Source organism: Oncorhynchus mykiss, chromosome 28 (assembly GCF_013265735.2).
Source record: "Oncorhynchus mykiss isolate Arlee chromosome 28, USDA_OmykA_1.1, whole genome shotgun sequence".
Classification (NCBI taxonomy): Eukaryota; Metazoa; Chordata; class Actinopteri; order Salmoniformes; family Salmonidae; genus Oncorhynchus; species Oncorhynchus mykiss.
Genome location: NC_048592.1, coordinates 42,732,219 through 42,804,307, shown reverse-complemented (window position 1 = coordinate 42,804,307; position 72,089 = coordinate 42,732,219). Strand labels below are relative to the sequence as shown.

The window sequence follows — 72,089 nt, the reverse complement described above, 5'->3', positions numbered from 1 at the left end:
TCTGTCATAATATAATAGAGACAGTAGATCTAGCTGGTCTGTCATAATATAATAGAGACAGTAAATCTAGCTGGTCTGTCATAATATCATAGTGACAGTAGATCTAGCTGGTCTGTCATATTATAATAGAGACAGTAGATCTAGCTGGTCTGTCATAATATAATAGAGACAGTAGATCTAGCTGGTCTGTCATAATATAATAGAGACAGTAGATCTAGCTGGTCTGTCATAATATAATAGAGACAGTAGATCTAGCTGGTCTGTCATAATATAATAGAGACAGTAGATCTAGCTGGTCTGTCATATATAATAGAGACAGTAGATCTAGCTGGTCTGTCATATTATAATAGAGACAGTAGATCTAGCTGGTCTGTCATAATATAATAGAGACAGTAGATCTTAGCTGGTCTGTCATATATAATAGAGACAGTAGATCTAGCTGGTCTGTCATAATATAATAGAGACAGTAGATCTAGCTGGTCTGTCATATATAATAGAGACAGTAGATCTAGCTGGTCTGTCATAATATAATAGAGACAGTAGATCTAGCTGGTCTGTCATAATATAATAGAGGACAGTAGATCTAGCTGGTCTGTCATAATATAATAGAGACAGTAGATCTAGCTGGTCTGTCATATATAATAGAGACAGTAGATCTAGCTGGTCTGTCATATTATAATAGAGACAGTAGATCTAGCTGGTCTGTCATAATATAATAGAGACAGTAGATCTAGCTGGTCTGTCATATATAATAGAGACAGTAGATCTAGCTGGTCTGTCATAATATAATAGAGACAGTAGATCTAGCTGGTCTGTCATAATATAATAGAGACAGTAGATCTAGCTGGTCTGTCATAATATAATAGAGACAGTAGATCTAGCTGGTCTGTCATAATATAATAGAGACAGTAGATCTAGCTGGTCTGTCATAATATAATAGAGACAGTAGATCTAGCTGGTCTGTCATATTATAATAGAGACAGTAGATCTAGCTGGTCTGTCATAATATAATAGAGACAGTAGATTTAGCTGGTCTGTCATATATAATAGAGACAGTAGATCTAGCTGGTCTGTCATAATATAATAGAGACAGTAGATCTAGCTGGTCTGTCATATATAATAGAGACAGTAGATCTAGCTGGTCTGTCATAATATAATAGAGACAGTAGATCTAGCTGGTCTGTCATAATATAATAGAGACAGTAGATCTAGCTGGTCTGTCATAATATAATAGAGACAGTAGATCTAGCTGGTCTGTCATAATATAATAGAGACAGTAGATCTAGCTGGTCTGTCATATTATAATAGAGACAGTAGATCTAGCTGGTCTGTCATAATATAATAGAGACAGTAGATCTAGCTGGTCTGTCATAATATAATAGAGACAGTAGATCTAGCTGGTCTGTCATAATATAATAGAGACAGTAGATCTAGCTGGTCTGTCATAATATAATAGAGACAGTAGATCTAGCTGGTCTGTCATAATATAATAGAGACAGTAGATCTAGCTGGTCTGTCATAATATAATAGAGACAGTAGATCTAGCTGGTCTGTCATAATATAATAGTAGACAGTAGATCTAGCTGGTCTGTCATAATATAATAGAGACAGTAGATCTAGCTGGTCTGTCATATTATAATAGAGACAGTAGATCTAGCTGGTCTGTCATAATATAATAGATGACAGTAGATCTAGCTGGTCTGTCATATTATAATAGAGACAGTAGATCTAGCTGGTCTGTCATAATATAATAGAGACAGTAGATCTAGCTGGTCTGTCATAATATAATAGAGACAGTAGATCTAGCTGGTCTGTCATAATATAATAGAGACAGTAGATCTAGCTGGTCTGTCATAATATAATAGAGACAGTAGATCTAGCTGGTCTGTCATATTATAATAGAGACAGTAGATCTAGCTGGTCTGTCATAATATAATAGTGACAGTAGATCTAGCTGGTCTGTCATAATATAATAGTGACAGTAGATTTAGCTGGTCTGTCATAATATAATAGAGACAGTAGATCTAGCTGGTCTGTCATAATATAATAGAGACAGTAGATCTAGCTGGTCTGTCATAATATAATAGAGACAGTAGATCTAGCTGGTCTGTCATAATATAATAGAGACAGTAGATCTAGCTGGTCTGTCATAATATAATAGAGACAGTAGATCTAGCTGGTCTGTCATATTATAATAGAGACAGTAGATCTAGCTGGTCTGTCATAATATAATAGAGACAGTAGATCTAGCTGGTCTGTCATAATATAATAGAGACAGTAGATCTAGCTGGTCTGTCATAATATAATAGAGACAGTAGATCTAGCTGGTCTGTCATAATATAATAGAGACAGTAGATCTAGCTGGTCTGTCATAATATAATAGTAGACAGTAGATCTAGCTGGTCTGTCATATTATAATAGAGACAGTAGATCTAGCTGGTCTGTCATAATATAATAGAGACAGTAGATCTAGCTGGTCTGTCATAATATAATAGTGACAGTAGATCTAGCTGGTCTGTCATATTATAATAGAGACAGTAGATCTAGCTGGTCTGTCATAATATAATAGAGACAGTAGATCTAGCTGGTCTGTCATAATATAATAGAGACAGTAGATCTAGCTGGTCTGTCATAATTATAATAGAGACAGTAGATCTAGCTGGTCTGTCATAATATAATAGAGACAGTAGATCTAGCTGGTCTGTCATAATATAATAGAGACAGTAGATCTAGCTGGTCTGTCATAATATAATAGAGACAGTAGATCTAGCTGGTCTGTCATATATAATAGAGACAGTAGATCTAGCTGGTCTGTCATAATATAATAGAGACAGTAGATCTAGCTGGTCTGTCATAATATAATAGAGACAGTAGATCTAGCTGATCTGTCATAATATAATAGAGACAGTAGATCTAGCTGGTCTGTCATAATATAATAGATGACAGTAGATCTAGCTGATCTGTCATAATATAATAGAGACAGTAGATCTAGCTGGTCTGTCATAATATAATAGAGACAGTAGATCTAGCTGGTCTGTCATAATATAATAGAGACAGTAGATCTAGCTGGTCTGTCATAATATAATAGAGACAGTAGATCTAGCTGGTCTGTCATAATATAATAGAGACAGTAGATCTAGCTGGTCTGTCATAATATAATAGAGACAGTAGATCTAGCTGGTCTGTCATAATATAATAGAGACAGTAGATTTAGCTGGTCTGTCATAATATAATAGTGACAGTAGATTCTAGCTGGTCTGTCATATTATAATAGAGACAGTAGATCTAGCTGGTCTGTCATAATATAATAGAGACAGTAGATCTAGCTGGTCTGTCATAATATAATAGTGACAGTAGATCTAGCTGGTCTGTCATATTATAATAGAGACAGTAGATCTAGCTGGTCTGTCATAATATAATAGAGACAGTAGATCTAGCTGGTCTGTCATAATAAAATAGAGACAGTAGATCTAGCTGGTCTGTCATATTATAATAGAGACAGTAGATCTAGCTGGTCTGTCATAATATAATAGAGACAGTAGATCTAGCTGGTCTGTCATAATATAATAGAGACAGTAGATCTAGCTGGTCTGTCATAATATAATAGAGACAGTAGATCTAGCTGGTCTGTCATATTACAGAGACAGTAGATCTAGCTGGTCTGTCATAATAAAATAGAGACAGTAGATCTAGCTGGTTTGTCATAATATAATAGAGACAGTAGATTTAGCTGGTCTGTCATATTATAATAGAGACAGTAGATCTAGCTGATCTGTCATAATATAATATAGACAGTAGATCTAGCTGGTCTGTCATAATATAATAGTGACAGTAGATTTAGCTGGTCTGTCATATTATTATAGAGACAGTAGATCTAGCTGGTCTGCCATAATATAATAGAGACAGTAGATCTAGCTGGTCTGACATAATATAATAGTGACAGTAGATCTAGCTGGTCTGTCATAATATAATAGTGACAGTAGATTTAGCTGGTCTGTCATAATATAATAGTGACAGTAGATTTAGCTGGTCTGTCATAATATAATAGTGACAGTAGATTTAGTCTGTCATATTATAATAGAGACTGTAGATCTAGCTGGTCTGTCATATTATAAGAGAGACAGTAGATTTAGCTGGTCTGTCATAATAAATAGAGACAGTAGATCTAGCTGGTCTGTCATAATATAATAGTGACAGTAGATCTAGCTGGTCTGTCATATTATAATAGAGACAGTAGATCTAGCTGGTCTGTCATAATATAATAGAGACAGTAGATCTAGCTGGTCTGTCATATTATAATAGAGACAGTAGATCTAGCTGGTCTGACATAATATAATAGTGACAGTAGATCTAGCTGGTCTGTCATATTATAATAGAGACAGTAGATCTAGCTGGTCTGTCATAGTATAATAGAGACAGTAGATCTAGCTGGTCTGTCATATTATAATCGAGACAGTAGATCTAGCTGGTCTGTACATAATATAATAGTGACAGTAGATCTAGCTGGTCTGTCATATTATAATAGAGACAGTAGATCTAGCTGGTCTGTCATAATATAATAGAGACAGTAGATCTAGCTGGTCTGTCATAATATAATAGAGACAGTAGATGTAGCTGGTCTGTCATAATATAATAGAGACAGTAGATCTAGCTGGTCTGTCATAATATAATAGAGACAGTAGATCTAGCTGGTCTGTCATATTATAATAGAGACAGTAGATCTAGCTGGTCTGTCATAATATAATAGTGACAGTAGATCTAGCTGGTCTGTCATAATATAATAGTGACAGTAGATTAGCTGGTCTGTCATAATATAATAGAGACAGTATATCTAGCTGGTCTGTCATAATATAATAGAGACAGTAGATCTAGCTGGTCTGTCATAATATAATAGAGACAGTAGATCTAGCTGGTCTGTCATAATATAATAGAGACAGTAGATGTAGCTGGTCTGTCATAATATAATAGAGACAGTAGATCTAGCTGGTCTGTCATATTATAATAGAGACAGTAGATCTAGGCTGGTCTGTCATAATATAATATGAGACAGTAGATCTAGCTGGTCTGTCATAATATAATAGAGACAGTATATCTAGCTGGTCTGTCATAATATAATAGAGACAGTATATCTAGCTAGTCTGTCATAATATAATAGAGACAGTACAACTAGCTGGTCTGTCATAATATAATTGTGACAGTAGTTCTAGCTGGTCTGTCATATTATAATAGAGACAGTAGATTTAGCTGGTCTGTCATCATATAATAGATACAGTAGATCTAACTGGTCTGTCATATTATAATAGAGACAGTAGATCTAGCTGGTCTGTCATAATATAATAGAGACAGTAGTTTAGCTGGTCTGTCATATTACAGAGACAGTAGATCTAGCTGGTCTGTCATAATATAATAGAGAAAGTAGTTCTAGCTGGTCTGTCATATTACAGAGACAGTAGATCTAGCTGGTCTGTTATAATATAATAGAGACAGTAGATCTAGCTGGTCCGTCATAATAAAATAGAGGCAGTAGATCTAGCTGGTCTGTCATAATATAATAGAGACAGTAGATCTAGCTGGTCTGTCATATTACAGAGATTGTAGATCTAGCTGGTCTGTCATATTATAATAGAGACAGTAGCTCTAGCTCGTCTGACATAATGTAGAGACAGTAGATCTAGCTCGTCTGACATAATATAGAGACAGTAGATCTAGCTGGTCTGTCATAATATAATAGAGACAGTAGATCTAGCTGGTCTGTCATAATATAATAGAGACAGTCGATCTAGCTGGTCTGTCATAATATAATAGCGACAGTAGATCTAGCTGGTCTGTCATAACATAGAGAAAGTAGATCTAGCTGGTCTGTCATCATATAATAGATACAGTAGATCTAACTGGTCTGTCATATTATAATAGAGACAGTAGATCTAGCTGGTCTGTCATAATATAATAGAGAAAGTAGTTTTAGCTGGTCTGTCATATTACAGAGACAGTAGATCTAGCTGGTCTGTCATAATATAATAGAGAAAGTAGTTCTAGCTGGTCTGTCATATTACAGAGACAGTAGATCTAGCTGGTCTGTTATAATATAATAGAGACAGTAGATCTAGCTGGTCTGTCATAATATAATAGAGGACAGTAGATCTAGCTGGTCTGTCATAATATAATAGAGACAGTAGATCTAGCTGGTCTGTCATATATAATAGAGACATGTAGATCTAGCTGGTCTGTCATATTATAATAGAGACAGTAGATCTAGCTCGTCTGTACATAATATATAGAGACAGTAGATCTAGCTGGTCTGATCATAATAATAGAGACAGTAGATCTAGCTGGTCTGTCATAATATAATAGAGACAGTAGATCTAGCTGGTCTGTCATAATATAATAGAGACAGTAGATCTAGCTGGTCTGTCATAATATAATAGAGACAGTAGATCTAGCTGGTCTGTCATAATATAATAGAGACAGTAGATCTAGCTGGTCTGTCATAATATAATAGTGACAGTAGATCTAGCTGGTATGTCATAGTATAATAGAGACAGTAGATCTAGCTGGTCTGTCATATTATAATAGAGACAGTAGATCTAGCTGGTCTGACATAATATAATAGTGACAGTAGATCTAGCTGGTCTGTCATATTATAATAGAGACAGTAGATCTAGCTGGTCTGTCATAATATAATAGAGACAGTAGATCTAGCTGGTCTGTCATAATATAATAGAGACAGTCGATGTAGCTGGTCTGTCATAATATAATAGAGACAGTCGATGTAGCTGGTCTGTCATAATATAAGAGAGACAGTAGATCTAGCTGGTCTGTCATATTATAATAGAGACAGTAGATCTAGCTGGTCTGTCATAATATAATAGTGACAGTAGATCTAGCTGGTCTGTCATAATATAATAGTGACAGTAGATTTAGCTGGTCTGTCATAATACAATAGAGACAGTATATCTAGCTGGTCTGTCATAATATAATAGAGACAGTAGATCTAGCTGGTCTGTCATAATATAATAGAGACAGTCGATGTAAATGGTCTGTCATAATATAAGAGAGACAGTAGATCTAGCTGGTCTGTCATATTATAATAGAGACAGTAGATCTAGCTGGTCTGTTATAATATAATTGAGACAGTAGATCTAGGCTGGTCTGTTATAATATAATAGAGACAGTATATCTAGCTGGTCTGTCATAATATAATAGAGACAGTATATCTAGCTGGTCTGTCATAATATAATAGAGACAGTAGAATCTAGCTGGTCTGTCATAATATAATAGTGACAGTAGTTCTAGCTGGTCTGTCATATTATAATAGAGACAGTAGATTTAGCTGGTCTGTCATAATATAATAGAGACAGTAGATCTAGCCTGGTCTGTCATAATATAATAGTGACAGTAGATCTAGCTGGTCTGTCATATTATAATAGAGACAGTAGATCTAGCTGGTCTGTCATAATATAATAGAGACAGTAGATCTATCTGGTCTGTCATAATAAATAGAGACAGTAGATCTAGCTGGTCTGTCATAATTATAATAGAGACATGTAGATCTAGCTGGTCTGTCATAATATAATAGAGACAGTAGATGTAGCTGGTCTGTCATAATATAATAGAGACAGTAGATCTAGCTGGTCTGTCATAATATAATAGAGACAGTAGATCTAGCTGGTCTGTCATATATAATAGAGACAGTAGATCTAGCTGGTCTGTCATAATGAAATAGAGACAGTAGATCTAGCTGGTCTGTCATAATATAATAGAGACAGTAGATCTAGCTGATCTGTCATAATATAATAGAGACTGTAGATCTAGCTGGTCTGTCATAATATAATAGTGACAGTAGATCTAGCTGATCTGTCATAATATAATAGAGACAGTAGATCTAGCTGGTCTGTCATAATATAATAGAGACAGTAGATCTAGCTGGTCTGTCATAATATAATAGAGACAGTAGATCTAGCTGGTCTGTCATAATATAATAGAGACAGTAGATCTAGCTGGTCTGTCATAATATAATAGAGACAGTAGATCTAGCTGGTCTGTCATAATATAATAGAGACAGTAGATCTAGCTGGTCTGTCATAATATAATAGAGACAGTAAATTTAGCTGGTCTGTCATAATATAATTGTGACAGTAGTTCTAGCTGGTCTGTCATATTATAATAGAGACAGTAGATTTAGCTGGTCTGTCATAATAAATAGAGACAGTAGATCTAGCTGGTCTGTCATAATATAATAGTGACAGTAGATCTAGCTGGTCTGTCATATTATAATAGAGACAGTAGATCTAGCTGGTCTGTCATAATATAATAGAGACAGTAGATCTAGCTGGTCTGTCATAATAAAATAGAGACAGTAGATCTAGCTGGTCTGTCATATTATAATAGAGACTGTAGATCTAGCTGGTCTGTCATAATATAATAGAGACAGTGGATGTAGCTGGTCTGTCATAATAAAATAGAGACAGTAGATCTAGCTGGTCTGTCATATTACAGAGATTGTAGATCTAGCTGGTCTGTCATATTATAATAGAGACAGTAGCTCTAGCTCGTCTGACATAATGTAGAGACAGTAGATCTAGCTCGTCTGACATAATATAGAGACAGTAGATCTAGCTGGTCTGTCATAATATAATAGAGACAGTAGATCTAGCTGGTCTGTCATAATATAATAGAGACAGTCGATCTAGCTGGTCTGTCATAATATAATAGCGACAGTAGATCTAGCTGGTCTGTCATAACATAGAGAAAGTAGATCTAGCTGGTCTGTCATCATATAATAGATACAGTAGATCTAACTGGTCTGTCATATTATAATAGAGACAGTAGATCTAGCTGGTCTGTCATAATATAATAGAGAAAGTAGTTTAGCTGGTCTGTCATATTACAGAGACAGTAGATCTAGCTGGTCTGTCATAATATAATAGAGAAAGTAGTTCTAGCTGGTCTGTCATATTACAGAGACAGTAGATCTAGCTGGTCTGTTATAATATAATAGAGACAGTAGATCTAGCTGGTCCGTCATAATAAATAGAGGCAGTAGATCTAGTTGGTCTGTCATAATATAATAGAGACAGTAGATCTAGCTGGTTTGTCATATTACAGAGATTGTAGATCTAGCTGGTCTGTCATATTATAATAGAGACAGTAGCTCTAGCTCGTCTGACATAATGTAGAGACAGTAGATCTAGCTCGTCTGACATAATATAGAGACAGTAGATCTAGCTGGTCTGTCATAATATAATAGAGACAGTAGATCTAGCTGGTCTGTCACAATATAATAGAGAGAGTAGATCTAGCTGGTCTGTCATAATAAAATAGAGACAGTAGATATAGCTGGTCTGTCATAATATAATAGAGACAGTATATCTAGCTGGTCTGTCATAATATAATAGTGACAGTAGATCTAGCTGGTATGTCATAGTATAATAGAGACAGTAGATCTAGCTGGTCTGTCATATTATAATAGAGACAGTAGATCTAGCTGGTCTGACATAATATAATAGTGACAGTAGATCTAGCTGGTCTGTCATATTATAATAGAGACAGTAGATCTAGCTGGTCTGTCATAATATAATAGAGACAGTAGATCTAGCTGGTCTGTCATAATATAATAGAGACAGTCGATGTAGCTGGTCTGTCATAATATAATAGAGACAGTCGATGTAGCTGGTCTGTCATAATATAATAGAGACAGTAGATCTAGCTGGTCTGTCATATTATAATAGAGACAGTAGATCTAGCTGGTCTGTCATAATATAATAGTGACAGTAGATCTAGCTGGTCTGTCATAATATAATAGTGACAGTAGATTTAGCTGGTCTGTCATAATACAATAGAGACAGTATATCTAGCTGGTCTGTCATAATATAATAGAGACAGTAGATCTAGCTGGTCTGTCATAATATAATAGAGACAGTCGATGTAAATGGTCTGTCATAATATAAGAGAGACAGTAGATCTAGCTGGTCTGTCATATTATAATAGAGACAGTAGATCTAGGCTGGTCTGTTATAATATAATTGAGACAGTAGATCTAGGCTGGTCTGTTATAATATAATAGAGACAGTATATCTAGCTGGTCTGTCATAATATAATAGAGACAGTATATCTAGCTGGTCTGTCATAATATAATAGAGACAGTAGAATCTAGCTGGTCTGTCATAATATAATTGTGACAGTAGTTCTAGCTGGTCTGTCATATTATAATAGAGACAGTAGATTTAGCTGGTCTGTCATAATAAATAGAGACAGTAGATCTAGCCTGTCTGTCATAATATAATAGTGACAGTAGATCTAGCTGGTCTGTCATATTATAATAGAGACAGTAGATCTAGCTGGTCTGTCATAATATAATAGAGACAGTAGATCTATCTGGTCTGTCATAATATAATAGAGACAGTAGATCTAGCTGGTCTGTCATAATTATAATAGAGACATGTAGATCTAGCTGGTCTGTCATAATATAATAGAGACAGTAGGATGTAGCTGGTCTGTCATAATATCATAGAGACAGTAGATCTAGCTGGTCTGTCATAATATAATAGAGACAGTAGATCTAGCTGGTCTGTCATATTACAGAGACAGTAGATCTAGCTGGTCTGTCATAATGAAATAGAGACAGTAGATCTAGCTGGTCTGTCATAATATAATAGAGACAGTAGATCTAGCTGATCTGTCATAATATAATAGAGACTGTAGATCTAGCTGGTCTGTCATAATATAATAGTGACAGTAGATCTAGCTGATCTGTCATAATATAATAGAGACAGTAGATCTAGCTGGTCTGTCATAATATAATAGAGACAGTAGATCTAGCTGGTCTGTCATAATATAATAGAGACAGTAGATCTAGCTGGTCTGTCATAATAAAATAGAGACAGTAGATCTAGCTGGTCTGTCATAATATAATAGAGACAGTATATCTAGCTGGTCTGTCATAATATAATAGAGACAGTAGATCTAGCTGGTCTGTCATAATATAATAGAGACAGTAGATTTAGCTGGTCTGTCATAATATAATTGTGACAGTAGTTCTAGCTGGTCTGTCATATTATAATAGAGACAGTAGATTTAGCTGGTCTGTCATAATAAATAGAGACAGTAGATCTAGCTGGTCTGTCATAATATAATAGTGACAGTAGATCTAGCTGGTCTGTCATATTATAATAGAGACAGTAGATCTAGCTGGTCTGTCATAATATAATAGAGACAGTAGATCTAGCTGGTCTGTCATAATAAATAGAGACAGTAGATCTAGCTGGTCTGTCATATTATAATAGAGACTGTAGATCTAGCTGGTCTGTCATAATATAATAGAGACAGTAGGATGTAGCTGGTCTGTCATAATATCATAGAGACAGTAGATCTAGCTGGTCTGTCATAATATAATAGAGACAGTAGATCTAGCTGGTCTGTCATATTACAGAGACAGTAGATCTAGCTGGTCTGTCATAATAAATAGAGACAGTAGATCTAGCTGGTTTGTCATAATATAATAGAGACAGTAGATTTAGCTGGTCTGTCATATTATAATAGAGACAGTAGATCTAGCTGATCTGTCATAATATAATATAGACAGTAGATCTAGCTGGTCTGTCATAATATAATAGTGACAGTAGATTTAGCTGGTCTGTCATATTATTATAGAGACAGTAGATCTAGCTGGTCTGCCAAAATATAATAGAGACAGTAGATCTAGCTGGTCTGACATAATATAATAGTGACAGTAGATCTAGCTGGTCTGTCATAATATAATAGTGACATTAGATTTAGCTGGTCTGTCATAATATAATAGTGACAGTAGATTTAGCTGGTCTGTCATAATATAATAGTGACAGTAGATTTAGTCTGTCATATTATAATAGAGACTGTAGATCTAGCTGGTCTGTCATATTATAAGAGAGACAGTAGATTTAGCTGGTTTGTCATAATAAATAGAGACAGTAGATCTAGCTGGTCTGTCATAATATAATAGTGACAGTAGATCTAGCTGGTCTGTCATATTATAATAGAGACAGTAGATCTAGCTGGTCTGTCATAATATAATAGAGACAGTAGATCTAGCTGGTCTGTCATATTATAATCGAGACAGTAGATCTAGCTGGTCTGTACATAATATAATAGTGACAGTAGATCTAGCTGGTCTGTCATATTATAATAGAGACAGTAGATCTAGCTGGTATGTCATAGTATAATAGAGACAGTAGATCTAGCTGGTCTGTCATATTATAATCGAGACAGTAGATCTAGCTGGTCTGTACATAATATAATAGTGACAGTAGATCTAGCTGGTCTGTCATATTATAATAGAGACAGTAGATCTAGCTGGTCTGTCATAATATAATAGAGACAGTAGATCTAGCTGGTCTGTCATAATATAATAGAGACAGTAGATGTAGCTGGTCTGTCATAATATAATAGAGACAGTCGATGTAGCTGGTCTGTCATAATATAATAGAGACAGTAGATCTAGCTGGTCTGTCATATTATAATAGAGACAGTAGATCTAGCTGGTCTGTCATAATATAATAGTGACAGTAGATCTAGCTGGTCTGTCATAATATAATAGTGACAGTAGATTTAGCTGGTCTGTCATAATACAATAGAGACAGTATATCTAGCTGGTCTGTCATAATATAATAGAGACAGTAGATCTAGCTGGTCTGTCATAATATAATAGAGACAGTCGATGTAGCTGGTCTGTCATAATATAATAGAGACAGTCGATGTAATGGTCTGTCATAATATAAGAGAGACAGTAGATCTAGCTGGTCTGTCATATTATAATAGAGACAGTAGATCTGGCTGGTCTGTTATAATATAATTGAGACAGTAGATCTGGCTGGTCTGTTATAATATAATAGAGACAGTATATCTAGCTGGTCTGTCATAATATAATAGAGACAGTATATCTAGCTAGTCTGTCATAATATAATAGAGACAGTACAACTAGCTGGTCTGTCATAATATAATTGTGACAGTAGTTCTAGCTGGTCTGTCATATTATAATAGAGACAGTAGATTTAGCTGGTCTGTCATAATAAATAGAGACAGTAGATCTAGCTGGTCTGTCATAATATAATAGTGACAGTAGATCTAGCTGGTCTGTCATATTATAATAGAGACAGTAGATCTAGCTGGTCTGTCATAATATAATAGAGACAGTAGATCTATCTGGTCTGTCATAATAAAATAGAGACAGTAGATCTAGCTGGTCTGTCAAATTATAATAGAGACAGTAGATCTAGCTGGTCTGTCATAATATAATAGAGACAGTGGATGTAGCTGGTCTGTCATAATATCATAGAGACAGTAGATCTAGCTGGTCTGTCATAATATAATAGAGACAGTAGATCTAGCTGGTCTGTCATATTACAGAGACAGTAGATCTAGCTGGTCTGTCATAATGAAATAGAGACAGTAGATCTAGCTGGTCTGTCATAATATAATAGAGACAGTAGATCTAGCTGATCTGTCATAATATAATAGAGACTGTAGATCTAGCTGGTCTGTCATAATATAATAGTGACAGTAGATCTAGCTGATCTGTCATAATATAATAGAGACAGTAGATCTAGCTGGTCTGTCATAATATAATAGAGACAGTAGATCTAGCTGGTCTGTCATAATATAATAGAGACAGTAGATCTAGCTGGTCTGTCATAATAAAATAGAGACAGTAGATCTAGCTGGTCTGTCATAATATAATAGAGACAGTATATCTAGCTGGTCTGTCATAATATAATAGAGACAGTAGATCTAGCTGGTCTGTCATAATATAATAGAGACAGTAAATTTAGCTGGTCTGTCATAATATAATTGTAACAGTAGTTCTAGCTGGTCTGTCATATTATAATAGAGACAGTAGATTTAGCTGGTCTGTCATAATAAATAGAGACAGTAGATCTAGCTGGTCTGTCATAATATAATAGTGACAGTAGATCTAGCTGGTCTGTCATATTATAATAGAGACAGTAGATCTAGCTGGTCTGTCAAAATATAATAGAGACAGTAGATTCTAGCTGGTCTGTCATAATAAAATAGAGACAGTAGATCTAGCTGGTCTGTCATATTATAATAGAGACTGTAGATCTAGCTGGTCTGTCATAATATAATAGAGACAGTGGATGTAGCTGGTCTGTCATAATATCATAGAGACAGTAGATCTAGCTGGTCTGTCATAATATAATAGAGACAGTAGATCTAGCTGGTCTGTCATATTACAGATACAGTAGATCTAGCTGGTCTGTCATAATAAAATAGAGACAGTAGATCTAGCTGGTTTGTCATAATATAATAGAGACAGTAGATTTAGCTGGTCTGTCATATTATAATAGAGACAGTAGATCTAGCTGATCTGTCATAATATAATATAGACTGTAGATCTAGCTGGTCTGTCATAATATAATAGTGACAGTAGATTTAGCTGGTCTGTCATATTATTATAGAGACAGTAGATCTAGCTGGTCTGCCATAATATAATAGAGACAGTAGATCTAGCTGGTCTGACATAACATAATAGTGACAGTAGATCTAGCTGGTCTGTCATAATATAATAGTGACATTAGATTTAGCTGGTCTGTCATAATATAATAGTGACAGAAGATTTAGCTGGTCTGTCATAATATAATAGTGACAGTAGATTTAGTCTGTCATATTATAATAGAGACTGTAGATCTAGCTGGTCTGTCATATTATAAGAGAGACAGTAGATTTAGCTGGTTTGTCATAATAAATAGAGACAGTAGATCTAGCTGGTCTGTCATAATATAATAGTGACAGTAGATCTAGCTGGTCTGTCATATTATAATAGAGACAGTAGATCTAGCTGGTCTGTCATAATATAATAGAGACAGTAGATCTAGCTGGTCTGTCATAATAAAATAGAGACAGTAGATCTAGCTGGTCTGTTATATTATAATAGAGACTGTAGATCTAGCTGGTCTGTCATAATATAATAGAGACAGTGGATGTAGCTGGTCTGTCATAATATCATAGAGACAGTAGATCTAGCTGGTCTGTCATAATATAATAGAGACAGTAGATCTAGCTGGTCTGTCATATTACAGAGACAGTAGATCTAGCTGGTCTGTCATAATAAAATAGAGACAGTAGATCTAGCTGGTTTGTCATAATATAATAAAGACAGTAGATTTAGCTGGTCTGTCATATTATAATAGAGACAGTAGATCTAGCTGATCTGTCATAATATAATATAGACAGTAGATCTAGCTGGTCTGACATAATATAATAGTGACAGTAGATCTAGCTGGTCTGTCATAATATAATAGTGACAGTAGATTTAGCTGGTCTGTCATAATATAATAGTGACAGTAGATTTAGCTGGTCTGTCATAATATAATAGTGACAGTAGATTTAGTCTGTCATATTATATTAGAGACTGTAGATCTAGCTGGTCTGTCATATTATAAGAGAGACAGTAGATTTAGCTGGTCTGTCATAATAAATAGAGACAATAGATCTAGCTGGTCTGTCATAATATAATAGTGACAGTAGATCTAGCTGGTCTGTCATATTATAATAGAGGCAGTAGATCTAGCTGGTCTGTCATGATATAATAGAGACAGTAGATCTAGCTGGTCTGTCATAATAAAATAGAGACAGTAGATCTAGCTGGTCTGTCATATTATAATAGAGACTGTAGATCTAGCTGGTCTGTCATAATATAATAGAGACAGTGGATGTAGCTGGTCTGTCATAATATCATAGACACAGTAGATCTAGCTGGTCTGTCATAATATAATAGAGACAGTAGATCTAGCTGGTCTGTCATATTACAGAGAGAGTAGATCTAGCTGGTCTGTCATAATAAAATAGAGACAGTAGATCTAGCTGGTTTGTCATAATATAATAGAGACAGTAGATTTAGCTGGTCTGTCATATTATAATAGAGACAGTAGATCTAGCTGATCTGTCATAATATAATATAGACAGTAGATCTAGCTGGTCTGTCATAATATAATAGTGACAGTAGATCTAGCTGGTCTGTCATAATATAATAGTGACAGTAGATCTAGCTGATCTGTCATAATATAATAGAGACAGTAGATTTAGCTGGTCTGTCATATTATTATAGAGACAGTAGATCTAGCTGGTCTGCCATAATATAATAGAGACAGTAGATCTAGCTGGTCTGACATAATATAATAGTGACAGTAGATCTAGCTGGTCTGTCATAATATAATAGTGACAGTAGATTTAGCTGGTCTGTCATAATATAATAGTGACAGTAGATTTAGCTGGTCTGTCATAATATAATAGTGACAGTAGATTTAGTCTGTCATATTATAATAGAGACTGTAGATCTAGCTGGTCTGTCATATTATAAGAGAGACAGTAGATTTAGCTGGTCTGTCATAATAAATAGAGACAGTAGATCTAGCTGGTCTGTCATAATACAATAGTGACAGTAGATCTAGCTGGTCTGTCATATTATAATAGAGACAGTAGATCTAGCTGGTCTGTCATATTATAATAGAGACAGTAGATCTAGCTGGTCTGACATAATATAATAGTGACAGTAGATCTAGCTTGTCTGTCATATTATAATAGAGACAGTAGGTCTAGCTGGTCTGTCATAATATAATAGTGACAGTAGATCTAGCTGGTCTGTCATAATATAATAGTGACAGTAGATTTAGCTGGTCTGTCATAATATAATAGTGACAGTAGATCTAGCTGGTCTGTCATTATATAATAGTGACAGTAGATTTAGATGGTCTGTCATAATATAATAGAGACAGTAGATCTAGCTGGTCTGTCATATTATAATAGAGACAGTAGATTTAGCTGGTCTGTCATAATATAATAGTGACAGTAGATCTAGCTGGTCTGTCATAATATAATAGTGACAGTAGATTTAGCTGGTCTGTCATAATGTAATAGTGACAGTAGATTTAGCTGGTCTGTCATAATATAATAGTGACAGTAGATTTAGTCTGTCATATTATAATAGAGACTGTAGATCTAGCTGGTCTGTCATATTATAAGAGAGACAGTAGATTTAGCTGGTCTGTCATATTATAATAGAGACAGTAGATTTAGCTGGTCTGTCATAATAAATAGAGACAGTAGATCTAGCTGGTCTGTCATAATATAATAGTGACAGTAGATCTAGCTGGTCTGTCATATTATAATAGAGACAGTAGATCTAGCTGGTCTGTCATAATATAATAGAGACAGTAGATCTAGCTGGTCTGTCATAATAAAATAGAGACAGTAGATCTAGCTGGTCTGTCATATTATAATAGAGACTGTAGATCTAGCTGGTCTGTCATAATATAATAGAGACAGTGGATGTAGCTGGTCTGTCATAATATCATAGAGACAGTAGATCTAGCTGGTCTGTCATAATATAATAGAGACAGTAGATCTAGCTGGTCTGTCATATTACAGAGACAGTAGATCTAGCTGGTCTGTCATAATAAAATAGAGACAGTAGATCTAGCTGGTTTGTCATAATATAATAGAGACAGTAGATTTAGCTGGTCTGTCATATTATAATAGAGACAGTAGATCTAGCTGATCTGTCATAATATAATATAGACAGTAGATCTAGCTGGTCTGTCATAATATAATAGTGACAGTAGATTTAGCTGGTCTGTCATATTATTATAGAGACAGTAGATCTAGCTGGTCTGCCATAATATAATAGAGACAGTAGATCTAGCTGGTCTGACATAATATAATAGTGACAGTAGATCTAGCTGGTCTGTCATAATATAATAGTGACATTAGATTTAGCTGGTCTGTCATAATATAATAGTGACAGTAGATTTAGCTGGTCTGTCATAATATAATAGTGACAGTAGATTTAGTCTGTCATATTATAATAGAGACTGTAGATCTAGCTGGTCTGTCATATTATAAGAGAGACAGTAGATTTAGCTGGTTTGTCATAATAAATAGAGACAGTAGATCTAGCTGGTCTGTCATAATATAATAGTGACAGTAGATCTAGCTGGTCTGTCATATTATAATAGAGACAGTAGATCTAGCTGGTCTGTCATAATATAATAGAGACAGTAGATCTAGCTGGTCTGTCATATTATAATCGAGACAGTAGATCTAGCTGGTCTGACATAATATAATAGTGACAGTAGATCTAGCTGGTCTGTCATATTATAATAGAGACAGTAGATCTAGCTGGTATGTCATAGTATAATAGAGACAGTAGATCTAGCTGGTCTGTCATATTATAATCGAGACAGTAGATCTAGCTGGTCTGACATAATATAATAGTGACAGTAGATCTAGCTGGTCTGTCATATTATAATAGAGACAGTAGATCTAGCTGGTCTGTCATAATATAATAGAGACAGTAGATCTAGCTGGTCTGTCATAATATAATAGAGACAGTCGATGTAGCTGGTCTGTCATAATATAATAGAGACAGTCGATGTAGCTGGTCTGTCATAATATAAGAGAGACAGTAGATCTAGCTGGTCTGTCATATTATAATAGAGACAGTAGATCTAGCTGGTCTGTCATAATATAATAGTGACAGTAGATCTAGCTGGTCTGTCATAATATAATAGTGACAGTAGATTTAGCTGGTCTGTCATAATACAATAGAGACAGTATATCTAGCTGGTCTGTCATAATATAATAGAGACAGTAGATCTAGCTGGTCTGTCATAATATAATAGAGACAGTCGATGTAGCTGGTCTGTCATAATATAATAGAGACAGTCGATGTAAATGGTCTGTCATAATATAAGAGAGACAGTAGATCTAGCTGGTCTGTCATATTATAATAGAGACAGTAGATCTGGCTGGTCTGTTATAATATAATTGAGACAGTAGATCTGGCTGGTCTGTTATAATATAATAGAGACAGTATATCTAGCTGGTCTGTCATAATATAATAGAGACAGTATATCTAGCTAGTCTGTCATAATATAATAGAGACAGTAGAACTAGCTGGTCTGTCATAATATAATTGTGACAGTAGTTCTAGCTGGTCTGTCATATTATAATAGAGACAGTAGATTTAGCTGGTCTGTCATAATAAATAGAGACAGTAGATCTAGCTGGTCTGTCATAATATAATAGTGACAGTAGATCTAGCTGGTCTGTCACATTATAATAGAGACAGTAGATCTAGCTGGTCTGTCATAATATAATAGAGACAGTAGATCTATCTGGTCTGTCATAATAAAATAGAGACAGTAGATCTAGCTGGTCTGTCAAATTATAATAGAGACTGTAGATCTAGCTGGTCTGTCATAATATAATAGAGACAGTGGATGTAGCTGGTCTGTCATAATATCATAGAGACAGTAGATCTAGCTGGTCTGTCATAATATAATAGAGACAGTAGATCTAGCTGGTCTGTCATATTACAGAGACAGTAGATCTAGCTGGTCTGTCATAATGAAATAGAGACAGTAGATCTAGCTGGTCTGTCATAATATAATAGAGACAGTAGATCTAGCTGATCTGTCATAATATAATAGAGACTGTAGATCTAGCTGGTCTGTCATAATATAATAGTGACAGTAGATCTAGCTGATCTGTCATAATATAATAGAGACAGTAGATCTAGCTGGACTGTCATAATATAATAGAGACAGTAGATCTAGCTGGTCTGTCATAATATAATAGAGACAGTAGATCTAGCTGGTCTGTCATAATAAAATAGAGACAGTAGATCTAGCTGGTCTGTCATAATATAATAGAGACAGTATATCTAGCTGGTCTGTCATAATATAATAGAGACAGTAGATCTAGCTGGTCTGTCATAATATAATAGAGACAGTAAATTTAGCTGGTCTGTCATAATATAATTGTGACAGTAGTTCTAGCTGGTCTGTCATAATATAATAGAGACAGTAGATCTAGCTGGTCTGTCATAATATAATAGTGACAGTAGATCTAGCTGGTCTGTCATATTATAATAGAGACAGTAGATCTAGCTGGTCTGTCATAATATAATAGAGACAGTAGTTCTAGCTGGTCTGTCATAATAAAATAGAGACAGTAGATCTAGCTGGTCTGTCATATTATAATAGAGACTGTAGATCTAGCTGGTCTGTCATAATATAATAGAGACAGTGGATGTAGCTGGTCTGTCATAATATCATAGAGACAGTAGATCTAGCTGGTCTGTCATAATATAATAGAGACAGTAGATCTAGCTGGTCTGTCATATTACAGAGACAGTAGATCTAGCTGGTCTGTCATAATAAAATAGAGACAGTAGATCTAGCTGGTTTGTCATAATATAATAGAGACAGTAGATTTAGCTGGTCTGTCATTTATAATAGAGACAGTAGATCTAGCTGATCTGTCATAATATAATATAGACAGTAGATCTAGCTGGTCTGTCATAATATAATAGTGACAGTAGATTTAGCTGGTCTGTCATATTATTATAGAGACAGTAGATCTAGCTGGTCTGCCATAATATAATAGAGACAGTAGAACTAGCTGGTCTGACATAACATAATAGTGACAGTAGATCTAGCTGGTCTGTCATAATATAATAGTGACATTAGATTTAGCTGGTCTGTCATAATATAATAGTGACAGTAGATTTAGCTGGTCTGTCATAATATAATAGTGACAGTAGATTTAGTCTGTCATATTATAATAGAGACTGTAGATCTAGCTGGTCTGTCATATTATAAGAGAGACAGTAGATTTAGCTGGTTTGTCATAATAAATAGAGACAGTAGATCTAGCTGGTCTGTCATAATATAATAGTGACAGTAGATCTAGCTGGTCTGTCATATTATAATAGAGACAGTAGATCTAGCTGGTCTGTCATAATATAATAGAGACAGTAGATCTAGCTGGTCTGTCATAATAAAATAGAGACAGTAGATCTAGCTGGTCTGTCATATTCTAATAGAGACTGTAGATCTAGCTGGTCTGTCAAAATATAATAGAGACAGTGGATGTAGCTGGTCTGTCATAATATCATAGAGACAGTAGATCTAGCTGGTCTGTCATAATATAATAGAGACAGTAGATCTAGCTGGTCTGTCATATTACAGAGACAGTAGATCTAGCTGGTCTGTCATAATAAAATAGAGACAGTAGATCTAGCTGGTTTGTCATAATATAATAAAGACAGTAGATTTAGCTGGTCTGTCATATTATAATAGAGACAGTAGATCTAGCTGATCTGTCATAATATAATATAGACAGTAGATCTAGCTGGTCTGTCATAATATAATAGTGACAGTAGATCTAGCTGATCTGTCATAATATAATAGAGACAGTAGATTTAGCTCGTCTGTCATATTATTATAGAGATAGTAGATCTAGCTGGTCTGCCATAATATAATAGAGACAGTAGATCTAGCTGGTCTGACATAATATAATAGTGACAGTAGATCTAGCTGGTCTGTCATAATATAATAGTGACAGTAGATTTAGCTGGTCTGTCATAATATAATAGTGACAGTAGATTTAGCTGGTCTGTCATAATATAATAGTGACAGTAGATTTAGTCTGTCATATTATATTAGAGACTGTAGATCTAGCTGTTCTGTCATATTATAAGAGAGACAGTAGATTTAGCTGGTCTGTCATAATAAATAGAGACAATAGATCTAGCTGGTCTGTCATAATATAATAGTGACAGTAGATCTAGCTGGTCTGTCATATTATAATAGAGACAGTAGATCTAGCTGGTCTGTCATGATATAATAGAGACAGTAGATCTAGCTGGTCTGTCATAATAAAATAGAGACTGTATATCTAGCTGGTCTGTCAAAATATAATAGAGACAGTGGATGTAGCTGGTCTGTCATAATATCATAGAGACAGTAGATCTAGCTGGTCTGTCATAATATAATAGAGACAGTAGATCTAGCTGGTCTGTCATATTACAGAGACAGTAGATCTAGCTGGTCTGTCATAATAAAATAGAGACAGTAGATCTAGCTGGTTTGTCATAATATAATAAAGACAGTAGATTTAGCTGGTCTGTCATATTATAATAGAGACAGTAGATCTAGCTGATCTGTCATAATATAATATAGACAGTAGATCTAGCTGGTCTGTCATAATATAATAGTGACAGTAGATCTAGCTGATCTGTCATAATATAATAGAGACAGTAGATTTAGCTCGTCTGTCATATTATTATAGAGATAGTAGATCTAGCTGGTCTGCCATAATATAATAGAGACAGTAGATCTAGCTGGTCTGACATAATATAATAGTGACAGTAGATCTAGCTGGTCTGTCATAATATAATAGTGACAGTAGATTTAGCTGGTCTGTCATAATATAATAGTGACAGTAGATTTAGCTGGTCTGTCATAATATAATAGTGACAGTAGATTTAGTCTGTCATATTATATTAGAGACTGTAGATCTAGCTGTTCTGTCATATTATAAGAGAGACAGTAGATTTAGCTGGTCTGTCATAATAAATAGAGACAATAGATCTAGCTGGTCTGTCATAATATAATAGTGACAGTAGATCTAGCTGGTCTGTCATATTATAATAGAGACAGTAGATCTAGCTGGTCTGTCATGATATAATAGAGACAGTAGATCTAGCTGGTCTGTCATAATAAAATAGAGACTGTATATCTAGCTGGTCTGTCAAAATATAATAGAGACAGTGGATGTAGCTGGTCTGTCATAATATCATAGAGACAGTAGATCTAGCTGGTCTGTCATAATATAATAGAGACAGTAGATCTAGCTGGTCTGTCATATTACAGAGACAGTAGATCTAGCTGGTCTGTCATAATAAAATAGAGACAGTAGATCTAGCTGGTTTGTCATAATATAATAAAGACAGTAGATTTAGCTGGTCTGTCATATTATAATAGAGACAGTAGATCTAGCTGATCTGTCATAATATAATATAGACAGTAGATCTAGCTGGTCTGTCATAATATAATAGTGACAGTAGATCTAGCTGATCTGTCATAATATAATAGAGACAGTAGATTTAGCTCGTCTGTCATATTATTATAGAGATAGTAGATCTAGCTGGTCTGCCATAATATAATAGAGACAGTAGATCTAGCTGGTCTGACATAATATAATAGTGACAGTAGATCTAGCTGGTCTGTCATAATATAATAGTGACAGTAGATTTAGCTGGTCTGTCATAATATAATAGTGACAGTAGATTTAGCTGGTCTGTCATAATATAATAGTGACAGTAGATTTAGTCTGTCATATTATATTAGAGACTGTAGATCTAGCTGTTCTGTCATATTATAAGAGAGACAGTAGATTTAGCTGGTCTGTCATAATAAATAGAGACAATAGATCTAGCTGGTCTGTCATAATATAATAGTGACAGTAGATCTAGCTGGTCTGTCATATTATAATAGAGACAGTAGATCTAGCTGGTCTGTCATGATATAATAGAGACAGTAGATCTAGCTGGTCTGTCATAATAAAATAGAGACAGTAGATCTAGCTGGTCTGTCATATTATAATAGAGACTGTAGATCTAGCTGGTCTGTCATAATGTAATAGAGACAGTGGATGTAGCTGGTCTGTCATAATATCATAGAGACAGTAGATCTAGCTGGTCTGTCATAATATAATAGAGACAGTAGATCTAGCTGGTCTGTCATATTACAGAGAGAGTAGATCTAGCTGGTCTGTCATAATAAAATAGAGACAGTAGATCTAGCTGGTTTGTCATAATATAATAGAGACAGTAGATTTAGCTGGTCTGTCATATTATAATCGAGACAGTAGATCTAGCTGGTCTGACATAATATAATAGTGACAGTAGATCTAGCTGGTCTGTCATATTATAATAGAGACAGTAGATCTAGCTGGTATGTCATAGTATAATAGAGACAGTAGATCTAGCTGGTCTGTCATATTATAATCGAGACAGTAGATCTAGCTGGTCTGACATAATATAATAGTGACAGTAGATCTAGCTGGTCTGTCATATTATAATAGAGACAGGAGATCTAGCTGGTCTGTCATAATATAATAGAGACAGTAGATCTAGCTGGTCTGTCATAATATAATAGAGACAGTCGATGTAGCTGGTCTGTCATAATATAATAGAGACAGTCGATGTAGCTGGTCTGTCATAATATAAGAGAGACAGTAGATCTAGCTGGTCTGTCATATTATAATAGATACAGTAGATCTAGCTGGTCTGTCATAATATAATAGTGACAGTAGATCTAGCTGGTCTGTCATAATATAATAGTGACAGTAGATTTAGCTGGTCTGTCATAATACAATAGAGACAGTATATCTAGCTGGTCTGTCATAATATAATAGAGACAGTAGATCTAGCTGGTCTGTCATAATATAATAGAGACAGTCGATGTAGCTGGTCTGTCATAATATAATAGAGACAGTCGATGTAAATGGTCTGTCATAATATAAGAGAGACAGTAGATCTAGCTGGTCTGTCATATTATAATAGAGACAGTAGATCTGGCTGGTCTGTTATAATATAATTGAGACAGTAGATCTGGCTGGTCTGTTATAATATAATAGAGACAGTATATCTAGCTGGTCTGTCATAATATAATAGAGACAGTATATCTAGCTAGTCTGTCATAATATAATAGAGACAGTAGAACTAGCTGGTCTGTCATAATATAATTGTGACAGTAGTTCTAGCTGGTCTGTCATATTATAATAGAGACAGTAGATTTAGCTGGTCTGTCATAATAAATAGAGACAGTAGATCTAGCTGGTCTGTCATAATATAATAGTGACAGTAGATCTAGCTGGTCTGTCATATTATAATAGAGACAGTAGATCTAGCTGGTCTGTCATAATATAATAGAGACAGTAGATCTATCTGGTCTGTCATAATAAAATAGAGACAGTAGATCTAGCTGGTCTGTCAAATTATAATAGAGACTGTAGATCTAGCTGGTCTGTCATAATATAATAGAGACAGTGGATGTAGCTGGTCTGTCATAATATCATAGAGACAGTAGATCTAGCTGGTCTGTCATAATATAATAGAGACAGTAGATCTAGCTGGTCTGTCATATTACAGAGACAGTAGATCTAGCTGGTCTGTCATAATGAAATAGAGACAGTAGATCTAGCTGGTCTGTCATAATATAATAGAGAAAGTAGATCTAGCTGATCTGTCATAATATAATAGAGACTGTAGATCTAGCTGGTCTGTCATAATATAATAGTGACAGTAGATCTAGCTGATCTGTCATAATATAATAGAGACAGTAGATCTAGCTGGTCTGTCATAATATAATAGAGACAGTAGATCTAGCTGGTCTGTCATAATATAATAGAGACAGTAGATCTAGCTGGTCTGTCATAATAAAATAGAGACAGTAGATCTAGCTGGTCTGTCATAATATAATAGAGACAGTATATCTAGCTGGTCTGTCATAATATAATAGAGACAGTAGATCTAGCTGGTCTGTCATAATATAATAGAGACAGTGAATTTAGCTGGTCTGTCATAATATAATTGTGACAGTAGTTCTAGCTGGTCTGTCATATTATAATAGAGACAGTAGATTTAGCTGGTCTGTCATAATAAATAGAGACAGTAGATCTAGCTGGTCTGTCATAATATAATAGTGACAGTAGATCTAGCTGGTCTGTCATATTATAATAGAGACAGTAGATCTAGCTGGTCTGTCATAATATAATAGAGACAGTAGTTCTAGCTGGTCTGTCATAATAAAATAGAGACAGTAGATCTAGCTGGTCTGTCATATTATAATAGAGACTGTAGATCTAGCTGGTCTGTCATAATATAATAGAGACAGTGGATGTAGCTGGTCTGTCATAATATCATAGAGACAGTAGATCTAGCTGGTCTGTCATAATATAATAGAGACAGTAGATCTAGCTGGTCTGTCATATTACAGAGACAGTAGATCTAGCTGGTCTGTCATAATAAAATAGAGACAGTAGATCTAGCTGGTTTGTCATAATATAATAGAGACAGTAGATTTAGCTGGTCTGTCATTTTATAATAGAGACAGTAGATCTAGCTGATCTGTCATAATATAATATAGACAGTAGATCTAGCTGGTCTGTCATAATATAATAGTGACAATAGATTTAGCTGGTCTGTCATATTATTATAGAGACAGTAGATCTAGCTGGTCTGCCATAATATAATAGAGACAGTAGATCTAGCTGGTCTGACATAACATAATAGTGACAGTAGATCTAGCTGGTCTGTCATAATATAATAGTGACATTAGATTTAGCTGGTCTGTCATAATATAATAGTGACAGTAGATTTAGCTGGTCTGTCATAATATAATAGTGACAGTAGATTTAGTCTGTCATATTATAATAGAGACTGTAGATCTAGCTGGTCTGTCATATTATAAGAGAGACAGTAGATTTAGCTGGTTTGTCATAATAAATAGAGACAGTAGATCTAGCTGGTCTGTCATAATATAATAGTGACAGTAGATCTAGCTGGTCTGTCATATTATAATAGAGACAGTAGATCTAGCTGGTCTGTCATAATATAATAGAGACAGTAGATCTAGCTGGTCTGTCATAATAAAATAGAGACAGTAGATCTAGCTGGTCTGTCATATTATAATAGAGACTGTAGATCTAGCTGGTCTGTCAAAATATAATAGAGACAGTGGATGTAGCTGGTCTGTCATAATATCATAGAGACAGTAGATCTAGCTGGTCTGTCATAATATAATAGAGACAGTAGATCTAGCTGGTCTGTCATATTACAGAGACAGTAGATCTAGCTGGTCTGTCATAATAAAATAGAGACAGTAGATCTAGCTGGTTTGTCATAATATAATAAAGACAGTAGATTTAGCTGGTCTGTCATATTATAATAGAGACAGTAGATCTAGCTGATCTGTCATAATATAATATAGACAGTAGATCTAGCTGGTCTGTCATAATATAATAGTGACAGTAGATCTAGCTGATCTGTCATAATATAATAGAGACAGTAGATTTAGCTCGTCTGTCATATTATTATAGAGATAGTAGATCTAGCTGGTCTGCCATAATATAATAGAGACAGTAGATCTAGCTGGTCTGACATAATATAATACAGTAGATCTAGCTGATCTGTCATAATATAATAGAGACAGTAGATTTAGCTCGTCTGTCATATTATTATAGAGATAGTAGATCTAGCTGGTCTGCCATAATATAATAGAGACAGTAGATCTAGCTGGTCTGACATAATATAATAGTGACAGTAGATCTAGCTGGTCTGTCATAATATAATAGTGACAGTAGATTTAGCTGGTCTGTCATAATATAATAGTGACAGTAGATTTAGCTGGTCTGTCATAATATAATAGTGACAGTAGATTTAGTCTGTCATATTATATTAGAGACTGTAGATCTAGCTGTTCTGTCATATTATAAGAGAGACAGTAGATTTAGCTGGTCTGTCATAATAAATAGAGACAATAGATCTAGCTGGTCTGTCATAATATAATAGTGACAGTAGATCTAGCTGGTCTGTCATATTATAATAGAGACAGTAGATCTAGCTGGTCTGTCATGATATAATAGAGACAGTAGATCTAGCTGGTCTGTCATAATAAAATAGAGACAGTAGATCTAGCTGGTCTGTCATATTATAATAGAGACTGTAGATCTAGCTGGTCTGTCATAATGTAATAGAGACAGTGGATGTAGCTGGTCTGTCATAATATCATAGAGACAGTAGATCTAGCTGGTCTGTCATAATATAATAGAGACAGTAGATCTAGCTGGTCTGTCATATTACAGAGAGAGTAGATCTAGCTGGTCTGTCATAATAAAATAGAGACAGTAGATCTAGCTGGTTTGTCATAATATAATAGAGACAGTAGATTTAGCTGGTCTGTCATATTATAATAGAGACAGTAGATCTAGCTGATCTGTCATAATATAATATAGACAGTAGATCTAGCTGGTCTGTCATAATATAATAGTGACAGTAGATCTAGCTGATCTGTCATAATATAATAGAGACAGTAGATTTAGCTGGTCTGTCATATTATTATAGAGACAGTAGATCTAGCTGGTCTGCCATAATATAATAGAGACAGTAGATCTAGCTGGTCTGACATAATATAATAGTGACAGTAGATCTAGCTGGTCTGTCATAATATAATAGTGACAGTAGATTTAGCTGGTCTGTCATAATATAATAGTGACAGTAGATTTAGCTGGTCTGTCATAATATAATAGTGACAGTAGATTTAGTCTGTCATATTATAATAGAGACTGTAGATCTAGCTGGTCTGTCATATTATAAGAGAGACAGTAGATTTAGCTGGTCTGTCATAATAAATAGAGACAGTAGATCTAGCTGGTCTGTCATAATACAATAGTGACAGTAGATCTAGCTGGTCTGTCATATTATAATAGAGACAGTAGATCTAGCTGGTCTGTCATATTATAATAGAGACAGTAGATCTAGCTGGTCTGACATAATATAATAGTGACAGTAGATCTAGCTTGTCTGTCATATTATAATAGAGACAGTAGGTCTAGCTGGTCTGTCATAATATAATAGTGACAGTAGATCTAGCTGGTCTGTCATAATATAATAGTGACAGTAGATTTAGCTGGTCTGTCATAATATAATAGTGACAGTAGATCTAGCTGGTCTGTCATTATATAATAGTGACAGTAGATTTAGATGGTCTGTCATAATATAATAGAGACAGTAGATCTAGCTGGTCTGTCATATTATAATAGAGACAGTAGATTTAGCTGGTCTGTCATAATATAATAGTGACAGTAGATCTAGCTGGTCTGTCATAATATAATAGTGACAGTAGATTTAGCTGGTCTGTCATAATATAATAGTGACAGTAGATTTAGCTGGTCTGTCATAATATAATAGTGACAGTAGATTTAGTCTGTCATATTATAATAGAGACTGTAGATCTAGCTGGTCTGTCATATTATAAGAGAGACAGTAGATTTAGCTGGTCTGTCATAATAAATAGATACAGTAGATCTAGCTGGTCTGTCATAATATAATAGTGACAGTAGATCTAGCTGGTCTGTCATATTATAATAGAGACAGTAGATCTAGCTGGTCTGTCATATTATAATAGAGACAGTAGATCTAGCTGGTCTGACATAATATAATAGTGACAGTAGATCTAGCTGGTCTGTCATATTATAATAGAGACAGTAGGTCTAGCTGGTCTGTCATAATATAATAGTGACAGTAGATCTAGCTGGTCTGTCATAATATAATAGTGACAGTAGATTTAGCTGGTCTGTCATAATATAATAGTGACAGTAGATCTAGCTGGTCTGTCATTATATAATAGTGACAGTAGATTTAGATGGTCTGTCATAATATAATAGAGACAGTAGATCTAGCTGGTCTGTCATATTATAATAGAGACAGTAGATTTAGCTGGTCTGTCATAATAAATAGAGACAGTAGATCTAGCTGGTCTGTCATAATATAATAGTGACAGTAGATCTAGCTGGTCTGTCATATTATAATAGAGACAGTAGATCTAGCTGGTCTGTCATATTATAATAGAGACAGTAGATCTAGCTGGTCTGACATAATATAATAGTGACAGTAGATCTAGCTGGTCTGACATAATATAATAGTGACAGTAGATCTAGCTGGTCTGACATAATATAATAGTGACAGTAGATCTAGCTGGTCTGTCATATTATAATAGAGACAGTAGATCTAGCTGGTCTGTCATAATATAATAGTGACAGTAGATCTAGCTGGTCTGTCATAATATAATAGTGACAGTAGATTTAGATGGTCTGTCATAATATAATAGAGACAGTAGATTTAGATGGTCTGTCATAATATAATAGAGACAGTAGATTTAGATGGTCTGTCACAATAGAGACATCTGTCTAGAGAACGGCACTCTTTTTTTCAGGCAGTATTTTCTGAGGTTCATTAGGAGAACATCATTGATTGGAGTTCACCTGTGGCAGATTTCCCCTCAGCCTCCAACTGTAACTAGGATACTTTGCTCTACAACCAAGATGCATGAACAGAGGAGCAAATATACATAAGCTAACAAAAATGTTCATTAACTCTTTCTCATATTCAGACCTATAATGCTTTATATTTCCTTTTTGATGCCTTAAGTGGTGCAAAGTAAATAAGTGCAAGTACTTTAAAGTACTACTTAAGTCTTTTTTTTTAGGTATCTGTACTTTACTATTTATATTTTGACAACTACATTTCAAAAATAAAATAATTAACTTTTTACTCCCAAGCATTTTCCATGTAGAGGATGCAACAGGTCCAGCACCTCATGAGTAAATGTCACTTGGCTTTTCTGATAGGAGTATTGGAGTTAGGAAGGTTGTAGGCTTAGATAGTTATTAACCTGTTTTATTCCAGGCTGAGTGGGACACTCTGAATAGCAGCATCTACTCTGGAAATAAAGAAACATTTATAAAACCGCTAAATCAATTTGCAAGTTTATTTTTGCATGTTGTTATTGTTTCTGCGTGTTGTAATGTCACCAGAGACAGCAGACAACCGAGTAACAGCTTTTTGATAATAACAATAAAACCAATCTTTTTTTATATGCAAAAAAGATTACATCATCTATTGTTTACAAGCTCTTTTGAATGTTTTATTTTAGTTTGTACCTCTCTTACAAATGTTTTTTTATCAATACATTTTAATCCTCTATTATTTGATATTTTTGGTGTGTCTAATTTTCAATTACATTCTATTGGTTTGAATTGTGTTGAGTTGTGAAACTTTCAGTGTGACACTGGGACATGTCACATGACTTCAGTCTGCTGGTTTATTTACCTAATATTCTGCAAACTAACTATGCTGGCTGGGACGATATTGCGCGCAGCTATTGGCTAATGAAGGTGTCAATCATTATGAATGCCCAGCCTTAACGGTAGCATGTTCACTCCTGCTGTAACTCGGGAACTGCCTGAGAATCTCTACAAGTACGTTTACTTCTGATTATATCTAATAAACTAGGTTGTCTGTATTAATGACAACCTATATCTGTATCAGCTGTTGGCTGCCAGAGCTTGTAGCCTCGGAACAGCAGGTACATGTTCCTGTCTGCGACTGCACTCTCAATATCTCTGTTTATTTAGGAACGTAGCCCGACGACACTGACTGAAATGTGGTCCAAAAATACCAAACAACGATAGAGCTTTAATACGCTTGTGATTTTGTTGTACCAAAATATTAGTCAAATGTACCAAGCCATTACGTCAGTGGGAAGCCCACTGCTGTGTGATGTCATTATTGGGAGACGAGGATCACTGAATACTTTTGTTGTCGCCGTTTTGTTTTCTCTGTCTGTTGATCGATATGATGATGATGATGAGTACAATCGAATTGGAAGTATTTGTTTAATTGCATGAATAGAGAAAACAACAACAGTAGTAGTGACAGGGTGGGGATGCTGGGATCTGGATAATGTTTAGGATTATTTACAGAGGTTGTTATTGTAGTCTACATTATAAACTGTGCCAATGCTCTTTGTGTGATTCTTTGCAGCCGGTTGCAGACTCCTTGACCCCCCCCCCCCCCCCCCCCCCCCCCCCCCCATCCTTACTACTGATCTCAGCACCACCATCATGTGTAACAAGACATCAGTAGGAGAGAACCAACTCCAGAGGATTATCAGAGATCTACACGGTATCTATTTTACAGTTCGCCACATGTGTCTGTGTGGATCCATTCATATCAGTGGAGGCTGCTGAGAACGGCTCATAGTAATGGCTGGCATGGAGTCAATGGAATGGAGTCAATGGAATGGTATATAAACACATGGTTGATTCCATTCCATTGAATTCATTCCAGCCATTATTATAAGCCGTCCTCCCCTCCACAACCTCCACTGATACATAAGTAGCTGCCAAAATAATGAAAACACTTGAGTAAATGAGGGACACAAAGTAAATTGAAAGCATGTTGTGGTTCCTGAGTTAATTAAGCAATTATGTATAAAAATGCTGGGCAGGCCATTGTTATGGATACCAGGACAATGCCCCCATCCACAGGGCACAGGTAGTCACTGGATGGTTTGAGTAACAAGAAAACGTTGTAAATCATATGCCATGGCCGTCTGTCACCAGAAAAATCCAATTTAATAATAATGGGAGATTCTGGAGTGGCGCCTGACAGTGTTTTTTACCATCAACAAAACACCAAAGAATGATGTCACATCCCTCCAATAGAGTTCCAGACACTTTTAGAATATATTCCAAGGTTCATTGAAGCTGTTCTGGATTTTGACACCTTTAATTAACTAGGCAAGTCAGTTAAGAACAAATTGTTATTTACAATGACATCCTACGACGCTGGGACAATTGTGTGCCGCCCTATGAGTCACACGCTTGATGTAGCTATTGCGTGCTAGGAATATGGGACCAAATACTAATCTTTTGCCTATTTTATTTCTAAGAAACTTTTAGGTGTGTCAATAGTTTTGACCCCTAACCTGATTTTGAGTGCATCCGTGTTGGTGTGTGGTGCATCAAGGTTGAAGTGATGAAGCTATAGCTTGTGTACATGTGTGTTGTGTATCTGAACCTGTAGAAGCAGTGACTGAGCTGAGTAAGGAACATAGAGAGATGGGTGAACCAATCACAGACGACAGCCCCAACCTGCATAAACTGTCCTACAAACTAGAGTACCTGCTACAGGTAATACACACAGAAACTCACTCTCTCTCATAAACTGCTAGGATACTGGAAAGCTAAATGATCTTAGATAGGACCTCAAGGTTTTCCTGGGAAAACTCCAGGGCCTGTGAATCTGAGCTGTTGTTGTGTGTTTACATCAGTTTGACCAGAAGGAGAAGGCAGATTTCCTAGGCAGCAGGAAGGAGTACTGGGATTACTTCAGAGAGTGTCTTGCCAAGACCAGAGGAGTTAATGACGGCCTGCGGTTTGTCAAGGCTATACCAGAGGTAATCCTCACTCATACACAAACCGATGAAGGCAATTGTCCAGCAAAATGGCAGCGGTCACCGCAATAACCATTCTTATAGCAATTTGTATTTTTTTAAATACATAATATTTTTTTGCTGTTCGAAGGTTTTTCTGTTTTTCTGACTGTATATGCTGCCATAAAAATATATGCTGCCATAAAAATAGTCAATAATGGCATAATGTGTGGACTGGCGGCCATTGCAAGTGTAAACATAGGAGCAAAGCAGTAACTGACGTTACAAAATAGACATCCCATCGCATGAGCCACATCAGTTAACATGTGAAAGAACATTCTTCATTACCATGGAAATGGTTGCGTCACAATACCAGACAGCCATTGTTTACCAGTCATATTACCAGGGTTAGAGGTTCTATTCATTCTATTTACCAGTCATGTTACCAGGGTTAGAGGTTCTATTCATTCTATTTACCAGTCATATTACCAGGGTTAGAGGTTCTATTCATTCTATTACCAGGGTTAGAGGTTCTATTCATTCTATTTACCAGTCATATTACCAGGGTTAGAGGTTCTATTCATTCTATTTACCAGTCATATTACCATGGTTACAGGTTATTTTCATTCTATTTACCAGTCATATTACCAGGGTTAGAGGTTCTATTCATTCTATTTACCAGGGTTAGAGGTTCTATTCATTCTATTACCAGGGTTAGAGGTTCTATTCATTCTATTTACCAGTCATATTACCAGGGTTAGAGGTTCTATTCATTCTATTACCAGGGTTAGAGGTTCTATTCATTCTATTTACCAGTCATATTACCAGGGTTAGAGGTTCTATTCATTCTATTACCAGGGTTAGAGGTTCTATTAATTCTATTTACCAGTCATGTTACCAGGGTTAGAGGTTATATTCATTCTGTTTACCAGGGTTAGAGGTTCTATTCATTCTATTACCAGGGTTAGAGGTTCTATTTATTCTGTTTACCAGTCATATTACCAGGGTTAGAGGTTCTATTCATTCTATTACCAGGGTTAGAGGTTCTATTCATTCTATTACCAGGGTTAGAGGTTCTATTCATTCTATTACCAGGGTTACAGGTTATTTTCATTCTATTTACCAGGGTTAGAGGTTCTATTCATTCTATTACCAGGGTTAGAGGTTCTATTAATTCTATTTACCAGTCATATTACCAGGGTTAGAGGTTCTATTCATTCTATTACCAGGGTTAGAGGTTCTATTCATTCTATTACCAGGGTTAGAGGTTCTATTCATTCTATTACCAGGATACAGGTTATTTTCATTCTATTTACCAGGGTTAGAGGTTCTATTCATTCTATTACCAGGGTTAGAGGTTCTATTCATTCTATTACCAGGGTTAGAGGTTCTATTCATTCTATTTACCAGGGTTAGAGGTTCTATTCATTCTATTTACCAGTCATATTACCAGGGTTAGAGGTTCTATTCATTCTATTTACCAGTCATATTACCAGGGTTAGAGGTTCTATTCATTCTATTTACCAGTCATATTACCAGGGTTAGAGGTTCTATTCATTCTATTTACCAGTCATATTACCAGGGTTAGAGGTTCTATTCATTCTATTTACCAGTCATATTACCAGGGTTAGAGGTTCTATTCATTCTATTTACCAGTCATATTACCTGGGTTAGAGGTTCTATTCATTCTGTTTACCAGTCATATTACCAGGGTTACAGGTTCTATTCATTCTATTTACCAGTCATATTACCAGGGTTAGAGGTTCTATTCATTCTATTACCAGGGTTAGAGGTTCTATTCATTCTATTTACCAGTCATGTCACCAGGGTTAGAGGTTATATTCATTCTGTTTACCAGGGTTAGAGGTTCTATTCATTCTATTACCAGGGTTAGAGGTTCTATTCATTCTATTACCAGGGTTAGAGGTTCTATTCATTCTGTTTACCAGTCATATTACCAGGGTTAGAGGTTCTATTCATTCTATTACCAGGGTTAGAGGTTCTATTCATTCTATTACCAGGGTTAGAGGTTCTATTCATTCTATTACCAGGGTTACAGGTTATTTTCATTCTATTTACCAGGGTTAGAGGTTCTATTCATTCTATTACCAGGGTTAGAGGTTCTATTCATTCTATTACCAGGGTTAGAGGTTCTATTCATTCTATTTACCAGGGTTAGAGGTTCTATTCATTCTATTTACCAGTCATATTACCAGGGTTAGAGGTTCTATTCATTCTATTTACCAGTCATATTACCAGGGTTAGAGGTTCTATTCATTCTATTTACCAGTCATATTACCAGGGTTAGAGGTTCTATTCATTCTGTTTACCAGTCATATTACCAGGGTTACAGGTTCTATTCATTCTATTTACCAGTCATATTACCAGGGTTAGAGGTTCTATTCATTCTATTACCAGGGTTAGAGGTTCTATTCATTCTATTTACCAGTCATATTACCAGGGTTAGAGGTTCTATTCATTCTATTACCAGGGTTAGAGGTTCTATTCATTCTATTTACCAGTCATATTACCAGGGTTAGAGGTTCTATTCATTCTATTACCAGGGTTAGAGGTTCTATTCATTCTATTTACCAGTCATATTACCAGGGTTAGAGGTTCTATTCATTCTATTTACCAGTCATATTACCAGGGTTAGAGGTTCTATTCATTCTATTTACCAGTCATGTTACCAGGGTTAGAGGTTCTATTCATTCTATTTACCAGTCATATTACCAGGGTTAGAGGTTCTATTAATTCTATTACCAGGGTTAGAGGTTCTATTCATTCTATTTACCAGTCATATTACCAGGGTTAGAGGTTCTATTCATTCTATTTACCAGTCATGTTACCAGGGTTAGAGGTTCTATTAATTCTATTTACCAGTCATATTACCAGGGTTAGAGGTTCTATTCATTCTATTTACCAGTCATATTACCAGGGTTAGAGGTTCTATTCATTCTATTTACCAGTCATATTACCAGGGTTAGAGGTTCTATTCATTCTATTTACCAGTCATATTACCAGGGTTAGAGGTTCTATTCATTCTATTTACCAGTCATATTACCAGGGTTAGAGGTTCTATTCATTCTATTTACCAGTCATATTACCAGGGTTAGAGGTTCTGTTCATTCTATTTACCAGTCATATTACCAGGGTTACAGGTTCTTTTCATTCTATTTACCAGTCATGTTACCAGGGTTACAGGTTCTATTCATTCTATTTACCTGTATTATTGACTGTATGTTTGTTTATTCAATGTGTAACTCTGTGTTGTTGTTTGTGTCGCACTGCTATGCTTTATCTTGGACAGGTCGCAGTTGTAAATGAGAACTTGTTCTCAACTAGCCTACCTGGTTAAATAAAGGTGAAATAAAAAATAAAACAAAATGACTGGACTATTCTGGCTGCCTGATGCGTATATACAGCCATTGTAGCACCTTCCACTTCTGAAACAGTTTGATGTCAATTCCTATAAGCTTTGAACTTGAACTCTGTCATGAATCCATCCTGTCTTCTGTTGTGTTACAGTTAAAGACGTCCCTGGGTAAAGGTAGAGCGTTTCTCCGCTATTCTCTGGTCCATCAGCGTCTGGCTGATACCCTACAACAGTGTCTACTCAACCACAAGGTTACCAGGTACACACACACACACCGCACGGACACACACACACCGCACGGACACACACACACCGCACGGACACACACACACCGCACGGACACACACACACACCGCGCGGAGACACACCGCACGGACACACACACACACACACACACACCGCATGGACACACACCGCACGGACACACACACACACACACCGCACGGACACACACACACACACCGCACGGACACACACACACACCGCACGGACACACACATACACACACACACACACACACACACACACACACACACACACACACACATCTGGCTTCCTTGCCCAGCTGGATAAAAAGGAGACCCAGTACAGTGTATTGAAGCAGTATATGTCCAATATACCACAGCTAAGGGCTGTTGTCTGCTCGACGCTACGCGGAGTACCTGCATAAAGCCCTTAGCCGTGGCTATTATAAACTGGTTACCAACGTAATTAGAGCAGTAATACCCGTGGTATACGGTCTGATATACCATGGCTGTCAGCCAATCAGCATTCAGGGCTCGAACCACCCAGTTTATTATTGTATATAAAGTATTTTATAACTGTGATGTTTCCCTTCCTCTGTTCAGTTTAGTTTTACTTCCTTAATGTCACTGTAGTCTGTCTTCCTCTCTCATATCCCACCAAAGCCAAATGTCATCCCTTTTGTCAGTCTCTTTCTTTTCTAATAGCTTGTGTGTGTGTGTGTGTTCCAGTGAGTGGTACTTTGCTCGCAGTCCCTTCCTGAAGTCTCACCTCAGCAGTGACATCATCAGTCACCTGTATGTTCTCAACGAGGTCCAGTTTGATGTGGCATCCAGAGGTCACGACCTCGATGCTGATTGGCCCACATTCGCCAGGTAATACGCTTTTGTTTACCATTAATAGGAGTGGTCAGTAATCACCCCATGGTATCTCCTGGTGATCACTTCCTGGTCTCCATAGAATGGTACCAGCTACAGGTACCTCAAAACATCTAATCCAATCACATTGTATTTGTCATATGCGCCGAATACAACAGGTGTAGGGAGACCTTACCGTGAAATGCTTACTTACAAGTGTCGTGTCTGGACTACCATTAAATGTGAAGACTTATTTATATCAAATCAGATCTCTATGTTTAATTATTACGTGATTAAACTATTCATGGGAACATTAATTAACTAGGAAGTCGGGTCACCACGGAGAATGTTGAGATTTACAGAGTTTATAATTTTCCGAATATAACTTTTCAGATATTTTAATAGCTGATCGTTTAGTCTCATTGTTATTATTACCTCATCAGTTCTCATTACTGAACGTTGCAAACCCTTGAATATCTGCACGAACCCTAGCCTAAATCATGAATCAGCGATACAAATTGGCATAATTATTTATTTACTAACCAACTAAATGATCACACAGATTGGTAGACAAAGGAAACGGGTGGGGACTGCGAAAGAGCGGGAAAGACAAAATGGATGAACAACACACAGAGGATAATTGACATGCTAATACTTTGCACATGAACGGACGCTCATTCTGAAAGAAATTACAATGTACATATTTACGCTTGTATGTCGTTGTTGTCTCTCTGTTGAAAACACTTGATCGTCCTGTAGGGTTCATCAGAGTCTCTCTGGTTAACTTTCCCAGAAGTCACAATGTCTTTCGTGGTTGTAGGTGGTTAGAATGGTTACTTCAGAGTATAATTCGGAAATGTGTTCATAGACTAGATGCGTCGGTGGTTGTCGGTATTCTCGTACTAGACTTATGTAATTTCTAGCTGCAGACTAGTAATTATGCGTCTAATATTTGCTCTTATTCTGTCGTGATCGACAGTCTGAGTTGAACCATTTCCAGCTGTGTAGCCAAAACTACAGCTGTATGGTCTAATGGTCAATAGAATTGTAGTCATTCCAACGTGGGCACTCTGTCCCGGCGTTCTCTGACTTAATGTAGATTTTGTAAGAAGTGGGTTTCATACTCTGGAAAAAAGGGTGGTTCTTTGACGCGTAATGTGATGTCTGGGCTAACGGGGGTGTGGCCACTGACTAGTTAATCTTTATATGAAAATTCATACTATCATTTAGAAACTTAATATCACATCTTTTCACAGATAGTTTCATGTTTAATCACATTCGTTTCACATTTAGATGTAAACCGCTGGTAAATGTACCCCTTAACTCTATCTCTTATGTCTGTTTCCTGTCCCTCATGATGTCACCAAATGAAACACACTCATCATAACTGTCCCTTAAGTGACCACGTACCATTCCCACATTCTTAAAAGTAAAAATATTGTTTAATTCTCCCATTTTGAGGATAAGGAGTTTGGCCAAGTCTCTCCCTGTGTCCCACAGTCACACATTCCAATCTCAAAACTACAGACCCAGAAGTATTTATGACTGCCATAAACTGTGGAGAAAGAGAGAGGGGGGGGGTGGGGCTATTTGTATTTATTATGGATCCCCATTAGCTGCTGCAAAAGCAGCAGCTACTCTTCCTGGTGTCCAGCAAAATTAAAATTAAGGCTATGATCCTCCCCCCAGGGCACGTCATGACACAAGGCCTTAACCAACAATGCAGTTTTCAGAAAATAGAGTTACGAAAATATTTACTGAATAAACGAAAGAAAAAAAGTTACAGAATGAAATACTAATAACAAGGCTATATACAAGGGATACCGTACCGAGTCAATGTGCGGGGGTACCGGTTAGTCGAGGTCATTTGTACATGTAGGTAGGGGTAAAGTGACTATGCATAGATAATAAACCGTAAGTAGCAGCAGTGTAAAAACAAAGGTGTGGGGGGGGGGGGGGGGTCAATGCAAATAGTCTGGGTGGCCATTTGATTAATTGTTCAGCAGTCTTATGGCTTGGAGGTAGAAGCTGTTAAGGGCCCTTTTGGTCCTAGACTTGGCGCTCCGGTACCGCTTGCTGTGCAGTAGCAGAGAGAACAGTCTATGACCAATTTTTGGGCCTTCCTCTGACACCGCCTAGTATATAGGTCCTGGATGTCAGGAAGGTTGGCCCCAGTTATGTACTGGGCTGTACGCACTACCCTCTGTACCTCCTTACGGTCGGATGCTGAGCAGTTGCCATACCAGGTGGTGATGCAACTGGTCAGGATGCTCTCGATGGTGCGGCTGTAGAACTTTTTTTGTATCTGGGGACCCATGCCAAATCTTTTCAGTCTCCTGAGGGGAAAAAGCGTTGTCATGCCCTCTTCACGTCTGTCTTGGTGTGTTTGGACCATGATAGCTCGTTGGTGATGTGGACACCAAGGAACTTGAAACTCTCGACCCGTTCCAATGTAGCCCCATCGATGTGAATGGGGGCATGTTTGGCACTCCTTTTCCTGTAGTCCACGATCACCTCCTTTGTCTTGCTCACATTGAGGGAGAGGTTGTTGTCCTGGCACCACACTGCCAGGTCTCTGACCTCCCTATAGGCTGTCTCATCGTTGTCGGTGATCAGGCCTACCACCGTTGTGTCGTCAGCAAACTTGATGGTGTTGGAGTCGTGTTTGGCCACGCAGTTGTGGGTGAACAGGGAGTACAGGAGGGGACTAAGCACACAACCCTGAGAGGCCCTTGTTTTGAGGATCAGCGCAGCAGGTGTTGTTACCTACCCTTACAACCTGGGGGAGGCCCGTCAGGAAGTCCAGGATGCAGTTGCAAAGGGAGGTGTTTAGTCCCATGGTCCTTATCTTAGTGATGAGCTTTGAGGGTACTATGGTGTTGAACGCTGAGCTGTAGTCAATGAATATCATTCTCACATAGGTGTTCCTTTTGTCCAGGTGGGAAAGGGCAGTGTGGAGTGCAATAGAGATTGTGTATCTGTTTGGGCTGTATGCAAATTGGAGTGGGTTTCTGGGATAATGGTGTTGTGAGCCATTACCAGCCTTTCAAAGCACTTCATGGCTACAGACGTGAGTGCTAAGGGTCTGTAGTCATTTAGGCAGGTTGCCTTTGTGTTCTTGGGCACAGGGACTACAGTGGTCTGCTTGAAGCATGTTGGTATTACAGACTCAATCAGGGACATGTTGAAAATGTCAGTGAAGACACCTGCCAGTTGGTCAGCACATGCCTGGAGCACACGTCCTGGTAGTCCGTCTGGCCCCGCAGCCTTGTGAGTAAGACGTTTAAACAGGTTAACATACACAAGGCTGCGGAGAGCGTGATCCCACAGTCGTCCGGAACAGCTGATGGTCTCATGCATGCCTCAGTGATGCTTGCCTCGAAGCAAGCATAGAAGTGATTTAGCTCGTCTGGTAGGCTCCTGTCACTGGGCAGCTCGCGGCTGTGCTTCCCTTTGTAGTCTGTAATAGTTTTGCAAGCCCTGCCACATCTGACGAGCGTCGGAGCCGGTGTAGTATGATTCAATCTTAGCCCTGTATTGACGCTTTGCCTGTTTGATGGTTCGTCGCAGGGCATAGCGGGATTTCTTGTAAGCTTCCAGGTTAGAGTCCCGCACCTTGAAAGCGGCAGCTCTACCCTTTAGCTCAGTGCAAATGTTGCCTGTAATCCATGGCTTCTGGTTGGGGTACAGTGGGGCAAAAAAGTATTTAGTCAGCCACCAATTGTGCTAGTTCTCCCACTTAAAAAGATGAGAGAGGCCTGTAATTTTCATCATAGGTACACTTCAACTATGACAGACAAAACGAGAAAAAAAAATCCAGAAAATCACATTGTAGGATTTTTAATGAATTTATTTGCAAATTATGGTGGAAAATAAGTATTTGGTCACCTACAAACAAGCAAGATTTCTGGCTCTCACAGACCTGTAACTTCTTCTTTAAGAGGCTCCTCTGTCCTCCACTCGTTACTTGTATTAATGGCACCTGTTTGAACTTGTTATCAGTATAAAAGACACCTGTCCACAACCTCAAACAGTCACACTCCAAACTCCACTATGGCCAAGACCAAAGAGCTGTCAAAGGACACCAGAAACAAAATTGTAGACCTGCACCAGGCTGGGAAGACTGAATCTGCAATAGGTAAGCAGCTTGGTTTGAATAAATCAACTATGGGAACAAATATTAGGAAATGGAAGACATACAAGACCACTGATAATCTCCCTCGATCTGGGGCTCCACGCAAGATCTCACCCCATGGGGTCAAAATGATCACAAGAATGGTGAGCAAAAATCCCAGAACCACACGGGGGGACCTAGTGAATGACCTGCAGAGAGCTGGGACCAAAGTAACAAAGCCTACCATCAGTAACACACTACGCCGCCAGGGACTCAAATCCTGCAGTGCCAGACGTGTCCCCCTGCTTAAGCCAGTACATGTCCAGGCCCGTCTGAAGTTTGCTAGAGAGCATTTGGATGATCCAGAAGAAGAGAATGAGAGAATGTCATATGGTCAGATATGGTCAGACCAAAATATAACTTTTTGGTAAAAACTCAACTCGTCGTGTTTGGAGGACAAAGAATGCTGAGTTACATCCAAAGAACACCATACCTACTGTGAAGCATGGGGGTGGAAACATCATGCTTTGGGGCTGTTTTTCTGCAAAGGGACCAGGACGACTGATCCGTGTAAAGGAAAGAATGAATGGGGCCATGTATCGTGAGATTTTGAGTGAAAACCTCCTTCCATCAGCAAGGGCATTGAAGATGAAACGTGGCTGGGTCTTTCAGCATGACAATGATCCCAAACACACCGCCCGGGCAACAACGGAGTGGCTTCATAAGAAGCATTACAAGGTCCTGGAGTGGCCTAGCCAGTCTCCAGATCTCAACCCCATAGAAAATCTTTGGAGGGAGTTGAAAGTCTGTGTTGCCCAGCAACAGCCCCAAAACATCACTGCTCTAGAGAAGATCTGCATAGAGGAATGGGCCAAAATACCAGCAACAGTGTGTGAAAACCTTGTGAAGACTTACAGAAAACGTTTGACCTCTGTCATTGCCATCAAAGGGTATATAACAAAGTATTGAGATAAACTTTTGTTATTGACCAAATACTTATTTTCCACCATAATTTGCAAATAAATTCATAAAAAATCCTACAATGTGATTTTCGGGATTTTTCTTCTCATTTTGTCTGTCATAGTTGAAGTGTACCTATGATGAGAATTACAGGCCTCTCATCTTTAAGTGGGAGAACTTGCACAATTGGTGGCTGACTAAATACTTTTTTGCCCCACTGTACATGATCTCATGTTGTTGGCCTGTGGGTAAGGTTTATGACCCCCCATAAATACCTTTCTCCCCTCTCTCTCTTGACGCTACTGAAGGACTCTTGAAGAGCCTTTGTTAAACATAGAGTCGGGGAACATCAAAAGTTGGGGGGAAAGGAACCATATTTCGGTAATCCAACCAGTTGGTACTAAATGAATATGATGTCAGTTCTGTTGTCATCTGAGACATTCTTATTAATGATAGGATGACATAAGCTGTATCCTGGAAAGTCTACACATTATAGTTATCAGATTCACATGGAATTGTTGTGCAATTTAAATGTTTAAATATGAAACTATTTGTGAAAAGGTGAAATGGAATTTTAGCTTCCAAATAAGAGAATTGGGTTTTCATAAGGGTAAAGCTCTGCTCACTCAGTGGCTCGCCTATATGAAGAGACATTGGTTGTAAACTATGAAACATGCCCTCTCTCCTACCACTATATAAAGCCCTAGACGAAAAAGTAACCTCCTGTTGTGAGGACGACGGTCCCACATTAAAAGGACTAACATGTCAACTACAGAACTAAGCCAACCTCAGCGTGAGCTTTGACTGTGAATGGTATGAACTTTGAACTCTTATTCACTAAAGAAGTGAGACATCCTAGCCGTTGAGTTAGCAACAACAGCTGTAAACGTGGGCTAGGAATGGACGGACAAAGTATCCAGTCTAACTCACAATGAAGATACTACAACGTATTCTGTTTACCACCAGAGACATTCTTCCGAGGACAGGAAGATCTCTGTTGGCCAACACGGCCAGCATCTATGACCAACCTCCCGAAGCGCAGCTCAGAGTAAATATGTATTGCATTTTCCTTTTCCAAATGTGCGGTAATTTAGAATGCATAAGATACTGTATTTACGATAGCATGGCTTCTCCCTTTGTTCCTCAGTCTTCCCGCTCTTTCACTCAAATCCAACCCCCTTTTCATTGTGTAACCAGCTGTCATATCTTCTCCGTCCGCTAGGGACGTTTTCCTTTATGACATAATTTGTAATCAATGTATGATCCATTCTGTGTATATGTAATTCTGTGTGATTAGTTAGGTATTTAGTAAATCAATAATTAAACCCAATTTTGTATTGCTGATTCAACTTGTTAGCCAGGGTTCGTGAAGATAACCAAGAATTCTAGGACTTCAAATGAGACTGAAATAAGGTGACGATTAATTTTGACTACTATTGATGTAAAAGATTACTGGGTCTTTAAGAGTTTGTTCGGGAGATAAACATTCTTTCGTGGTGCCCTGACTTTCTATTTAATTACATTTACATTATTAGCTCGATCAGGTAATATTAATTACAGAGAAAGGATTTTATAGAATAGCATGTCATATCACTTAATCCGACATAGCCAAAGACATGACAATGACTATAGTTCACTCTGTTGTGATATAGATGACTATAGTTCACTCTGTCCACTCTAGGAGGACTCTGGGGTCTAACTCCGCCCACCTCTGGAAACCTTCCAGTCGCTGTTCCAGTGTCAACAGCCTGGTCAGCTACTCAGGGGTACGTACTGATTGATTAATCAATTGATTGATTTACTGACTGACTGACTGACGGTCTCTCTAGTTGCAGGAGTTCAAAGCTCAAGAATACGGTTCCAGTTTGCTGGCTGACCTGGGGGAGGAGTTAGGGGAGCTGGGGGAGGAGCTACTTGGAGTCTCCACACCCTGCACTGCCGCAGACGACCTACGCATCCTGGTTGACCATTCAGAGCTCAGACAGCAGGAGCTGCTGCACCAATCAGAGGCGAGACAGGCAAAATTGTTACAGCGAGTCAGAGAGCTAGACCAGGAGGCAGAGGGGCTGAGGAACGAGGTCAGAGAGCTGCAGGGGAAGCTATTGGCTCACAACCAGGAAGCTGTGACAGCCAACCTCAACAACATGGATCTGTTGTCTAAACTAGACAGCCAGGTACCAAACGTTTGTCTGCTACTAGGACATGGGCCATTATTAATACATTTCTGCTGTGTGGCACCTAGTATTGTATTTCATGTCACTAAGGAAAAGTGTCAAAAGTGAATGTTACTTTGATATTGATTGATGTGCAGGAGAAGGAGAGGGACTCAACGCTACCACAGACCCAGGTTCTGGAGGAGGGAGAGGAGAGGGACGCAGCGCTACAACAGACCCAGGTTCTGCAGGAGGGAGAGGAGAGGGACGCAGCGCTACAACAGACCCAGGTTCTGCAGGATGGAGAGGAGAGGGACGCAGCGCTACAACAGACCCAGGTTCTGCAGGAGGAGGAGAGGGAGGTGCAGGAGAAGAGGGAGATGCAGGAGGAGAAGGAGGGAGAGGAGAGGAAGGAGAAGAGGGAGGTGCAGGAGGAGAGGGAGGTGCAGGAGTGGAAGGCCATGGAGAAGCAGCTTCAGGAGTTGAGGAAGGAGCTGAGGTCCAGGGACAGAGAACTGACGGAGAGTAGAGAAAAGATCAGACAATTGGAGGAGGAGAACACTGACAGACTGACTGGGGCGGGGCAGGAGAGAGAGAAGGGAGAGATGGATGGAGAGAAGGAGAAGCTAGGGACAGAGAAAGAGACTGCAGAGTGTTCTCATAGTAATCTACATAAGGCTGGTTCTGCAGAGGGACTGTCTATGGAGAAGAACCAGCATCTTTCCTCTAAGTCTGAGCCCCAGATGCAGGACCTCTCCCCCTGTCCCCAGACCCAGCAGCTCCTCCTCCCGGCTGTGTTGGTGGCCCAGCTGCAGCGTAGCCAGGGGGAAGTGCTACGGCTGCAGACGGAGGTTGTGGAGCTGAGAGCCTGGCTGCAGCTGGGAGCAGAGCTGCAGATAAGGAGTCAGGTGGAGGGGCTCAACAGACAGCAGGTAGAGGAGCTGCTGCTGGCCCAGGAGAGGGAGGAGGCTCTGGGGCAGGAGCAGCGCCGCAAGGCTCAGGCTTCACAAGGCCTAGTCCTGGAGCTGGCCTCCGCCAGGGAGGAACTCCACAACCTGAAGACACGCTACGAGGGTCTGGCCCTGGAGCATGGAGACATCCGGGAGGCCCTGGACCACGCCAACAGAGAGACAGCAGAGCTCGGGTTCCACATATGCAGGCTTACTGCCCAGAATGAGGAAGCGCGAGAGCGATGGGATGCGCTGTCCAACAGGTTTCAGGAGGAGCTGAACACCAGCATGACCTCCCTGCAGCAGGAAAACCTCGGCCTGCAGGAGCAGCTGCTGAAGGAGCGGGAGGAGAAGGGGAGGCTGGGGAAAGAAGAGCAAGGAAAGGTCAGGGCTCAGAAGGAGGCACAGCAGGAGGAGATCCAGGCGCTCCGCTATCAGCTCAGCAACCAGACCATAAACCACCAGACACAGTTACAGGTCAGTGCATACCTACAGACACAGTTACAGGCCAGTACTGAACCACAGGCACAGCCACGGGTCAGTACTGAACCACAGGCACAGCCACGGGTCAGTACTGAACCACAGGCACAGCCACGGGTCAGTACTGAACCACAGACGGCGGCACAGACCAGTGCTGAAACACAGACACGGACACAGGTTCAGTACTGAACCAGTTATAGATCAGTACTGAGTCACCAGACACAACTACAGGCCAGTACTGAACCACAGTTACAGGTCAATACTGAACCACAGTTACAGGCCAGTACAGAACCACAGTCACAGGTCAGTATAGTGCAACAGACACAGTTACAGGTCAGTATAGTGCAACAGACACAGTCCAGTACAGTGCTACAGACAGTTACAGGTCAGTATAGTGCTACAGACAGTCACAGGCCAGTACAGTGCTACAGACACAGTCACAGGCCAGTACAGTGCTACAGACACAGTCACAGGTCAGTACAGAACCACAGTCACAGGTCTGTACTGAACTGCATGTACAGGTACTGTTTGTGATCTAATGCACAGTGTTCTAGTTAAAGGTTGTCTATCTACCCCAGGTTCTGTCTGAAGAGCTGAAGACTGTGAGGTCTGAAGTGGAGGTGGAACAGGAGAATAATTTATACCTGAAGACCAAACTGGAGGAGATGGAGGTCAGGCACAAACACACACACATATTTTTTTTATCTTCTCACTCCTTCTTAACCTCGACCCTCCAAGACCTTCTAACAACTGAACACGTTGTTGTTGTTGTTTTTGTTGTGCAGCGTGACAAGCAGGACTATCATCAACCTCTAGAGGACAACACATCACAGAAGCTAATACAACAGAGAGAGGAGGAGATGCAACACAACCTCACCAGGTGACTTTGTTGTTATATATGTGACCTGATTCAGGAAGCTAGGTGAATGTTGAGGGTCACTACTTCACACGACAACCATTTGAATGTAATCTTTTTTTATTTTTAATCAAAATGCATTGTTTGGCATAAATGCTTTCTGGAACATGTGAACTTTCATGTGGCTTAATAACAAACTGGTGTTATGTCCTTAAATATGAGTCAAATGGGTCAATTACGAGCCTAGTTGGTTTAGCCATGGAAAAAGTCAGGAACCTTCCCGCTAGCCATGATTGGCTGAGATAATTAATGGGCTGGACATGCCGGAAGATGAGTTCGGATTGGTCTGCCATATAGCACACTTCTGTTTGAGCTGGTCAATGTGTAGGTAATCCTGTCTAACGCAGCTTTAAAAACAATATATTGCTTAGTAGAACTGCATAAGTGTTGCTCTCCACTTTCTGGAAGTTTTGAAATCAGTTGAATTGAATTAGAGTATGATAGCTAAGGAGATGGAGGAAACACCTGTCTCCGGATTACATCCTCAAACTAAGGGAAAGGTTGGCATCTGTGACAGGGAGAAACGTCCAACCATGATGTATATGGATAAGATAGTCTAGCTAGCTACATTTTCAGATAATACACTGTCATGGGAATTTTATCATTCCTACATGTGTTCATTAACCAATTCAATTAAAATCACTGTCTGTTTTTAAAAGAATTTGAAAGATCCTTATTTGCATAAAATAGACAAAACCAGTCCATTAAAAATGAGTCAATAGTATTTATTCTCGGAGCGCGCTGCCCAAAGAACCATGTACAACAGTTTATATATAAATTATGATGTCATAGGTTATAAAAATAATCTCCTCCTCTCGACCAGGACAAAGCAGGTTCAAAAGTTCATTCCAACTCCCCAACACATGACACACAATATAACTGGATTAACTCCTGAAGTCTCACCATAATGTCTTACCACTTAGCAGACAGTTCCAGATACAGAAAACCTGGAGGGCCTCTCGCTGTCTTATTTGATCGCCACAGAGTTATAGCTGAGTCGGTTCAAACATAGGTTAATTATCCTCTTTGCTTTAAAACACACAACCCATTCCTCCCCAACCTAGTTGGAATGGTGTTTATTATGTTTAATTACTCTTTGTTCATGCTACATAATCTCTTTCTTATGAACTAACATTATTAATCAGATATTTTAAAACAGGGTAGAGTTTAATTAGTTATAGTTCTATTTAAATGTAGATATTGTTTAGTCATTATTCATAAAATTCCTAACATACACGTTTCTAATTTTGACAATGTCGTTTTCATTTCAAGTTAAAGTGTACTGTTAGCTAGCTAACATTGAACCTGGTTGGTTAGCTACCTGCAGGGTTAGGGCTAGCTACATGTCTTAACAAAAGACTCCAATATGCAAGTAACGGATGCATTCGTAAATTCTGTCTGGCCATCTACTCCGATTTCAGAGCACTCTCGTCCGAGTGTGCCAGAGAGCTCAGAATAACTGATGAATTTACGAACGCTCAACACCCGTTGAATATTGCCGATGTTAGTAAACATCAGCAAAAAAAGCGTAATTAAATTGTTGCCAGCATTACAGTTACAGTCACCAACGCTCTGGATAACATGAAAACAGCCTAACCAGCTGTGCTACGGTGAGTAAAATGGTCAGAGTGGGGTGTTCTCTCATTTGCTTCTGGAAGTAGCTAGCCCAATGTTAGCCAGATAGCTTGGGTGCTTGACTGCCGTTGTGAGGTCAGAATGCTCGGATCAACCCAACTCCTCGGACAGAGTGCCCAGTATGCGCTCTGAATTTACCAACGGACAATCTGACAGCACAGTTACAGTCACCAACACTCTGGATAACATTACAGCCTAACCAGCTCGGCGAGTAATGTTCAGTTAGCTGTTCTCTCATTTGTGTCTGGAATTAGCTAGCAAGTTAGCTTGGGTGCTTGACTGCTGTTAGCACAGAATGCTTGGATCAACCATTAAAGAGATGGGTGGGGCTAAAGCTTAAGATGGTGGGAACGATGCTGAATGAGTGTAGACTAAGAAGGGCTCTCCACTAGGTACTAAAACATTCAAAAGCCATTTTTCTCAAAAGTGCAGTTACAAGTTGATCAACTTTCAAAGCAGAAATACTTTCCCATTGTTTCCTCAAATGCAGTGTATGATATACACATTTTGTAGCTCTGAGTCTCTACTTTTATCCAATGTAAAAAAAAAATAAAAAATTCACCATTTCAAATGTTGCTACATAAGACTGAATCAAGGCGGTCGGTCACATATAGTTCTGTGTGTCTTTTGTGACCACGTGAGTCTTTACCTGTCAGTCATTGTATTATACTCATGTATTATATCTATGTCTCTGTGGTATTATATCAGGAGTGAAGAGAGCCTGGTTGTGTCTCAGAGGTCCTGTGAGGAGCTGAGGGAGGGACTACGGAAAGCCTGTCAGGACAAACAGAGCTATGAGCTCCGGACCTCAGCTGAACTGGATGACCTCTACCGCACCAAAATCAATCTGGAGGAAAGACTCATAGAACTCATCAGGTAATCAATCGGTCAACAAATCAGTCAGTTGATTTGCTGATCATTTGACCTCGATTTATCGATCAATAATTATTTGTAACTGTGGTGTGTGGCGCCCCCTGTGTGCTTGTGTGCCAGAGAGCGCTGCTGCCCAGACTGCTACAGCCAGTACACAGCCGGCTATGGTAGAGCCCCATCCTCAAGAAGATACCTCTATTGCGTGTGTGTGTTTCTCCCATTCTTCTCTGCAGATCCTCTCAAACTCTGTCAGGTTGGATGGGGAGCGTTGCTGCACAGCTATTTTCAGGTCTCTCCAGAGATGTTTGATCAGGTTCAAGTCCGGGCTCTGGTTGGGCCACTCAAGGACATTCCCGAGACTTGTCACGAAGCCACTCCCGCGTTGTCTTGGCTGTGTGTTTAGGGTTGTTGTCCTGTTGGAAGGTAAACCTTCGCCCCAGTCTGAGGTCCTGAGGCTCTGGAGCAGGTTTTCATCAAGGACCTCTGTACTTTGCTCAGTTCATCTTAGCCTCGATCCTGACTAGTCTTCCAGTCCCTGCCGCTGAATAACATCCCCACAGCATGATGCTGCCACCACCATGCTTCACCATATGGATGGTGCCAGGTTTCCTCCAGACATGATGCTTGACATTCAGGCCAAAGAGTTTAATCTTGGTTTCATCAGACCAGAGAATCTGGTTTCTTTAGGTGCCTTTTGTAAAATTCTAAGCGGGCTGTCATGTGCCTTTTACTGAGGAGTGGCTTCCGTCTGGCCACTCTAACATAAAGGCCTGATTGGTGGAGTGCTGCAGAGATGGTTGTCCTTCTGGAAGGTTCTCCCATCTCCACAGAGGAAATCTGGAGCTTTGTCAGAGTTACCATCAGGTTCTTGGTCACCTCCCTGACCAAGGCCCTTCTCCCCCGATTGCTCAGTTTAGCCGGGCGGCCAGCTCTAGGAAGAGTCTTGGTGGTTCCAAACTTCTGCCATTTAAGTGATGGAGGCCACTGTGTTGTTGGGGAACTCCAGATATGTGCCTCGACACAATCCTGCCTCAGAGCTCTACGGACAATTCCGTTGACCTCATGGCTTGGATTTTGTTCTGACATGCACTGTCATCCGTGGGACCTTATATAGACAGGTGTGTGCCTTTCCAAATCATGTCCAATCAATTGAATTTACCACAGCTGGACTCCATCCAATCAAGTTGTAGAAACATCTCAAGGATGATCAATGGAAACAGGATGCACCTGAGCTGTGTCGAGTCTCATAGCAAAAGGTCTTATAAATAAGATATATCTGGAAATGGTTTTATTGAATCCATTTTAGAATAAGGCTGTAAAGTAACAAAATGTGGAGAAAGTCAAGGGGTCTGAATTCTTTCCGAAGGCACTTTAAAACCTCTTGATGCTACCCTACCTTAAGAGGGATGATTGTCATCAGCAACCGCTGAATAGCATAACGCCTCAGTCAAATAATATTACTACAAATATTCATATTCATGAAATCACAAGTGCAAAACACAGCTTAGCCTTTTGTTAATCCACCTGTCGTCTCAGATTTTGAAATTATGCTTTACAGCGAAAGCAATCCAAGCTTTTGTTTATCGATCGCATGACAAAACATTAAGTACACTTAGTATCAGGTAGCTTGGTCACAAATCAGAAAAGCAACCAAATTAATCGTTTACCTTTGATGATCTTCGGATGTTTTCACTCACGAGACTCCCAGTTACACAACAAATGTTCCTTTTGTTCCATAAAGATTATTTTTATATCCAAAATACCTTGTTTGTCGCATTATGTTCAGAAATCCACAGGAAAGAGCGGTCACGACAACGCAGACAAATTCCAAATAATATCCGTACTAACTTTTTTTATAATTGTAACGGATTTCCTCCTCTTCGTCTGAAGAGCAGCTTTGTTCATGATGATTTTTATTCAAACTCAGAACACTAAACAGAAAATAACAACGTGAATTTACAAAACCGAAACAGTACCGTGTGGCCAAAACACTCACACGGAAACAAACACCCACCAACCAAAAGTGAAACCCAGGCTACCTAATTATGATTCTTAATCAGAGACAACTAACGACACCTGCCTCTGATTGAGAACCATACTAGGCCGAACACAAAAACCAACATAGAAAAACAAACATAGACTGCCCACCCCAACGCCCTGACCATACTAAAACCAACATAGACTGCCCACCCCAACTCACGCCCTGACCATACTAAAACAAAGAATAAGATAACAGAACTATGGTCAGAACGTGACAATAATCCATCCTCAGGTTGTTTTTAAAATATATAATCGATAATATATCAACCGCAAATGTCTTTCACAGTAGAAGAGGGGAAAGCAATACCTATCCAAAGTCTGTTGCGCGAGCAAAACTCATGTGACCACTTGACTCGATGTTATCGTTCTGGCTCATTTTTCTAAATAAAAGCCAGAAACTATGTCTGAAGACTGTTGACACCTTGAGGAAGCGATAGGAAAAGGAATCTGGTTGATATCCCTTTAAATGGAGCAATGGGAGGCTATGGAACATGGAGTTTTCGAAATAGAGGCCACTTCCTGGTTTGATTTTTCTCAGGGTTTCGCCTGCAATATCAGTTCTGTTATACTCACAGACAATATTTTGACAGTTTTGGAAACTTTAGGGTGTTTTCTATCCTAATCTGTCAATATATATATATATATATATATATATATATATGCATATTCTAGCATCTGGTCCTGAGAAATAGGCAGTTTACTTTGGGAACGTTCATTTTCCAAACATAAAAATAGTACCCCCTAGCTTCAAGAGACCCCTCTGTGGCAAGGTGAGACTCTCACGAATACGTACATGTTGGTTGTTTTGCTCTATGATCCCCACCAGCCTCACACGACTCGTCTGAAGTTCCCCTGTACTTGTTGAAAACATTTATGGAAGTATAGATGGAGGCTGTTTAGTACCAAAAATAAGGGGTTAAATAATGTAAAAAATATCTATATATTTCCTGATCTTTCTTATATCTCTCAGACACTTCAGAACAAACTTCCTTCAGATTTTTTGGGGGGCTATATGTTATTCAATGTGTTTCTAATAGCAGTAAGGACTATCTGTTATTCAATGTGTTTCTATGGGCTAATAGCACTAAGGACTATCTGTTATTCAATGTGTTTCTATTGGCTAATAGCAGTAAGGACTATCTGTTATTCAATGTGTTTCTATGGGCTAATAGCAGTAAGGACTGTCTGTTATTCAATGTGTTTCTATGGGCTAATAGCACCAAGGACTATCTGTTATTCAATGTGTTTCTATTGGCTAATAGCAGTAAGGACTATCTGTTATTCAATGTGTTTCTATTGGCTAATAGCAGTAAGGACTATCTGTTATTCAATGTGTTTCTATTGGCTATTAGCAGTAAGGACTATCTGTTATTCAATGTGTTTTTTCCTCAAACATATATATATTATACTAAAAGGGGTCTTAAAATTCAAACTCAACTTGCTAAATGATCCTTGGTATAAAACAATCGTATATAGCTTAGTAGAACCCCCCCGGCTTAGACTGTTCTGGGTGAAGCTACTTTACTAACCAGAGATGAGACTGCTCTAGCAGGAGGGAAGGGGCCTGTGAGCCAGTGACATAGGGAGCAGAGACGAGAGACAACCAACCAAGTTGACTTACACTATAGTACACAAATACACTACATGGCCAAAAGTATGTGGATAACTGCTCGTCCAACATCTCATTCCAAAATCATGGGCATTAATATGGAGTTGGTCCCCCTTTTGCTGCTATAACAGCCTCCACTCTTCTGGGAAGGCTTTCCACTAGATGTTGGAACATTGTTGTGGGGACTTGCTTCCATTCAGCCACAAGAGTATTAGTGAGGTTCGACATTGATGTTGGACGATTGGGCCTTCAGGCTCGCAGTGTTCCAATTCATCCCAAAGGTGTTCGATGGTGTTGAGGTCAGGGCTCTGTGCAGGCCAGTCAAGTTCTTCCACACCGTTCTCGACAAACCATTTCTGTGTGGACCTCGCTTTGTGCACGGGGGCAGTGTCATTCTGAAACACGAAAGGGCCTTCCCAAGTTGGAAGCACAGAATCATCTAGAATATCATTGTATGCTGTAGCATTAAGATTTCCCTTCACTGGAACTAAGGGGTCTGAACCATGAAAAACAGCCCCAGACCATTATTCATCCTCCACCAAACTTTACAGTTGGCACTATTGTGACGGCCCTGAATTATTCTGAACCGTCTCAGTGCTTCTCCTTCCAATAGGGTGCTTTCCCTTTAATTCCCAATTAAATAGCCAGCATCAGCTGCGCAAAAGTTTTTTTTTTGATGTGACGTGACTGAGGATGTGTTCCCGAAGCTTCACTATTCCGGTTGTTTTGTTGCTGTTAAACGTGTGTTTTGTAGCCTGAGAGAGTTTACCCAGGATCGGATCCACTCTTTGCGTCCGTGGACTACTCCTCTCTATTCTTCGTGGCCTTTCTCCGCTGGAGATCTGTTGGCGGATTGGATTGTCTGACTGACCGACTGACTACCACCTTGTTTGTATACGGTATTTCATTTGTTTTGATATGATGTATACGGTGATGATTTATGGATTTATGTAGTTAGATGTAGTTGAGGACTTAGTAAGAGCTGATACGCTTTAAAGTTCTGTGGTAAAATTGTTATATTGATTGTATGATTTAATACTGGGTTTACGCTACACGGAATGAACGGACAAACATTGCGTGACAAAAGTCACTTGAGTTCACTTAACTCCTTTACCGGGCTGGACTCTTTTTAGGCCCGAGGTACAGGACATTTCTGGAGGAACCAGAACTCATTGTGTTATATTATTATGTGTGTGTAATCCATTGATGTTGCTAATACAACCCATGCAAAAGAATAGTTGTTTTTGAAGTTCTTTTCAATGTTTTAAGGGTTTATGAAAAGTTGATTTCCCTCCTGACGTTTACATAAGTCCTTTGTATTGGTGTAGACTTGACGGACCAGATGGGACTCATTCCCTCCCAAACTAAAAGGAGAAACCAATGTTTTCTCTGGTAGGCACAACCTACCTGGCACCCCTATAAATATAACCTCAAGTCAAAACCGTTACACTATGCATTGGGGCTAGTAGCGTTCTCCTGCCATCTGCCAAACCCAGATTAGTCCGTCAGACTGTCAGATGGTGAAGCATGATTCATCACTACGGAGAACGCGTTTCCACTGCTCGAGAGTCCAATGGCAGCCGACGCTCGGCATTGTGTATGATCTTAGGCTTGTGTGCGGCTGCTTGGCCTTGGAAACCCATTTCATGAAGCTCCCGAGAAACAGTTATTGTGCTGACGTTGCTTCCAGAGACAGTTTGGAAGTCAGTAGTGAGTGTTGCAACTGAGGACAGACGATTTCTACGCTCTTCAGCACTCGGCGGCCCTTGTTCTGTGAGCTTGTTTGGCATACGACTTCACAGCTGAGCCGTTGTTGCTCCTAGATTTTTCCACTTCACAATAACAGCACTTACAGTTGACATGGGCAGCTCTAGCAGGGCAGAAATTTGACGAACTGACTTGTTGGAAAGGTGGCACCCTATGGCGGTGCCACGTTGAAAGTCACTGAGCTCTTCAGTATGGGCTATTCTACTGCCAATGTTTGTTTATGGAGATTGCATGGCTGTGTGCTTGATTTTATACACCTGTCAGCAATGGGTGTGGCTGAAAAAGCTGAATCCACTAATTTGATGGAGTGTCCACATACTTTTGACCATGTAGTGTAGCTGCCATAGCGAGGTTATTTATCATCAAATATGATTACGAAGTACTTGTCTTGACTGCATCATACCGGGAGAAGCTAGTTAAGCTAGCTACCGTTAGCTAGCTAGGCTAACAGAGGCTGCAGTGCATGTTTTCTAATCCTACAGTTCCAGACAACAACAACAAAAACAACAACTCCATTCAGAATATAAGGTAGCAGCCTGCCTGTTGGCTCTTGGTTGTAGCCCATCCTTCTCCTTTAACTTTGAATTCCATCTTCCATTGATTAGATATCTCCTAACTTTTAAAACACGGAAGCTCTATCACTGTCGCCTACTGCAGCTCTGACTCATGATTGGCCAACACCAAGCTACATGTGCCACTCTCCACTCTCATGAAACGCAAGAGCAGCAGCATAAACATTTCTCTCTACTGCAGCAGTAGAGACCCATACCCAAGACCTGTGACAATCATATCAGACCCATACCCAAGACCTGTGACAATCATATCAGACCCATACCCAAGACCTGTGACAATCATATCAGACCCATACCCGAGACCTGTGACAATCATATCAGACCCATACCCAAGACCTGTGACAATCATATCAGACCCATACCCAAGACCTGTGACAATCATATCAGACCCATACCCGAGACCTGTGACAATCATATCAGACCCATACCCGAGACCTGTGACAATCATATCAGACCCATACCCGAGACCTGTGACAATCATATCAGACCCATACCCGAGACCTGTGACAATCATATCAGACCCATACCCGAGACCTGTGACAATCATATCAGACCCATACCCGAGACCTGTGACAATCATATCAGACCCATACCCGAGACCTGTGACAATCATATCAGACCCATACCCGAGACCTGTGACAATCATATCAGACACATACCCGAGACCTGTGACAATCATATCAGACCCATACCCGAGACCTGTGACAATCATATCAGACCCATACCCGAGACCTGTGACAATCATATCAGACCCATACCCGAGACCTGTGACAATCATATCAGACCCATACCCGAGACCTGTGACAATCATATCAGACCCATACCCGAGACCTGTGACAATCATATCAGACCCATACCCGAGACCTGTGACAATCATATCAGACCCATACCCGAGACCTGTGACAATCATATCAGATCCATACCCGAGATCTGTGACAATCATATCAGACCCATACCCGAGACCTGTGACAATCATATCAGACCCATACCCGAGACCTGTGACAATCATATCAGACCCATACCCAAGACCTGTGACAATCATATCAGATCCGACTCAGACCTGTGACAATCATATCAGACCCATACCCGAGACCTGTGACAATCATATCAGATCCATACCCAAGACCTGTGACAATCATATCAGATCCGACTCAGACCAGGTGACAATCATATCAGATCCGACTCAGACCAGGTGACAATCATATCAGATCCGACTCAGACCAGGTGACAATCATATCAGATCCGACTCAGACCAGGTGACAATCATATCAGATCCGACTCAGACCAGGTGACAATCATATCAGATCCGACTCAGACCTGTGACAATCATATCAGATCCATACCCAAAACCTGTGACAATCATATCAGATCCGACTCAGACCAGGTGACAATCATATCAGATCCGACTCAGACCATGTGACAATCATATCAGATCCGACTCAGACCAGGTGACAATCATATCAGATCCGACTCAGACCAGGTGACAATCATATCAGATCCGACTCAGACCAGGTGACAATCATATCAGATCCGACTCAGACCTGTGACATTATTTTGAGTTTTGGACCCAGTCGGGTCCTGGATTGGGTCTGGAGTATTCGAGTACCGGTGGATCCGTGAAGATCCGGCTGTGTGTGTATCGAACTGTGTCTTTCCAGGGAGAAGGATGGATTGTGACAGACATGTGGATGCATGCCTGGTGTGTGTGAATTAACCTGTGTGTGAATTGAACCGCGTGTGAATTGTGTGTGTATTTCCAGGGAGAAGGATGCCTTGTGGCAGAAGTCTGATGCTCTGGAGTTTGAGCAGAAGCTGAGAGCGGAAGAGCAGACAAAGAGAGATACCTGTAGCAATACCTCTCACTGTCTCTCCTGCAGCAGTCCATTCAGCTGGTGGCTTCATAGACACACCTGCAGGTACCTCTCACTGTCTCTCCTGCAGCAGTCCATTCAGCTGGTGGCTTCACAGACACACCTGCAGGTACCTCTCACTGTCTCTCCTGCAGCAGTCCATTCAGCTGGTGTCAGGTACCTCTCACTGTCTCTCTGTACTGACTGTATTCTCCCTAGACTGTGTGGCCATGGGTTCTGCTACTACTGCTGCAGTAACACCGTCAGCCTGATGGAGGGGGGCGCCAGAGAGCGCTGCTGCTCAGTCTGCTACAGCCAGCACAGTGCTGTGGTAGAGCGCCATCCTCAGGAAGACACCTGTACTGCACCACACACACCCTTCAACCCTCTGCCCCAACCTGGTAAAACCCAGCAACACAGTTGAGACCACATACACACTCAGATACACACTCACTTACACACTCAGATACACACTCACATACACACTTAAATACACACTCACATACACACTCAGATACACAGTCACATACACACTCAGATACACACTCATTCCACAGTGTGATGGCACACTGTGGAATTTCACTTAATAGATATGGGAAATTATCAAAATTGGATTTGTTTTCTAATTCTTTGTGTATCTGTGTAATCTGAGGGAAATATGTCTCTCTTATATGGTCATACATTTGACAGGAGGTTAGGAAGTGCAGCTCAGTTTCCACCTCATTTTGTGGGCAGTGTGCACATAGCCTGTCTTCTCTTGAGAGCCATGTCTGCCTACTGCGGCCTTTCTCAATAGCAAGGCTATGCTCACTGAGTCTGTACATAGTCAAAGCTTTCCTTAAGTTTGGGTCAGTCACAGTGGTCAGGTATTCTGCCACTGTGTACTCTCTGTTTAGGGCCAAATAGCATTCTAGTTTGCTCAGTTATTTTGTTAATTCTTTCCAATGTGTCAAGTAATTATCTTTTTGTTTTCTCATGATTTGGTTGGGTCTAATTGTGTTGCTGTCCTGGTGCTCTGTGGAGTCTGTTTGTGTTTGTGAACAGAGCCCCAGGACCAGCTTGCTTAGGGGACTCTTCTCCAGGTTCATCTCTCTGTAGTCGATGGCTTTGTTATGGTTGTAGAATTTAACGGCTCTTTTCTGAATTTTGATAATTAGCGGGTATCCGCCTAATTCTGCTCTGAATGCATTATTTGGTGTTTTACATTGTACACAGAGGATATCTTTGCAGAATTCTGCATGCAGAGTCTCAATTTAGTGTTTGTCCCATTTTGTGAATTCTTGGTTGGTGAGCGGACCCCAGACCTCACAACCATAAAGGGCAACGGGTTCTATATCTGAAGTATTTTCTAGCCAGATCCTAATTGGTCTAATGTTATGTTCCTTTTGATCACTCTCTCACTCTCAGACCTGGCTGTGCCAAGGGCAGATGATGGTGCATATGGCATCATAACAGAAGAGGAAGTTAATTATGTTTCCAACAGTGACTCTCTCTCTTTCACTGCCTGCTCTCCTCACACCAACCCCCAGGGGGCAGCAGAGCTGTGAGTACACACACACACATACACATTCAGAACCCATGCCTGATGCTATTTTTGACACTGCGTTTGTTTGTTTTGCCCAGCAACGGTGGTGCCAGTACAGCAGAAACCACATCAGAGGACCTACCTGACCAGACTGGAGCTGTTCAGGATGCAGAGATCTGTCTGCTGAGGAGTGGAGAACTCACGTGAGTCAGACCAATATTCACCAAGACCAGAATGACCACCATGGCCAGAATTACAGTACCAGTCAAAAGTTTGGACAAGCCTACTCATTCAAGGTTTTTTTTTTTATAATTTATTTTTTTACTATTTTCTACATTCTACAATAATAGTGAAGACCTCAAAATTATGAAATAACATATATGGAATCATGTAGTAACCAAAAAAGTGTTAAACAAAATTCTTTAAAGTAGCCACCCTTTTCCTTGACAACTGCTTTGCACACATTTGGCATACTCTCAACCAGCTTCACCTGGAATGCTTTTCCAACAGTCTTGAAGGAGTTCCCACATATACTGAGCGCTTGTTGGCTGCTTTTCCTTCACTCTGCGGTCCAACTCATCCCAAAGCATCTCAATTGGGTTGAGGTCTGGTGATTGTGGAGGCCAGGTCATCTGATGCAGCACTCCATCATTCTCCTTCTTGGTAAAATAGCCCTTACACAGCCTGGAGGTGTGTTGGGTCATTGTCCTGTTGAAAAACAAATTATAGTTCCACTAAGCCCAATCCAGATGGGACGGCGTATCGCTGCAGAATGCTGTGGTATCCATGCTGGTTAAGTGTGCCTTGATTTCTAAATAAATCACAGACAGTGTAACCAACAAAGCACCATCACACTTCCTCCTCCATGCTTCATAGTGGGAACCACACATGCGGAGATCATCCGTTCATCTACTCTGCCTCTCACAAAGACATAGCGGTTGGAACCAAAAATCTCCAATTTGGACTCATCAGACCAAAGGACAGATTTCCACCGGTCTGTTGTCCATTGATCATGTTTCTTGGCCCAAGCAGGTCTCTTCTTATTGATGTCCTATCGGGGCGGCAGGGTAGCCTAGAGCGTTGGACTAGTAACCGAAAGGTTTCATCTTCAAATCCCCGAGCTGACAAGGTACAAATCTGTCGTTCTGCCCCTGAACAGGCAGTTAACCCACTGTTCCTAGGCCGTCATTGAAAATAAGAATTTGTTCTTAACTGACTTGCCTAGTTAAATAAAGGTAAATTATAGTAGATGTGGATGTTGATTAAGGCAGTCCCCCGCACTGATTCAGTGGGGTTAAATGCTGAAGACACATTTCAGTTGTATCCCCCTTTATTTTTCTAATGAACGTATCCCCTGCAGCAGAGAAGTATTTATTTGGGAAGCAATCTGAAGTGCAGTTAACTCTAATGAATTTATCCTCTGCAGTAGAGGTAACTCTGGATCTTCCTTTCCTGTGGCGGTCCTCATGAGAGCCAGTTTTCATCACAGCGCTTGATGGTTGTTGCGACTGCACTTGAATAAACTTTAAAAGTTCTTGAAATTTTCCAGATTGACCTTCATGTCTTAAGGTAATGATGGACTGTCATTTCTCTTTGCTTATTTGAGCTGTTCTTGCCATAATATGGACTTGGTATTTTACCAAATAGGGCTATCTTCTGTATACCACCCCTACCTTGTCACAACACAACTGATTAGCTCAAATGCATTAAGAAGGAAAGAAATTCCACAAATTAACTTTAACAAGGCACACCTGTTAATTGAAATGCATCCCAGGTGACTGCCCCATGAAGCTGGTTGAGAGAATGCCAAGAGTGTTCAAAGCTGTCATCAAGGCGAAGGTTGGCTACTTTAAATAATCTAAAATCTAAGATATATTTTTATTTGTTTAACACTTTTTTGGTTACTATCACATTTCAGGTAAGACCCAAGTTCAGACTGTGTTGAAGTAACAATGTTCATTGCAACAACAGGGGCAAGCAAACGACAGGCAGGTGTCGATAATCCAAAAGAGCGGCAAAGGTACAGGACTGCAGGCAAAGTGGTCAAAAGCAGGAGGACGAGAAAAAGAGAGACTGGGGAAAAACAGGAGCCTGGAAAACGCTGGTTGACTTGAACAAACAAGACGAACTGGCACAGACAGACAGACAACATGAATACACAGTGGATAAGTAGGGAAGATGGACGAAACCTGGAGGGGGGCGGAGACAAGGGCGTGGCATTTACTACATGATTCCATATGTGTTATTTCATAGTTTTGATGTCTTCACTATTATTCTACAATGTAGACAATAGTAAAAATAAAGAAAAACCCTGGAATGAGTAGGTGTGTCCAAACTTTTGACTGGTACTGTACATAGCTAGGCTATGGCTATACTATACTTAGCGACCTCCACCTAATAATCCAATACTCCACCTCATTACCATCACAAACTAAATGGACACTGCCCCTGTAACAGTACAAATTTAAACCGTCCCCTCGCCCATACCCGGGCGCGAACTAGGGACCTTCTGCACACATCGCGCCACAAAAGCCGCGGCCCTTGCAGAGCAAGGGGAACTAATACTTCAAGGTCTCAGAGCCAGTGACGTCACTGATTGAAACGCTATTTAGCGCCCACGCTAACTAAGCTAGCCGTTTCACATCTGTTACACTCACCCCCCTTTTGACCTTCCTCCTTTTTTCCGCAGCAACCAGTAATCCGGGTCAACAGCATCAATGTAACAGTATAATTTTAGACCGTCCCCTCGCCCATACCCGGGCGCGAACTAGGGACCTTCTGCACACATCAACAGTCACCCTCGAAGCATCGTTACCCATCGCGCCACAAAAGCCGCGGCCCTTGCAGAGCAAGGGGAACTAATACTTCAAGGTCTCAGAGCCAGTGACATCACTGATTGAAACGCTATTTAGCGCCCACGCTAACTAAGCTAGCCGTTTCACATCTGTTACACCCCTTTAAGACATAAAACAGCTCTTTACCAGACTGGCTTTTCAAAGATGACTAGAAATGTAAAAGTTTTGTGTTCTTATAGGAAAGCAACATTGTTGACTACAAATTATATATAACTGGGATAATAACTCACTAACTAGCAAAGAATATGAACAAATGTGACTCGTTTCAGAAAACTAGGTATATGTCGCGCATCACTACTTCACAGGAGAGCCATTTGAGTTTAAATTTAAAAAATAAATAAATAAAAATTTGTTTTTTGGCAGAAATGCCATCTGGGACATGTAAACTTTCATGTGCCTTAATAACAAACTTGTATGCCATCTGTAAATACAAATACATTTTTTATGTCTATTTGAGCTGGTCAGTATGTCTTGGTAATCCTTTGTAACGTTTAAAAATATATATATCACGTAGTAGAACTGCATAAATGTTGCTCTCCACTTTCTGGAGGACCGAGTTTTGAAATCAGTGGAATTAGAGTATGATAGCTAAGGAGATTGAGAAAACACCTGTCTCCGGATTGCATCTTCAAACTAAGGGCAGCCATGGCATCCTTGACAGAGAGGGAGAAGCGTCCATCCACGGATAAGATAGTTTAGCTAGCTACATTTTCAGATATTACACATTTCAAATTTAGTCAGAAAGTCATTTTCATTTCAAGTTAACGAGTACTGTTAGCTAGCTTGCTTGTTAGCTAATGTTACGTGTATTATCTGTGTAGTAATATTATTCGTATCGCAGAGCCATTTGCATTGCCAGTTATAGCCTGATGTTAGCTAACTAGTTAACATAGTACCTGGTTGGTAAGCTACCTGCAGATTCATGCAGGGTAGTAACGTTATGAGTTGGGATTATGGTTCATTGTTTAGCTAGCTAGCTACATGTCTAAACTCTCGTCTGAGTGTGCTAGAGTGCAGCATAACTGAGAAATGTACGAATGCTCAACACCCGTTGAATATGGACGGTGTCAGTAAACGTTGGTTAAAAAGTTGTGAGGCCAGAACGTTCAGATCAACCCTACCCATATTATTGGCATTTGTCACTGAGCGCTTGAACAATAAATGTATCCAAATGTAATGTTTGTTTCATCTTGAGAAATCTGCTACATCCATGTTAAATGGTCATTTATTGACCATTTACGTTGGTTAAAAAGTTGTGAAGTCAGAACGTTCAGATCAACCCTACTCATCGGCCAGTGTCCAGTGTGAGGTCAGATCAACCCTACTCGTCGGCCAGTGTCCAGTGTGAGGTCAGATCAACCCTACTCGTCGGCCAGTGTCCAGTGTGAGGTCAGATCAACCCTACTCGTCGGCCAAAGCCTCCAGTGCGAGGTCAGAACGTTCAGATCAACCCTACTAGAAAACACTCTGAATTTAGACCCACCCATCTATTTCAGTATTCACATGTGAGGCCATGTACTAAACAACCAAAGATTTCAAGACTAAAGGCTGGTTTATACTACTACACTAGAGCACACTCTGGCACTCTAGATTCAATTTATGAACACACCCATAGTATAAACCAGCCTGTAGTCTTGAAATCTTTGGTTGTTTAGTACATGGCCTCACATGTGAATTCTGAAAGAGATGGGTGAGGCTTAAGAGTGTGTGAATGATGCTGAATGGGTGGAAACAAGGGAAGGGCTCTCCAGTAGGTGTAACAAAATATTAATGGAAACATTTTCTAAAAAGTGAGGTTACAAATGTAGCAACTTTGAAAGCATGATTATTTTCCCATTGTTCCTTAACCTTAGTGTATGATATACCACTTTCTAGCTCTGAGTGTCTACTTTTATCCAATGTAAAAAAAAATCAAATTTTGCTGCATAAGATCGGCCTGGTCGGTCACAAATGTGCACATGCAGCTCTCGCTTTAATCTCAAAACAAGCACATTTATACGCGACCACTCACTGTAAAGACAGTCCAGTTTATCTACTCACGACTGCTCATACTGTAAACACAATCCAGTTCAAAGTTAATGGCACAGATCCATATATGGCTATGGCTATTTGCATATAGGCCTACTGCAGCTCTGATTGGTAATGGGGCACCTGTCTGTGTAGAGTACAGACTGAGTCCTGCCTGTCAATAGAATCCTACTCCAATGTGCTCTGCCTACAAGAAAATCTCTTGCACAGTTAGTTTTGCATACTAAGTTTGCGTAGTTTGTTTTGTTTCGGTATGTTATATTGAAAGTGGCTAATATTGTGTTGATTCGAGCACAATTCCCACAGTAGAGCTAAACATTGATACTGACAAAGGAGAAAACTGTAGAATCTTGAGTGAAATTCAATCTCGTGCTTCTCTGCATGTGCTGATATTTCTTCTGCGTGGCAGTCTGAAGGCAATGTGTATTATTTTTAACATACTATTAAAATAGTACTCACTTATGGGAGTGGCTAATTATTTACAAGTTGCTAGCTTTCCCATAAACCCATCGTCGAAACCACATTTTCATCTTCTTCTGTGGTTTGGAAACTTCCTGTTCTTTGACTGACGAAGACACAGAGTTTGGAAAAATTCTAAGTATACAGCATACGTGTTGCAACGGAGCCTTCAATCGCAAAGGGGTGTTGCGATTCCACTCTGTTGTGGAATTGCAACAAATGAATGACATCTGGCGCAACTTAACAGAGGGATTATGGGTAATGTGAATGAGGTATTTGAATTGGTTCCTATGTATGACCAGAACCAGCTCCCATAAAGATCTAGTCAAAAGAAGGGGAAAGACACAGTGTCATTTGAGATGAAAACAAGCCCATCTTTCTGGTTGTCCCTGGAGTTATCTTTCTGCAGCTTCTTTTTTCTCTCATCTTTGCCTCTGGCTGTGAATGTAGCTGGGAATCTGACTGCATGTACTGGCTGTGAATGTAGCTGGGAATCTGACTGCATGTACTGGCTGTGAATGTAGCTGGGAATCTGACTGCATGTACTGGCTGTGAATGTAGCTGGGAATCTGACTGCATGTACTGGCTGTGAATGTAGCTGGAAATCTGACTGCATGTACTGGCTGTGAATGTAGCTGGGAATCTGACTGCATGTACTGGCTGTGAATGTAGCTGGGAATCTGACTGCATGTACTGGCTGTGAATGTAGCTGGGAATCTGACTGCATGTACTGGCTGTGAATGTAGCTGGGAATCTGACTGCATGTACTGGCTATGAATGTAGCTGGGCTTCTGACTGCATGTACTGGCTGTGAATGTAGCTGGGAATCTGACTGCATGTACTGGCTGTGAATGTAGCTGGGAATCTGACTCCATGTACTGGCTGTGAATGTAGCTGGGAATCTGACTGCATGTACTGGCTGTGAATGTAGCTGGGAATCTGGCTGGGAATCTGACTCCATGTACTGGCTGTGAATGTAGCTGGGATTCTGGCTGCATGTACTGGCTGTGAATGTAGCTGGGAATCTGGCTGGGAATCTGACTGCATGTACTGGCTGGGAATCTGACTGCATGTACTGGCTGTGAATGTAGCTGGGAATCTGGCTGGGAATCTGACTCCATGTACTGGCTGGGATTCTGGCTGGGAATCTGGCTGCATGTACTGGCTGGGATTCTGGCTGCATGTACTGGCTGTTAATCTGGATGGGAATCTGGCTGCATGTACTGGCTGGGAATCTGGCTGGGAATCTGACTGCATCTTCTGGCTGGGAATCTGGCTGCATGTACTGGCTGGGAATCTGGCTGAGAATCTGACTGCATCTTCTGGCTGGGAATCTGACTGCATGTACTGGCTGTTAATATGGCTGGGAATCTGACTGCATGTACTGGCTGGGATTCTGTCTGGGAATCTGTCTGCATGTACAGGCTGTTAATCTGGCTGGGAATCTGACTGCATGTACTGGCTGGGAATCTGACTGCATGTACTGGCTGGGAATCTGGATGCATGTACTGGCTGTTAATCTGGCTGGGAATCTGACTGCATGTACTGGCTGGGAATCTGACTGCATGTACTGGCTGGGAATCTGGCTGGGAATCTGACTGCATGTACTGGCTGTTAATATGGCTGGGAATCTGACTGCATGTACTGGCTGGGATTCTGTCTGGGAATCTGTCTGCATGTACAGGCTGTTAATCTGGCTGGGAATCAGGCTGCATGTACTGGCTGTTAATATGGCTGGGAATCTGACTGCATGTACTGGCTGGGAATCTGACTGCATGTACTGGCTGGAAATCTGACTGCATGTACTGGCTGGGAATCTGGTTGCATGTACTGGCTGTTAATCTGGCTGGGAATCTGACTGCATGTACTGGCTGGGAATCTGACTGCATGTACTGGCTGGGAATCTGACTGCATGTACTGGCTGGGAATCTGACTGCATCAACTGGCTGGGAATCTGGCTAGGAATCTGACTGCATGTACTGGCTGGGAATCTGACTGCATGTACTGGCTGGGAATCTGGCTAGGAATCTGACTGCATGTACTGGCTGTTAATCTGGCTGGGATTCTGACTGCATGTACTGGCTGTTAATCTGGCTGGGATTCTGACTGTGGTGTTTTGTTATTAATGCGTGTCCTCCTCTCCAGGTTGCGTGTTCCGTTCAGTGTGGAGGAGATCAGTGTATTTGGTGACAGTCTGAGGGAGCTGTTCATCAGGTCTGGTTGTTACAGCTCCATCCCCATTACTGGGTCTACCCTTGGTGCTACCATACACTGGCTGTTCACCTCACAACCCAAGAGCATCTCATTTAGTGTGCTGTACAGAGAGGACACACACACACCTCTGGAGGAGGCTAAGGTATATTTAACACACTGCTGGAGTAGGTCAGTTATTAGTGTTTAAAATAATGTGTTCTAAGGTTTAGGATTAGGTTTGATGTTTTCTAAGGTATAGGGTTAGGATTAATGTGTTCTTAGGTATAGGATTAGGATTAGGTTTAATGTGTTCTTAGGTATAGGTTTAGGATTAGGTTTAATGTGTTCTTAGGTATAGGATTAGGATTAGGTTTAATGTGTTCTTAGGTATAGGTTTAGGATTAGGTTTAATGTGTTCTTAGGTATAGGGTTAGGTTTGATGTTTTCTAAGGTATAGGGTTAGGATTAATGTGTTCTTAGGTATAGGGTTAGGATTAATGTGTTCTAAGGTATAGGATTAGGTTTGATGTTTTCTAAGGTATAGGGTTAGGATTAATGTGTTCTTAGGTTTAGGATTAGGTTTAATGTGTTCTTAGGTATAGGTTTAGGATTAGGTTTAATGTGTTCTTAGGTATAGGGTTAGGTTTGATGTTTTCTAAGGTATAGGGTTAGGATTAATGTGTTCTAAGGTATAGGTTTAGGATTAGGTTTAATGTGTTCTTAGGTATAGGTTTAGGATTAGGTTTAATGTGTTCTAAGGTATAGGTTTAGGATTAGGTTTAATGTGTTCTTAGGTATAGGGTTAGGATTAATGTGTTCTAAGGTATAGGGTTAGGATTAATGTGTTCTTAGGTATAGGGTTAGGATTAATGTGTTCTAAGGTTTAGGATTAGGTTTGATGTTTTCTAAGGTATAGGGTTAGGATTAATGTGTTCTAAGGTATAGGTTTAGGATTAGGTTTAATGTGTTCTTAGGTATAGGGTTAGGATTAATGTGTTCTTAGGTATAGGTTTAGGATTAGGTTTAATGTGTTCTAAGGTATAGGTTTAGGATTAATGTGTTCTACGGGTATAGGGTTAAGATTAATATGTTCTAACGTATAGGTTTAATAATCTGTTCTACGGTTTAGGGTTAAGGTATTATGTCCTGTCTCTCTCTATTCCAGGTACTGATCCCTCTGACTCGTTGTCAATCCCACAGAGAGACCATGACAGGAGAGCTGATAGTCAGGAACACTGGAGAATACACACTCATCTTTGACAACTCCTTCTCCAGGTACACACATCTATGCCCACACACTTCTATACACACACAGGTCTATAACTCCTTCTCCAGGTACACACATCTATGCACACACACACACATCTATACCCACACACTTCTATACACACACAGGTCTATAACTCCTTCTCCAGGTACACACATCTATGCACACACACACACATCTATACCCACACACTTCTATACACACACAGGTCTACAACTCCTTCTCCAGGTACACACATCTATACCCACACACTTCTATACACACACAGGTCTATAACTCCTTCTCCAGGTACACACACACACATCTATGCACACACACATCTATACACACACACTTCTATACACACACAGATCTATACACACACAGGTCAATAACTCCTTCTCCAGGTACACACATCTATACCCACACACACACACATCTATACACACACAGGTCTATAACTCCTTCTCCAGGTACACACACACACATCTATACCCACACACTTCTATACACACACAGGTCTATAACTCCTTCTCCAGGTACACACATCTATGCACACACACACACATCTATACCCACACACTTCTATACACACACAGGTCTATAACTCCTTCTCCAGGTACACACATCTATGCACACACACACACATCTATACCCACACACTTCTATACACACACAGGTCTATAACTCCTTCTCCAGGTACACACACACACACATCTATGCACACACAGATCTATGCACACACACACATATATACACACACACACATCTATACACACACATCTATGCACACACAGATCTATGCACACACACACATATATACACACACACACATCTATACACACACATCTATGCACACACACATCTATGCACACACACACACATCTATACTCACACACTTCTATACACACACAGGTATATAACTCCTTCTCCAGGTACACACACACACACATCTATGCACACACAGATCTATGCACACACACACATATATACACACACACATCTATACACACACATCTATGCACACACACATCTATGCACACACACACACACACATCTATACCCACACACTTCTATACACACACAGGTCTATAACTCCTTCTCCAGGTACACACACACATCTATGCACACACACATCTATGCACACACACTTCTATACACACACAGATCTATACACACACAGGTCAATAACTCCTTCTCCAGGTACACACATCTATAACATGGTGGATGTAACAGTCTGTATGTTCTATCCTGCCCTCACCCCATTCTGTCTCCTCTCTATCCCCCCTCACCCCGTTCTGTCTCCTCTCTATCCCCCCTCACCCCGTTCTGTCTCCTCTCTATCCCCCCTCACCCCGTTCTGTCTCCTCTCTATCCCCCCTCACCCCGTTCTGCCTCCTCTCTATCCCCCCTCACCCCGTTCTGTCTCCTCTCTATCCCCCCTCACCCCATTCTGTCTCCTCTCTATCCCCCCTCACCCCGTTCTGCCTCCTCTCTATCCCCCCTCACCCCGTTCTGTCTCCTCTCTATCCCCCCTCACCCCGTTCTGCCTCCTCTCTATCCCCCCTCACCCCGTTCTGTCTCCTCTCTATCCCCCCTAACCCCGTTCTGTCTCCTCTCTATCCTGCCCTCACCCCGTTCTGTCTCCTCTCTATATTCCCAACCCCGTTCTGTCTCCACTCTATCCCCCCCACCCCGTTCTGCCTCCTCTCTATCCCCCCTCACCCCGTTCTGCCTCCTCTCTATCCCCCCTCACCCCGTTCTGTCTCCTCTCTATCCCCCCTCACCCCGTTCTGTCTCCTCTCTATCCCCCTCACCCCGTTCTGCCTCCTCTCTATCCCCCCTCACCCCGTTCTGTCTCCTCTCTATCCCCCCTCACCCTGTTCTGTCTCCTCTCTATCCCCCCTCACTCCGTTTTGTCTCCTCTCTATCCCCCCTCACCCCGTTCTGTCTCCTCTCTATCCCCCCTCACCCCGTGCTGTCTCCTCTCTATCCCCCCTCACCCCGTTCTGTCTCCTCTCTATCCCCCTCACCCCGTTCTGCCTCCTCTCTATCCTGTCATCTGTGGTGTAGGTTCATCTCTAAGAAGGTGTTGTATCGTCTGAGTGTTGAGCAGCCAGTGGTCTACGATGGAACACATTAACTGTCTGGAGAGGAGAAGACTGTACTGGTCCTTTATCCGCAGTCTCTATTTGTTTGAAACAAAGGGACTGACTAAGATGAGAAAAATTCTGTTCTCTTTTCACCATCTGGCTGTTGTTGTTATATAAGAGGGAGGTTTGGTTGTGTTGTTAAAGTAGAGTGCCTGTGTGTCAGTCATGGTTCTACAACTGCTCTGTGTATCTGTAGGTCAAATTAACTGTGCCTTCAGTTGAATGGACCCAGACAGACTGGAGAGCTGAATGGACTGACTGGAGAGTTGAATGGACCCAGACTGACTGGAGAGTTGAATGGACCCAGACAGACTGGAGAGTTGAATGGACCCAGACTGACTGGAGAGTTGAATGGACCCAGACTGACTGGAGAGTTGAATGGACCCAGACAGACTGGAGAGTTGAATGGACTGACTGGAGAGTTGAATGGACCCAGACAGACTGGAGAGTTGAATGGACCCAGACAGACTGGAGAGTTGAATGGACTGACTGGAGAGTTGAATGGACTGACTGGAGAGTTGAATAGACCCGGACAGACTGGAGAGTTGAATGGACCCGGACAGACTGGAGAGTTGAATGGACTGACTGGAGAGTTGAATGGACCCAGACAGACTGGAGAGTTGAATGGACTGACTGGAGAGTTGAATGGACCCAGACAGACTGGAGAGTTGAATGGACCCAGACAGACTGGAGAGTTGAATGGACCCGGACAGACTGGAGGGTTGAATGGACCCAGACAGACTGGAGAGTTGAATGGACCCAGACAGACTGGAGAGTTGAATGGACCCAGACAGACTGGAGAGTTGAATGGACCCAGACAGACTGGAGAGTTGTGACGTCATGTAAAACAAGGAGTTAGAATGTTCCTGCTGCTGTATCAGGAGGTCTGGTCTGGTTTAGAAAATAGTAGGCAGAGACAGGTCATAAAACACTTGTATGTTATTGATCAAATTAAAGCATGTTAAATGTTAAAATGTTTCTCTTAGCTGCTATATCAATAGGTTTACCTGTACCAAACACCAACACTGGTCAGGACTGGTCTGAACTGGTCTGGTTTCGTTCAATAGTACCCAGAGAAAGGTCATGAAGTGGAAACACTCAGTATGTAAGGATATGTAAAGCTTGGCTGTAGCACTTCATAGTGTAAAGCTGTAACACTGCATAATGTAAAGTGTGGCTGCGACACTGTATAGTGTAAAGCTTGGCTGTAACACTGCATAGTGTAAAGCTGTAACACTGCATAATGTAAAGCGTGGCTGCGACACTGTATAGTGTAAAGCTGTAACACTGCATAATGTAAAGCTTGGCTGTAAAACTACATAGTGTAAAGCTGTAACACTACATAATGTAAAGCTGTAACTCTGCATAGTGTAAAGCTTGGCTGTAACACTGCATTGGCTGCAACACTGCATAGTGTAAAGCTTGGCTGTAACACTGCACAGTGTAAAGCTGTAACACTACATAGTGTAAAGCTTGGCTGTAACACTGCATAGTGTAAAGCTGTAACACTGTATAGTGTAAAGCTTGGCTGTAACACTGCATAGTGTAAAGCTTGGCTGTAACACTGCATAGTGTAAAGCTTGGCTGTAACACTGCATAATGTAAAGCTGTAACACTGCATAGTGTAAAGCTGTAACACTGCATAGTGTAAAGCTTGGCTGTAACTCTGCGCAATGTGTTTCTCATTTGGAAGAATGTATGAAAATCAGCAGTTGAAGTAGATCAATTCCATAATTTCACCTTTTTTAATAAAATTATTGTAAATTACTATACATCCAGATAGAACACGTCTTCCACAGTTAATTAACTCCAGATAGAACACGTCTTCCACAGTTAATTAACTCCAGATAGAACACGTCTTCCACAGTTAATTAACTCCAGATAGAACACGTCTTCCACAGTTAATTAACTCCAGATAGAACACGTCTTCCACAGTTAATTAACTCCAGATAGAACACGTCTTCCAGTTTATTAACTCCAGATAGAACACGTCTTCCACAGTTAATTAACTCCAGATAGAACACGTCTTCCACAGTTAATTAACTCCAGATAGAACACGTCTTCCACAGTTAATTAACTCCAGATAGAACACGTCTTCTACAGTTAATTAACTCCAGATAGAACACGTCTTCCACAGTTAATTAACTCCAGATAGAACACGTCTTCCACAGTTAATTAACTCCAGATAGAACACGTCTTCCACAGTTAATTAACTCCAGATAGAACACGTCTTCCAGTTTATTAACTCCAGATAGAACACGTCTTCCACAGTTAATTAACTCCAGATAGAACACGTCTTCCACAGTTAATTAACTCCAGATAGAACACGTCTTCCACAGTTAATTAACTCCAGATAGAACACGTCTTCCACAGTTAATTAACTCCAGATAGAACACGT

At 39.8% G+C, this 72,089-nt stretch overlaps 1 protein-coding gene across 12 annotated transcripts; it reads left to right on the top strand.

The window, feature by feature from the left end:
* Positions 1–31,470: 31,470 nt before the first annotated feature.
* On the top strand, positions 31,471–70,665 carry LOC110509177 (FYVE and coiled-coil domain-containing protein 1). 12 transcript variants are annotated; one of them, XM_036967022.1, is made up of 21 exons: positions 31,471–31,585; positions 32,489–32,595; positions 32,736–32,861; positions 36,366–36,472; positions 37,188–37,331; positions 43,354–43,435; positions 43,745–43,800; positions 44,069–44,153; positions 44,217–44,561; positions 44,699–44,830; positions 44,879–45,967; positions 46,549–46,641; positions 46,756–46,850; positions 49,230–49,397; positions 57,143–57,298; positions 57,452–57,633; positions 58,640–58,775; positions 58,856–58,960; positions 66,245–66,455; positions 67,458–67,567; positions 69,612–70,665. In XM_036967022.1, the coding sequence occupies exons 1-21, from the start codon at positions 31,525–31,527 to the stop codon at positions 69,679–69,681; spliced, it is 3,660 nt and encodes a 1,219-aa protein (XP_036822917.1). In that variant the 5' UTR covers positions 31,471–31,524; the 3' UTR covers positions 69,682–70,665. The 12 variants fall into 12 exon arrangements, 10 of the variants coding, with proteins under 10 accessions (XP_036822917.1, XP_036822916.1, XP_036822915.1 ...); XM_036967021.1 differs by having other exon boundaries at positions 44,223–44,561; positions 44,699–45,967; XM_036967020.1 differs by having other exon boundaries at positions 44,705–45,967.
* The last annotated feature ends 1,424 nt before the right edge of the window (positions 70,666–72,089 follow it).

What these genes read in the sequence shown, in the direction of transcription:
- LOC110509177 (XM_036967019.1), top strand. Translation starts at nt 31,525, where the DNA reads ATGTGTAACAAGACATCAGTAGGAGAGAACCAACTCCAGAGGATTATC. An exon ending in ACCACCAGACACAGTTACAG is followed by an intron (nt 45,968 to 46,548) that starts GTCAGTGCATAC and finishes TATCTACCCCAG; the next exon opens with GTTCTGTCTGAAGAGCTGAA. An exon ending in ATGCAACACAACCTCACCAG is followed by an intron (nt 46,851 to 49,229) that starts GTGACTTTGTTG and finishes GTATTATATCAG; the next exon opens with GAGTGAAGAGAGCCTGGTTG.